Here is a 72,089-nt window from a genome sequence, read left to right as displayed (position 1 = left end):
ACCTTTATACGTGTTATTACCAAAATTGTTCCTACCAACAAAATTCACACCCATAGATTCATTATTATTATCAATCAAGGTAGACAAAGGCATATCATTAGGATCAGTAGGAGCACTCTTATTAGCAAAAAATTTCATAAGTTCATCCATCTTTCCACTCAAAACATTAATTTCTTCAATTGCATGCACTTTTTTACTAGTAGATCTTTCGGTGTGCCATTTGAGAATAATTAACCATAATATCATCTAGGATTTTAGTAGCTTCTCCTAAAGTTATTTCCATAAAAGTGCCTCCCGCGGCCCAATCCGACATAAAAGTTCTGTATAATCATCCAAAGATTCAAACCATGTGTAGGGCAATTACGTATCATTAATTTCATCCTCTCCCAAGATTGCGCAACATGTTCATGATCAAGTTGCTTAAAATTCATAATATCGTTTCTAAGAGAGATGATCTTAGCGGGAGGTAAATACTTAGAGATAAAAGAATCTTTGCACTTATTCCATGAATCAATACTATTTTTAGGCAAAGACGAAAACCAAGCTTTAGCACGATCTCTAAGCGGAAATGGAAATAGCTTCAATTTAACAATATCATTGTCCACATATTTTTTATTTTGCATATCACACAACTCAACAAAGCTATTTAGATGGGTAGCGGCATCTTCACTAGGAAGGCCGGCGAATTGATCTTTCATGACAAGATTCAACAAAGCAGCATTAATTTCACAAGATTCAGCATCGGTAAGAGGAGCAATCGGAGTGCTAAGAAAATCATTGTTGTTGGTATTGGTAAAGTCACACAATTTAGTATTATCTTGAGCCATCATGACAAGCAAGCAATCCAACACACAAGAAAACAAGAAACGGGCAAAAGAGGCAAATAGGAAAAAGAGAAGGGGAACGGAAGGAGAGGGCGAGAGGAAAAGAGGGTGAATAAAACGGCAAGGGTGAAGTGGGGGAGAGGAAAATGAGAGGCAAATGGCAAATAATGTAATGCGAGGGATAAGAGTTTGTGATGGGTACTTGGTATGTCTTGACTTGGCAACGACACTTGAAATGACTCGTTGTTGGAGTCAAATCTTGACTTGACTTGGCGCGAATCTCCCCGGCAATGGCGCCAGAAATCCTTCTTGCTACCTCTTGAGCACTGCGTTGGTTTTCCCTTGAAAAGGAAAGGGTGATGCAACAAAGTAGCGTAAGTATTTCCCTCAGTTTTTGAGAAACAAGGTATCAATCCAGTAGGAGATCACACTCAAGTCCCACACACCTACACAAACAAATAAGAACCTCGCAACCAACGCGATAAAGGGGTTGTCAAGCCCTTCACGGTCACTTACGAGAGTGAGATCTGGTATATATGATAAGATAATATTTTTGATATTTTTATGATAAAGAGAAATAAAGATGCAAGGTAAGATAAACGGCAAAGGAAATAACTAAGTGTTGGAAGATTAATATGATGGAAGATAGACCCGGGGGCCATAGGTTTCACTAGTGGCTTCTCTCAAGAGCATAAGTATTACGGTGGGTAAACGAATTACTGTCGAGCAATTGATAGAATTGAGCATAGTTATGAGAATATCTAGGTATGATCATGTATATACGCATCACGTCCGTGAGAAGTAGACCGACTCCTGCCTGCATCTACTACTATTACTCCACACATCGACCGCTATCCATCATGCATCTAGAGTATTAAGTTCATAAGAACAGAGTAATACTTTAAGGAAGATGACATGATGTAGAGGGATAAACTCATGCAATATGATATAAACCCCACTTTTTTATCCTCGATGGCAACAATACAATACGCGTCGGTTCCCTTTCTGTCACTGGGATCGAGCACCGCAAGATTGAACCCAAAGCTAAGCACTTCTCCCATTGCAAGAAAGATCAATCTAGTAGGCCAAACCAAACTGATAATTCGAAGAGACTTACAAAGATAAACCAATCATACATAAAATAATTCAGATGAGAATCAAATATTGTTCATAGATAATCTGAATCATAAACCCACAATTCATCAGATCTCGACAAACACACTGCAAAAGAAGATTACATCGAATAGATCTCTAGGAGAATCGAGGAGAACTTGGTATTGAGATCCAAAGAGAGAGAAGAAGCCATCTAGCTAATAACTATGGACCCGTAGGTTTGAAGTTAACTACTCACACATCACCGAAGAGGCCATGGAGTTGATGTAGAGGCTCTCAGTGATCAATGCCCCCTCCGGCGGAGCTCCGGAAAGGCCCCAAGATGGGATCTCTTGGGTACAGAAGGTTGCGGCGGTGGAATTAGGTTTTCGTGGTGCTCCTGGATGTTTGGGGGTTACATGGATATATATAGGAGGAAGAAGTACGTCGGTGGAGCAACGGAGGGCCCACGAGGGTGGAGGGCGCGCCCCCTGCCTCATGGCTTCCTCATTTGTTTCTTGATGGCCACTCCAAGTCTCCTGGATCACGTTTGTTGAGAAAATCACGTTCCCGAAGGTTTCATTCCGTTTGGACTCCGTTTGATATTCCTTTTCTTCGAAACCCTAAAATAGGCAAAAAATAGTAATTTGGGCTGGGCCTCCGATTAGTAGGTTAGTCCCAAAAATGATATAAAAGTGTAAAATAAAGCCCATTGACATCCAAAATAGATAATATAATAGCATGGAGCAATCAAAAATTATAGATACGTTGGAGACGTATCATTTCTCACATTGTATACAATAACATAATGCACCCACAACAATTGAACATCGCATTGCAGAATTGGACCAAACAGTTAACTAAACACCACAACAAATGAACCAAATGTTTACTGAGCACAACATTGCACAATGTATAACATACTAGAAGACCATACAGTTAACCAAACCAAGCATGCTTGACAACTTGGAAATATAGCAATTGTATTGGTTTCTCATGTATTTTGTAAAGAAAAATTCGATTTATTTCTCACATGGAAGACAATACAAAATTGCACCTTGAAGAATTGAACATCACATTTGCAGAATTGGACCAAACAGTTCACTGAACACGACAACTAATTAACCAACAGTTAATAAGTGAGCACCACATTGCATGACATATAGAACATATACACTAGAGCAATAGATTGCATGGTAAAAGTAGATAGCACAATTCACTAGAATTTGTTAAGGAAAGACAGTAGCTAGCAAACTGAACATGGGTCCATATAGTGAGCTAATAAGACAAGCTACTCCTCATTGTCAGAGATATCGATGACGATTGGCTCCTTGGACATGGAAGAGGGCGAGGCCTCCGCATCGTGGGTGCCCTCGTCGTAGTGGTGAGTTTCCTAATCCACACTAGGCAACAACCTGCTAGCTCTCGAGATGAGGTAACCTCGTGCATGCTGAGAAAACACCTCGTGGTATTCATCGAAGGCACTGAGGGTGGCCTCGAGAAAATGCCACGAACTATCATTTAAAGCAGCCAACCATGTCGTGGCGTCGACATGCGAGGCGTCGATGGTGGTCTCGACGGTGAGGTGCTCCTCCAAGATCTAGGTGTCGGCACGAATGGCAGCCATCGCGACCTCATCCGCGCGTGCGGCTGCGATTTGCTTCTCCGCTGCCAAATGTCCTTGAGATCCTGGCTATATTGCGTGCACCATGGCTTAGGGCGGTGCTTATTTGGTGGAGGGGTCGGTGATTTGGGTGGATGGTGTCGCGTCAGCGGTCGGGGCATGTTGGATGTGGAAGGAGTAGGAGGACGGGGGTCGGGTGTGGATTACCTGCTTGGATAGGCGAGGCCGAGCAGCGTAAAGGAGGGCCGTCGGCGAGGAGGCGGCGTTGCAAATAAGGAGTGAAGGTTTCAACTTGGAAAGGAAGGCGGAAACAGGGGAAATGCAGCTTTTGGTAAGGGGGAGGGGGCGGAGAGGTAGATATTTCCGTGGAAGCCGAAAATTTTGAATCGCTTCAATGAAAAAACTGGCACACAGAGTGTCATCACACGGTGCTCCAGGATATTTTGTACTGCATCTCACACGGTTGGTGATAATAAATTGTGTGGGATCTACATGATTTTTCATCTTGATTTGAATTACATAATGGGGTCACAACGACAATGGACAGTGTTTGAATTGCTAGAACTTTTATCTGTAGTGAACATGCAACTATATGTGTGTCGTAAAAGAATCCGAGTTATTCAGGGTTTGTTTGGACATTTTATACATTAAATTGGTTTTCTCGCCATTTCAGGTGCACAATTCAAAATTAAACTACATGCACATGCTCGAGTGCAACAACATGGGTTGTAAAATCATATATGTGTCCATGGGTTTATGCTTATGTCCCATGCAAGAAATGGGGATGACTTTTGGGGATCGTTTGGACATTTTTATACGTTAACTGGGTTTTCTACGCATTTATGTGCATAATTCAAAATTGAACTACATGAACATGCTCCAGTCCATAAAAATGTGTTGCAAAATCAAATGTTTGTGCTTGGTTGTAAGCTTAGGTCACATGCAAGAAATGAGAATGAATGTGAAACGCCTTGACACTGTCGCTCGGCCGCTAATATTGAGTTACATGGTTTTAAAATTCTAGTAAATCGAAAACTCGTCTGAAATTCATGAAACTTGACATGATATCATGGAACAGAATCGACCTACCATGGTAAAAATATTGTCCCATTTGGGGCAGGTTTGGGTATAAGCTTCTCGCAAACTAGAGCTTCTCTCACAACAACCCTGATGGTTTCGGTAGGGAACGTGCCACCTTGGGGGACGAAACTATATTTATTGTCTCTTCTTACTTTCAATTTTTTTCTTGTGTCAACATAGAACAACACGAGTGTTGTGCCAATTTTTGGGATTTTTCGGGGTTCGCTTGGACATTTTTATACATTAACTGAGTTTTCTATGCATTCATGCGCATAATTCAAATTTGAACTACATGCACATGCTCCAGTTCATATAAATTGGTTCAAAATTGGAATGTGTGTCCTCGGTTACATGCTTAAGTCCCATGCAAGAAATGAGAATGAATGTCAAACATCTTTCCACCGTCCCTTGGCTGCTAACATTGAGATACATGCTTTTTAAATTCTAGTAAATCGAAAATGTGTTTGAAATTAATGAAACTTGACATGCTAGCATGGAACGCATCAACATGTAGTGGTTAAAATATACTCCCATTTGGGGCTGGTTGGGGTATATAAGATTCTCAAAAACCAGAGCTTCACACAACAAGCCTCATGGTTACGGTTGGGAACGTTTCACCTTTCTAGACGAAATGACATCCGTTGCCTCTTCTTGGTTTCAATTTTTTTCTAGTGTCAACATAGAACAACATGAGTGTTGTGTTAATTTTAGGAATTTTTCGGGGCACGTTTGGACATTTTAAAACATTAACTGAGTTTTCTATGCATTTATGTGCATACATGCACATGCTCTAATGCATATAAATTGGTTGAAAATTCAAATCTGTGTCCTTGGTTGCATGCTTAGGTCCCATGCAAGAAATGGGAATGAATGTCAAACACCCTGCCACCGTCACTCGACCGCAAACATTTAGATACCTGGTTTTTAAATTCTAGTAAATCCAAAACTTGTCCGAAATTCATGAAACTTGGCATGCTATCGTGGAGCGGCATCAACATGCCGTGGTAAAACTTTTGTCCCATTTGAGGCAGGTTTAGGTATAAGCTTCTCACAAATCAGAGCTTCTCACAACAAGCCTCATGGTTTCGGTAGGAATGTTTTACCTTTGGGGACGAAACGACATCCGTTGCCTCTTCTTGATTTCAATTTTTTCTCTAGTGTCAACATAGAACAACAGGAGTGTTGTGTTAATTTTTGGAATTTTTCGGGGTTCGTTTGGACATTTTTATACATTAACTGGGTTTTCTAGGCATTTTATGTACATAATTCAAATTTGAACTACATGCACATGCTCCAGTGCATATAAATTGGTTGAAAAAACAAATCTGTGTCCTTGGGTGCATGCTTAGGTCCCATCCAAGACATGGGAATGAATTTCAAACACTAGGGCACCGTCACTCGGCTGCAAACATTGAGATACCTGCTTTTCAAATTCTAGTAAATCCAAAACTCATCTGAAATTCATGAAACTTGGCATGCTATCATGGAGCGGCATCAACATGCCGTGGTAAATTTTTTGTCCTATTTGGGGCAGGTTTGGGCATAAGCTTCTCACAAACCAGAGTTTCTCACAGCAAGCCTGATGGTTTCGGTAGGGAACGTGCCCCCTTTGGGGACGAAACGATATCCGTTGCCTCTTATTGCTTTCAAATTTTTTCTAGTGTCAACATAGAACAACCGGTGTGTTGTGTTAAATTTTGGATTTTTTTCGGGGTTCGTTTGGACATTTTTATACATTAACTGGGTTTTATAGGCATTTTGTGTGCATAATTCAAATTTCAACTACATCCACATGCTCGAGTGCATATAAATTGGTTGAAAAATCAAATATGTGTCCTTGGGTGGATGCTTAGGTCCCATGCAAGAAATGGGAATGAATTTCAAACACCCTGCCACCGTCACTCGGCCGTAAACATTGAGATACCTGCTTTTTAAATTCTAGTAAATCCAAAACTCGTCTGAAATTCAGGAAACTTGGCATGCTATCATGGAGCGGCATCAACATGTCATGGTAAATTTTTATCCCATTTGGGGCAGGTTTGGGCATAAGCTTCTCACAAACCAGAGCTTCTCACAACAAGCCTAATGGTTTCGGTAGGGAACGTGCCACCTTTGGGGATGAAACAATATCCGTTGCCTCTTATTGCTTTCAAAAAATTTCTAGTGTCAACATAGAACAACAAGAGTGTTGTGTTAAACTTTGGATATTTCGGGGTTCGTTTGGAAATTTTTATACATTAACTGGGGTTTCTAGGCATTTTATGTGCATAATTCAAATTTGAACTACATGCACATGCTTGAGTGCATATAAATTGGTTGAAAAATCGAATATGTGTCCTCGGGTGCATGCTTAGGTCCCATGCAAGAAATGGAAATGAATTTCAAACACCAGGGCACTGTTGATTGCTGACAAAACATTGAGATACTTTGTTTTTACATTCTAGTAAATCCAAAACTCGTCTGAAATTCATGAAACTTGGCATGCTATCATGGAATGGCATCCAACATGTTTTGGTATTTTTCGTGTCCATTCTGAGAGAAGGCGCACACGAATAACAGCCAACAAAGGCATTTTGAAAAAATAGCTGCCACTTTAATATCTCAAACGTTTGTATAATTCAAATCATGTGTGTTCGTTTAACCATTCACATGACGCCACGTGTCTTGGTTTTAATGGCTATAGGAGGTGTCGTGCGGATAACTGGTTGACTGAATGGGAGGCGTGCGAGCGGAGTCCGGTGCGCAGGCTGACCGAGAGGCATGCAAGCTGTCCTCCAATACGCAGGCTCACCGGGAAGCGTCTGAGCTATACGCTGCGCGGGCTCACTGGGAAGCAAGCCCTTTGACTTCCATGGCCGCCCGACTTCCTCTCCATTAATGACACCCGAGCCACTATTTAATATGGGCGGCCTTACTGTTCGCCTCCCATTCCCCTCCATCCCGCATACCTACACCAACGCCATGGCGCAGAATGATCATCTGCCACTAGTCTTCAAGTTTGGTGAAGTCGACTCCGAGCCGGAGGAGATAGAAAATAAGGAGGAATGGGGTCCTCATGGACATGGCCCTGAACGAGCTGGCCGCGGTGGTTGCTGCCCTCGCTCCCGTCCCAGCTCCCATCCCCGCGCCCGCGCCAACGACCATCCCCGTAGCATTGACGGGCTGGTCGCCGATCACTATCGCAAAGCTGGAAGCCGCGGGCGTCAGCGAGGTCTCCGCGGACCCGCGCGTGCTCGTGTACATGCCAGCGCCCGTGCCCGTGCCCGCGCGCGCCCCTCCACCCACCGCGGTGCCGGTCCCCGTGCATTTGGCTGCACCCATCGCGCCCGTGCCCGTGCCCGTCTGCGCCCCTCCACCCACCACGGCTCCGGTCTGTGCGTTTGGCTGCACCCACCACGCCCGTGCCCGTGCATGCGCCCCCTCAGCGGCATGGGACGCTGCCATCGACCGCCACCTCTCGGCGGCGCCAGTTGCCATCCTCCCGCGCCCCGCCCGTCGATCACGTGATGACATGATGTTTGATTTACAAGTGAAGAACATTCTGTGCTGCCTTGAAGACTTCAACAACGGAGTCCCAGAGGACGACAATGACAAGGAAGGTGCAGCACGCCGCCTTCGCCGCCGCCGAAAATAGTTTTTTGGGGGTTTAATACTGTATCTCGAATTCTCGACCATATGAATATAAATTCAAAGTGTGACTGAATGAAAGATATGGTTTGAACGAACTTGCGTTTTTCTCTCTTAATGTACAGACTTACCAAACGATTTTCTTTTGAAAAAAACGTCAATGGTTTTTAAATATAAAACACTCATCACAAATGTTTTAGTTAGAACACCCTATGCAAACCGACAGCTTCCGTAGGAAGCCAAGGGAAAATTTGCCGAGCAGGATTTGTGCAGCTCTTGATTGCAAACGGTTTAGTTAGAACACCCGTATGCAAACTAACAGCTTCCCCAGGAAGCCAAGAGAAAATGTGTCGAGCAAGATTTGTGCATCCCTTCAACGCAAACGGTTGTTTTGGATGACCCGTGTGCAACCACGTACAAACAATTTGGTAAGATTTGCATCTACCATATGAAGGAAATATGCCCTAGAGGCAATAATAAAGTTATTATTTATTTCCTTATATATCATGATAAAAGTTTATTATTCATGCTAGAATTGTATTAACCGGAAACATAATACATGTGTGAATACATAGACAAACAGAGTGTCACTAGTATGCCTCTACTAGACTAGCTTGTTAATCAAAGATGGTTATGTTTCCTAACCATGGACAAAGAGTTGTCATTTGATTAACAGGATCACATCATTAGATGAATGATCTAATTGACATGACCCATTCCATTAGCTTAGCACCCGATCGTTTAGTATGTTGCTATTGCTTTCTTCATGACTTATACATGTTCCTATGACTATGAGATTATGCAACTCCCGTTTGCCGGAGGAACACTTTGTGTGCTACCAAACGTCACAACGTAACTGGGTGATTATAAAGGTGCTCTACAGGTGTCTCCAAAGGTACATGTTGGGTTGGCGTATTTCGAGATTAGGATTTGTCACTCCGATTGTCAGAGAGGTATCTCTGGGCCCTCTCGGTAATACACATCACATAAGCCTTGCAAGCATTGCAACTAATGAGTTAGCTGTGAGATGATGTATTATGGAACGAGTAAAGAGACTTGCCGGTAACGAGATTGAACTAGGTATGGGATACCGACGATCGAATCTCGGACAAGTAACATACCGATGACAAAGGGAACAACGTATGTTGTTATGCGGTCTGGCTGAAAAAAGATCTTCGTAGAATATGTAGGAGCCAATATGAGCTTCCAGGTTCCGCTATTGGTTATTGACCGGAGACGTGTCTCGGTCATGTCTACATTGTTCTCGAACCCGTAGGGTCCACACGCTTAAGGTTTCGATGACAGTTATATTATGAGTTTATGAGTTTTGATGTACCGAAGTTAGTTCGGAGTCCCGAATGTGATCACGGACATGACGAGAAGTCTCGAAATGGTCGAGACATAAATATTGATATATTGTACGGCTATATTCGGACACCGGAAGTGTTCCGGGGAAGTTTCGGATAAAACCGGAGCACCGGGGGGTTACCGGAACCCCCCGGGGGGTTAATGGGCCTCATGGGCCTAAAGTGGAGAAGAGGAGGGGCTGCCAGGGCAGGCCGCGCGCCCCCTCTCCCCCTAGTCCGAATTGGACAAGGAGGGAGGGGCGGCGCCCCCCCTTTTTCCTTCTCTCCTTCCCCCTCTCCTACTTGGACAAGGAAAGGGAGGGGAGTCCTACTCCCGGTAGGAGTAGGACTCCTCCTGCGCGCCTCCTACTAGGGCCGGCCGCACCCCCCCCCCTTGGATCCTTTATATACGGAGGCAAGGGGCACCCCTAGACACACAAGTTGATCCACGTGATCATATTCTTAGCCGTGTGCGGTGCCCCCTTCCACCATAGTCCTCGATAATATTGTAGCGGTGCTTAGGCGAAGCCCTGCGACGGTAGTACATCAAGATCGTCACCACGCCGTCGTGCTGATGCAACTCTTCCCCGACACTTTGCTGGATCGGAGTCCGGGGATCGTCATCGAGCTGAACGTGTGCTAGAACTCGGAGGTGCCGTAGTTTCGGTGCTTGATCGGTCGGGCCGTGAAGACGTACGACTACATCAACCAAGTTAACACTTCCGTTGTCGATCTACAAGGGTACGTAGATCATACTCTCCCCTCTCGTTGCTATGCATCACCATGATCTTGCGTGTGCGTAGGTAAATTTTTGAAATTACTACGTTCCCCAACAGTGGCATCCGAGCCTAGGTTTTATATGTTGATGTTATATGCACGAGTAGAACACAAGTGAGTTGTGGGCGATATAAGTCATACTGCTTACCATCATGTCATACTTTGGTTCGGCGGTATTGTTGGACGAAGCGGCCCGGACCGACATTACGCGTACGCTTACGTGAGACCGGTTCTCCCGACGTGCTTTGCACATAGGTGGCTTGCGGGTGATAGTTTCTCCAACTTTAGTTGAACCGAGTGTGGCTACGCCCGGTCCTTGCGAAGGTTAAAACAACACCAACTTGACAAACTATCGTTGTGGTTTTGATGCGTAGGTAAGATTGGTTCTTTCTTAAGCCCGTAGCAGCCACGTAAAACTTGCAACAACAAAGTAGAGGACGTCTAACTTGTTTTTGCAGGGCAGGTTGTGATGTGATATGGTCAAGACATGATGCTAAATTTTATTGTATGAGATGATCATGTTTTGTAACCGAGTTATCGGCAACCGGCAGGAGCCATATGGTTGTCGCTTTATTGTATGCAATGCAATCACCCTGTAATGCTTTACTTTATCACTAAGCGGTAGTGATAGTCGTAGAAGCATAAGATTGGCGAGACGACGACGATGCTACGATGGAGATCAAGGTGTCGCGCCGGTGATGATGGTGATCACGACGGTGCTTCAAGGATGGAGATCAGAAGCACAAGATGATGGCCATATCATATCACTTATATTGATTGCATGTGATGTTTATCTTTTATGCATCTTATCTTGCTTTGATTGACGGTAGCATTATAAGATGATCTCTCACTAAATTTCAAGATAAAAGTGTTCTCCCTGAGTATGCACCGTTGCCAAAGTTTGTCGTGCCCAGACACCACGTGATGATCGGGTGCGATAAGCTCTACGTCCATCTACAACGGGTGCAAGCCAGTTTTGCACACGCAGAATACTCAGGTTAAACTTGACGAGCCTAGCATATGCAGATATGGCCTCGGAACACTGAGATCGAAAGATCGAGCGTGAATCAAATAGTAGATATGATCAACATAGCGATGTTCACCATTGAAAACTACTCCATTTCACGTGATGATCGGTTATGGTTTAGTTGATTTGGATCACGTGATCACTTAGATGATTAGAGGGATGTCTATCTAAGTGGGAGTTCTTGAGTAATATGATTAATTGAACTTAAATTTATCATGAACTTAGTCCCTGATAGTATCTTGCTTGTTTATGTTAATTGTAGATAAATGGCCCGTGTTGTTGTTCCGTTAAATTTTAATGTGTTCCTTGAGAAAGCAAAGTTGAAAGATGATGGTAGCAATTACACGGACTGGGTCCGTAACTTGAGGATTATCCTCATTGCTGCACATAAGAATTACGTCCTGGAAGCACCGCTGGGTGCCAGGCCTGCTGCTGGAGCAACACCAGATGTTATGAACGTCTGGCAGAGCAAAGCTGATGACTACTCGATAGTTCAGTGTGCCATGCTTTACGGCTTAGAATCGGGACTTCAACGACGTTTTGAATGTCATGGAGCATATGAGATGTTCCAGGAGTTGAAGTTAATATTTCAAGCAAATGCCCGGATTGAGAGATATGAAGTCTCCAATAAGTTCTATAGCTGCAAGATGGAGGAGAACAGTTCTGTCAGTGAGCATATACTCAAAATGTCTGGGTATAATAATCACTTGATTCAGATGGGAGTTAATCTTCCAGATGATTGCGTCATTGACAGAATTCTCCAATCACTGCCACCAAGCTACAAGAGCTTTGTGATGAACTATAATATGCAAGGGATGAATAAGACTATTCCCGAGCTCTTCGCAATGCTGAAAGCTGCGGAGGTAGAAATCAAGAAGGAGCATCAAGTGTTGATGGTCAACAAGACCACTAGTTTCAAGAAAAAGGGCAAAGGGAAGAAGAAGGGGAACTTCAAGAAGAAAAGCAAGCAAGTTGCTGATCAGGAGAAGAAACCCAAGTCTGGACCTAAGCCTGAAACTGAGTGCTTCTATTGCAAGCAGACTGGTCACTGGAAGCGGAACTGCCCCAAGTATTTGGCGGATAAGAAGGATGGCAAGGTGAACAAAGGTATATGTGATATACATGTTATTGATGTGTACCTTACTAGAGCTCGCAGTAGCACCTGGGTATTTGATACTGGTTCTGTTGCTAATATTTGCAACTCGAAACAGGGACTACGGATTAAGCGAACACTGGCAAAGGACGAGGTGATGATGCGCGTGGGAAATGGTTCTAAAGTCGATGTGATCGCGGTCGGCACACTACCTTTACATCTACCTTCGGGATTAGTATTAGACCTAAATAATTGTTATTTGGTGCCAGCGTTGAGCATGAACATTATATCTGGATCTTGTTTAATGCGAGACAGTTATTCATTTAAATCAGAGAATAATGGTTGTTCTATTTATATGAGTAATATCTTTTATGGTCATGCACCTTTGAAGAGTGGTCTATTTTTGATGAATCTCGATAGTAATAACACACATATTCATAATGTTGAAGCCAAAAGATGCAGAGTTGATAATGATAGTGCAACTTATTTGTGGCACTGCCGTTTAGGTCATATCGGTGTAAAGCGCACGAAGAAACTCCATACCGATGGACTTTTGGAACCTCTTGATTATGAATCACTTGGTACTTGCGAACCGTGCCTTATGGGCAAGATGACTAAAACACCGTTCTCCGGTACAATGGAGAGAGCAACAGATTTGTTGGAAATCATACATACAGATGTATGTGGTCCGATGAATGTTGAGGCTCGTGGCGGATATCGTTATTTTCTCACCTTCACAGATGATTTAAGCAGATATGGGTATATCTACTTAATGAAGCATAAGTCTGAAACATTTGAAAAGTTCAAAGAATTTCAGAGTGAAGTTGAAAATCATCGTAACAAGAAAATAAAGTTTCTGCGATCTGATCGTGGAGGAGAATATTTGGGTTACGAGTTTGGTCTACATCTGAAACAATGCAGAATAGTTTCACAACTCACGCCACCCGGAACACCTCAGCGTAATGGTGTGTCAGAACGTCATAATCGTACTTTACTTGATATGGTGCGATCTATGATGTCTCTTACAAATTTACCGCTATCATTTTGGGGTTATGCTTTAGAGACGGCCGCATTCACGTTAAATAGGGCACCATCAAAATCCGTTGAGACGACACCTTATGAACTATGGTTTGGCAAGAAACCAAAGTTGTTGTTTCTTAAAGTTTGGGCCTGCGATGCTTATGTGAAAAAGCTTCAACTTGATAAGCTCGAACACAAATCGGATAAATGTGTCTTCATAGGATACCCAAAGGAGACTGTTGGGTACAACTTCTATCACAGATCCGAAGGCAAGACATTCGTTGCTAAAAATGGATCCTTTCTAGAGAAGGAGTTTCTCTCGAAAGAAGTGAGTGGGAGGAAAGTAGAACTTGACGAGGTAACTGTACCTGCTCCCTTATTGGAAAGTAGTACATCATAGAAACCTGTTTCTGCGACACCTACACCAATTAGTGAGTAAGCTAATGATAATGATCATGAAACTTCAGAACAAGATACTACTGAACCCCGTAGATCAACCAGAGTAAGATCCGCGCCAGAGTGGTACGGAAATCCTGTTCTGGAAGTCATGCTACTAGATCATGATGAACCTACGAACTATGAAGAAACGATGGTGAGCCTAGATTCCGAAAAATGGTTTGAAGCCATGAAATCTGAGATGGGATCCATGTATGAGAACAAAGTATGGACTTTGGTTAACTTGCCCGATGATCGGCAAGCAATTGAGAATAAATGGATCTTCAAGAAGAAGACTGACGCTGACGGTAATATTACTGTCTACAAAGCTCGACTTGTCACAAAAGGTTTTCGACAAGTTCAAGGGGTTGACTACGATGATACCTTCTCACCCGTAGCGATGCTTAAGTCTGTCCGAATCATGTTAGCAATTGCCGCATTTTATGATTATGAAATTTGGCAGATGGATGTCAAAACTGCATTCCTGAATGGATTTCTGGAAGAAGAGTTGTATATGATGCAACCGGAAGGTTTTGTCGATCCAAAGGGAGCTAACAAAGTGTGCAAGCTCCAGCGATCCATTTATGGACTGGTGCAAGCCTCTCGGAGTTGGAATAAATGCTTTGATAGTGTGATCAAAGCATTTGGTTTTATACAGACCTTTGGAGAAGCCTGTATTTACAAGAAAGTGAGTGGGAGCTCTGTAGCATTTCTGATATTATATGTGGATGACATATTACTGATTGGAAATGATATAGAATTTCTGGATAGCATAAAGGGATACTTGAATAAGAGTTTTTCAATGAAAGACCTCGGTGAAGCTGCTTACATATTAGGCATAAAGATCTATAGAGATAGATCAAGACGCTTAATTGGACTTTCACAAAGCACATACCTTGACAAGATTTTGAAGAAGTTCAAAATGGATCAAGCAAAGAAAGGGTTCTTGCCTGTGTTACAAGGTGTGAAGTTGAGTCAGACTCAATGCCCGGCCACTGCAGAAGATAGAGAGAAAATGAAAGATGTTCCCTATGCATCAGCCATAGGCTCTATCATGTATGCAATGCTGTGTACCAGACCTAATGTGTGCCTTGCTATAAGTCTAGCATGGAGGTACCAAAGTAATCCAGGAGTGGATCACTGGACAGCGGTCAAGAACATCCTGAAATACCTGAAAAGGACTAAGGATATGTTTCTCGTATATGGAGGTGACAAAGAGCTCATCGTAAATGGTTACGTTGATGCAAGCTTTGACACTGATCCGGACGATTCTAAATCACAAACCGGATACGTGTTTACATTAAACGGTGGAGTTGTCAGTTGGTGCAGTTCTAAACAGAGCGTCGTGGCAGGATCTACGTGTGAAGCAAAATACATAGCTGCTTCAGAAGCAGTGAATGAAGGAGTCTGGATGAAGGAGTTCATATCCGATCTAGGTGTCATACCTAGTACATCGGGTCCAATGAAAATCTTTTGTGACAATACTGGTGCAATTGCCTTGGCAAAGGAATCCAGATTTCACAAGAGAACCAAGCACATCAAGAGACGCTTCAATTCCATCCGGGATCTAGTCCAGGTGGGAGACATAGAGATTTTCAAGATACATACGGATCTGAATGTAGCAGACCCGTTGACTAAGCCTCTTCCACGAGCAAAACATGATCAGCACCAAGGCTCCATGGGTGTTAGAATCATTACTGTGTAATCTAGATTATTGACTCTAGTGAAAGTGGGAGACTGAAGGAAATATGCCCTAGAGGCAATAATAAAGTTATTATTTATTTCCTTATATATCATGATAAAAGTTTATTATTCATGCTAGAATTGTATTAACCGGAAACATAATACATGTGTGAATACATAGACAAACAGAGTGTCACTAGTATGCCTCTACTAGACTAGCTTGTTAATCAAAGATGGTTATGTTTCCTAACCATGGACAAAGAGTTGTCATTTGATTAATAGGATCACATCATTAGATGAATGATCTGATTGACATGACCCATTCCATTAGCTTAGCACCCGATCGTTTAGTATGTTGCTATTGCTTTCTTCATGACTTATACATGTTCCTATGACTATGAGAATGCAACTCCCGTTTGCCGGAGGAACACTTTGTGTGCTACCAAACGTCACAACTTAACTGGGTGATTATAAAGGTGCTCTACAGGTGTCTCCAAAGGTACATGTTGGGTTGGCGTATTTCGAGATTAGGATTTGTCACTCCGATTGTCAGAGAGGTATCTCTGGGCCCTCTCGGTAATACACATCACATAAGCCTTGCAAGCATTGCAACTAATGAGTTAGCTGTGAGATGATGTATTACGGAACGAGTAAAGAGACTTGCCGGTAACGAGATTGAACTAGGTATGGGATACCGACGATCGAATCTCGGACAAGTAACATACCGATGACAAAGGGAACAATGTATGTTGTTATGCGGTCTGACCGAAAAAAAGATCTTCGTAGAATATGTAGGAGCCAATATGAGCATCCAGGTTCCGCTATTGGTTATTTACCGGATACGTGTCTCGGTCATGTCTACATTGTTCTCGAACCCGTAGGGTCCGCAAGCTTAAGGTTTCGATGACAGTTATATTATGAGTTTTGATGTACCGAAGTTAGTTCGGAGTCCCGGATGTGATCACGGACATGACGGGAAGTCTTGAAATGGTCGAGACATAAAGATTGATATATTGGACGGCTATATTCGGACACCGGAAGTGTTCCGGGGAAGTTTCGGATAAAAGCGGAGCACCGGGGGGTTACCGGAACCCCCCGGGGGGTTAATGGGCCTCATGTTCCTAAAGTGGAGAAGAGGAGGGGCTGCCAGGGCAGGCCGCGCGCCCCCTCTCCCCCTAGTCCGAATTGGACAAGGAGGGAGGGCCGACGCCCCCCCTTTTTCCTTCTCTCCTTCCCCCTCTCCTACTTGGACAAGGAAAGGGAGGGGAGTCCTACTCCCGGTAGGAGTAGGACTCCTCCTGCGCGCCTCCTACTAGGGCCGGCCGCACCCCCCCCCCCCTTGGAACCTTTATATACGGAGGCAAGGGGCACCCCTAGACACACAAGTTGATCCACGTGATCATATTCTTAGCCGTGTGTGGTGCCCCCTTCCACCATAGTCCTCGATAATATTGTAGCGGTGCTTAGGCGAAGCCCTGCGACAGTAGTACATCAAGATCGTGACCACGCCGTTGTGCTGACAAAACTCTTCCCCGACACTTTGCTGGATCGGAGTCCGGGGATCGTCATCGAGCTGAACGTGTGCTAGAACTCGGAGGTGCCGTAGTTTCGGTGCTTGATCGGTCGGGCCGTGAAGACGTACGACTACATCAACCAAGTTAATGCTTCCGTTGTCGATCTACAAGGGTACGTAGATCATACTCTCCCCTCTCGTTGCTATGCATCACCGTGATCTTGCGTGTGCGTAGGTGAATTTTTGAAATTACTACGTTCCCCAACACCATATTGGGTATGTTGCCATTTGTCAAACTGGAAAGATTGACATTTGTTGATCTAGTAACATTGCCATTTTTCAACCTTGTAACACTGCGATTTGTCAAAATATGCAGCCAAAAATCACTAGCACTTTCTAATTTTTGCAACTAAAATCACTAGCACTGTTCATAGGGACACCAATACAAAGTGGCATTGTACTTTTTTGTCAAATTTGAGACCAGTTTTGATGTAATCTTTATCTAATTACAGACGGGAGATTATTAATAATTGTGAATCAATATCCCAAACCGATTATTTATTTGAACCCTGAGCGTTAGACCAACAATGGATATGTGCCATGCTTCGGTTAAGCAATAAAGTGACAACATTAATCATCCAAATAGGAAAATAATATACGTGCCGCCACGCGACCCGTGTGTCGTGCGAGCAGGAGTGAGTTGACGGGACGCATATGCAAATGTACCATTCATTACATACAACAATTCATCAACACACAATGACAACGAGGATACATGTTGGATTATAGATTATTTCTAACAACACATTCCAGTAAATACAATTTTTTTTCTCATACAACAAATAACATAGTGATGAAATGAACTTCAGCTCAACCAATCCCCGGTGTTGGAAATGCTTGCTTTGAACCATAACTGGTTCTTTGGGAAGGGCCAGCTATTGCCAATCTCGAGACCAACGCAGGACTGATCATCCAGGCTGAAGAGGCCTATATCAGGGCGCATATTGTGATAGCCAGGGCAGGGAACCATAGCAATGTCTGAGGTATAGATATAGTTGCTTCTCATAAATGGTAGTAACGTTGTGTCAACAGCAGCTGGATCGCCTTTCACCATCACTGGATAGTTTTGTCCAAGGAAGAGCGAGTTTTCTCCAAGACTATCAATACTGAACCAGGGAGAAGGTGTTGGCGCTAGCACAGTAGTATCCATCCCGAATACCCTACAACGGATGTTGGAATAGGTCCGGAGAGTGCGACCATGGGAGACAACACATGCTTCGTTAGTAACATTAGCAGTGCCCTGTATACGTACAAGAAGAGGTGATCCATCGAAACAAGTTGCCAGGCCCCACTAAGTATATAGGTCCTGCTCGTCCTCATGCTCATGATCATCACCATCGTCATCTCCCCCTTGGTTATAAAAAAAATTCAAATATAGGTGGTGGAATGTTCACAGGACCTTGGAAACACAAGAAGGTTAATTAGTAAAGGGAAACTAGCTAACCCGCATGCATGTGGATGAAACAAATATAATAATGGTGGAAGACAAACATACCGAAACCATAAGAATTCCATGCAAAAAACAGTGCCACGAGTGGTGGAAGCAAACACAAGACCCTCGTATTGAATTGCATCACAGTACTCATCCGTGTACAAAAATTGATTGTTGAGCAATATCCATCGAGGCGTGGAAGTAAGGACGACAACAAGCTTGTCGAAGATAGCAACAACTTCATAGTTCTTGTAATCCCAAGAGTGGTTGGGAACTCGACAAATTGCTATCTTCCATAGACAACAATCATCATGATCGTATTTGAACGTACGTAGATCATCGGTGTGCTCAACCTCAGGGCAGTCTGTGATTTTTGGAAGTGGAACCCTGTTACGCCCGGATAATTAGGCTACAGTAAAACTCCGCTAATGATGCCATGACACCTTTGTTACTGTTGCAAATCACGTGTTTGGTCGAAACGTTTCAAATTCAAAAATTAAATATTGTCACACATCAAAACTTTTCAAACAATAAAATAAAAATGTTCGGGATGTGCAAATTAATGCCCTGGAAATTATAGTGCAGAAGGCACTTATTTAGAAAATGCCTAAACATTTTAAGATGAATTAAAACAAAAAAGAAAAATGAAAAGAATAAAAATAGAAAAAAACAAAACTAACTAAAAAGAAAAAAAGGAACCCCCCTGCTGGGCCGTGGCCCAGCTGGCCACCTGGCCAGGCCCAACCGGCCCAGTAGCCAACCGGCCCAGCCACCCCGTATAACCCCCCAGCCCCCGACCTAACCTAGACTGCCCCGAAGCCCACCCTCTCCCTACAGCGCCGCCAAGGGAGAGCCCCACGCTCGACCCTCGATCCACTTCCCCACCCCCACGATCCCATCTCTCTTGCATGACCCCCCTGCCCCGCTCGATCTGGACGTCCACCCGTGCCCAGGGCGCCCGTCCCCGTCCCCGTCGCAGTAGCTGCCTCACCTCGCCCCGACACCCGTCCGCACGCCGCCTAGTCCCCTCCGCCCCTGAACTGGAACTGGGGCTCAGCCTCGATGCCGCTGCCGCCGCTCGGAGCCCCCTCGCCGGAACCACGACACCACCGGACCGCCTCGCCTCCTTCTCTCCGTGCTGCACCGCGCTCGTCTTCCTCGATCTCCGCCTGTGCTCCATCCATGGCCGCCCGAACCCCCCGCCGCACGTCGTCGCCGTCGGGCTGCTCACCACTGGCCTCCCCGAGTCTCCCCTGCAACGAGGGTGAGGAACCCCACCGGCCTCCTCCTCCCTCTACTGTTGCGCTCACCGTTGTCGCGCCGCCTGCGCCTCGACCATGCCCGACGCGTGCGCCCGCGTACTGCCGCCTTCCCCGACGCGCGCTCACCACGCTCCCAGGCCGTGCCCCGCCCGCGCCTGACTCTGGCTGCGGCCGGCCCTGCTCCCCATCCCCGCGTGGCCGCCTTCGCCAGTGTCCGCCGCCTCCCCGCACCATGGCCTCCTCTCCGTCCGCCGCCTCCCCGCACCATGGCCTCCTCTCCGGCCGCCGCGCCCGCCTGCGCTCGCCCGCGCTGCCGCGCACTCCAGTGCTCGACGCCTGGCGCCCGCGACCGCACCCTGGGGCTCTGCCCCATTTCGCTCGTTAGCCCGTTTTGGCCTCTGTGCTTATGGCACGTGGGGTCCGTCCCTGTAATGGTATAGAAAAACGAAAAAGGGTTAAACAAAAGAAGTAAGAATAATAATTAAAATTAGTTAATTAACTTAATTAATCCTTTTAATTAACCCAATTAACTTATTAACTAATTAAACTGTTAATTAGTGTTAGTCAATGACAAGCGGGACCCACGTGCTAGTTTGACCAGTCAAACAGACTGTTGACTGATGACATCATGCTGATGTCATGCTCACACAATAATGGCTTTTATCTACTTAAATTAATTTTGTTAATTCTGAAAATGAATTAAAACTTTAGAAATTAATAAAAACTAATCCGTAGCTTGGATGGAAAAACCTTGTACATGAAAGTTGCTCAAAATGACGAGACAAATCCAAATATGCGGTCGATTCGTCCGCCACACGTCCCTAGCTTAGCGAATATGCAACAATCCCCCTCCATTTCATTTGTCCGAAAATGCCAAACACCGGGAACACTTTCCCGGATGTTTTCCCTCTCGTCGGTAGCACCTAGTACTGCGTTAGGTCACCTCTAGCACCGCGTATTGTCACGTTATCCTTTGATTGCTCTGTTATTTATTGTGTTCCCCCTTCGTTACTTCTTTCCGGAAGACCTCGAGACCGCCGCCGATACCCCTATGATCGTCTACAACGATGACGACCCCTACTTGCCGGAGCAACCAGGCAAGCCCCCCCTTTGATCACCAGATATCGCCTAGTCTTCTCTCTACTTCTTGCATTAGAGTAGTGTAGCATGTTACTGCTTTTCGTTAATCCTATTTTGATGCATAGCCTGTCATTGTTTCTACAATTGTTGATACCTTACCTGCAATCCTAAATGCTTAGTATAGGATGCTAGTTTATTATCAGTGGCCCTACATTCTTGTCCGTCTGCCGTGCTATACTATCGGGCCGTGATCACTAGGGAGGTGATCACGGGTATATATTATATATCTTATACATGATACATGTGATGTCTAAAGACGTGTCAGCTCGTAGAGTACCCGCGAGTGATTCACGGATTGGGGGTTGAAAGGGCCTTTGTCCCGACGGCTGATACGTCTCCAACGTATCTATAATTTTTGATTGCTCCATGCTATATTATCTACTATTTTGGACATTATTGGGCTTTATTATCCACTTTTATATTATTTTTGGGACTAACCTATTAACCGGAGGCCCAGCCCAGAATTGATGTTTTTGCCTATTTTAGGGTTTCGAAGAAAAGGGAATATCAAACGGAGTCGAAACGGAATGAAACCTTCGGGAACGTGATTTTCTCAACGAACAAGACCCGGGAGACTTGGACCCTACGTCAAGAAAGAAAAGAGGAGGCCACGAGGTAGGGGGCGCGCCTATCCCCCAGGCGCGCCCTCCACCCTCGTGGGCCCCTGTTGCTCCACCGACGTACTCCTTCCTCCTATATATACCTACGTACCCCCAAATGATCAGATGCGGAACCAAAACCCTAATTCCACCGCCACAACTTTCTGTATCCACGAGATCCCATCTTGGGGCCTGTTTCGGAGCTCCGCCGGAGGGGGCATCGATCACGAAGGGCTTCTACATCAACACCATAGCCCTTCCGATGAAGTGTGAGTAGTTTACCTCAGACCTACGGGTCCATAGTTAGTAGCTAGATGGCTTCTTCTCTCTTTTTGGATCTCAATACAACGTTCTCCCCCTCTCTTGTGGAGAACTATTCGATGTAATCTTCTTTTTGCGGTGTGTTTGTTGAGACCGATGAATTGTGGGTTTATGATCAAGTCTATCTATGAATAATATTTGAATCTTCTATGAATTCTTTTATGTATGATTGGTTATCTTTGCAAGTCTCTTCGAATTATCAGTTTGGTTTGGCCTACTAGATTGATCTTTCTTGCAATGGGAGAAGTGCTTAGCTTTGGGTTCAATCTTGCGGTGTCCTTTCCCAGTGACAGTAGGGGCAGCAAGGCACGTATTGTATTGTTGCCATCGAGGATAACAAGATGGGGTTTTCTTCATATTGCATGAGTCTATCCCTCTACATCATGTCATCTTGCTTAAGGCGTTACTCTGTTTTTAACTTAATACTCTAGATGCATGCTGGATAGCGGTCGATGAGTGGAGTAATAGTAGTAGTTGCAGGCAGGAGTCGGTCTACTTGTCTCGGACGTGATGCTTATATACATGATCATACCTAGATATTCTCATAACTATGCTCAATTCTGTCAATTGCTCAACAGTAATTTGTTCACCCACTATAGAATACTTATGCTCTCGAGAGAAGCCACTAGTGAAACCTATGGCCCCCGGGTCTATCTTCATCATATTAATCTCCTACTACTTAGTTATTTCCTTTGCTATTTACTTTGCCTTTATTTTACTTTGCATCTTTATCATAAAAATACCAAAAATATTATCTTTATCATATCTATCAGATCTCACTCTCGTAAGTGGCCTTATAGGGATTGACAACCCCTATTTGCGTTGGTTGCGAGGATTTATTTGTTTTGTGCAGGTGCGAGGGACTCGCGCGTAGCCTCCTACTGGATTGATACCTTGGTTATCAAAAATTGAGGGAAATAGTTACGCTACTTTGCTGCATCATCCCGTCCTCTTTGGGGAAAACCAACGCAGTGCTCAAGAGGTAGCAAGAAGGATTTCTGGCGCCGTTGCCGGGGAGGTCTACGCAAAAGTCAACATACCAAGTACCCATCACATACCCTTATCTCCTGCATTACATTATTTACCATTTGCCTCTCGTTTTCCTCTCTCCCACTTCACCCTTGCCGTTTTATTTGCCCTCTCTCTCTATCCTACCTCTGTTTCTCTATTTGCCTCTTTTTGCCCGCTTGCTTGTCACGATGGCTCAAGATAATACTAAATTGTGTGACTTCACCAATACCAACAACAATGATTTTATTAGCACTCCGATTGCTCCTCTTACCGATGCTGAATCTTGTGAAATTAATACTAGTTTGCTGAATCTTGTCATGAAAGATCCGTTTTCCGGCCTTCCTAGTGAAGATGCCGCTACCCATCTAAATAGCTTCATTGATTTGTGTGACATGCAAAAGAAGAAATATGTGGATAATGATATTGTTAAATTGAAACTATTTCCTTTCTCGCTTAGAGATCATGCTAAAGCTTGGTTTTCGTCTTTGCCTAAAAATAGTATTGATTCATGGAACAAGTGCAAAGATGCTTTTATCTCTAAGTATTTTCCTCCCGCTAAGATCATCTCTCTTAGAAAAGATATTATAAACTTTAAGCAACTTGATCATGAACATGTTGCACAAGCTTGGGAGAGAATGAGACTAATGATACGTAATTGCCCTACTCATGGTTTAAATTTGTGGATGATTGTTCAGAATTTTTATGCCGGATTGAATTTTTCTTCTAGAAATCTTTTATATTCGGCCGCGGGAGGCACTTTTATGGAAATCACTTTAGGAGAAGCTACTAAACTCCTAGATAATATTATGGTTAATTATTCTCAATGGCATACTCAAAGATCTACTAATAAAAAGGTGCACGCGATAAAAGAAATTAATGTTTTGAGTGGAAAGATGGATGAACTTATGAAATTATTTTCTAGTAAGAGTGTTTCTTCTGATCCTAATGATATGCCCTTGTCTACTTTGATTGAGAATAATAATGAATCTATGGATGTGAATTTTGTTGGTAGGAACAATTTTGGTAACAACGCGTATAGAGGAAATTTCAATCCTAGGCCTTATCCTAGTAATCCCTATAATAATTATGGTAATTACTACAACAATTCTTATGGAAATTATAATAAGATGCCTCTGATTTTGAATCTAATATTAAAGAGTTTATTACTTCGCAAAAGAATTTTAATGCTATGATTGAAGAAAAATTGCTTAAGATTGATGATTTGGCTAGGAACGTTGATAGAATTTCTCTTGATGTTGATTCTTTAAAACCTAGATCTATTCCACCTAACCATGATATCAATGAGTCTCTCAAAGCCATGAGAATTTCCATTGATGAGTGCAAAGAAAGAACTGCTAGGATACGTGCTAAGAAAGATGCCTTTATAAGAGCGTGTTCTTCTAGTTCCAATGAAAATAAAGATGAAGATATAAATGTTATTGATGTGTCCCCTATTAAATCTTTGTTTTGAAATATGAATCTTGAAAATGATGGGACTGAATATGATCCACCTTTACCTAGAAGGCATTCTAAGAATTCGGAATTTGTTGATCTTGATGCTAAATTTGATAAAAGTGGGATTGAAGAAATTAAAACCCTAGATGTTGCTAAACCCACTATTATGGATTTCAAGGAATTTAACTATGAAAATTTCTCTTTGATTGATTGTATTTCCTTGTTGCAATCCGTGCTAAATTCTCCTCACGCTTATAGTCAAAATAAAGCGTTTACTAAACATATCGTTGATGCCTTGATGCAATCTTATGAAGAAAAACTTGAATTGGAAGTTTCTATCCCTAGAAAACTTTATGATGAGTGGGAACCAACTATTAAAATTAAAATTAAAGATCATGAATTCTATGCTTTATGTGATTTGGGTGCTAGTGTTTCCACGATTCCAAAGACTTTGTGTGATTTGTTAGGTTTCCGTGATTTTGATGATTGCTCTCTAAACTTGCACCTTGCGGATTCCACTATTAAGAAACATATGGGAAGAATTAATGATGTTCTTATTGTTGCAAATAGGATTTATGTGCCCGTAGATTTTATTGTTCTTGACATAGATTGCAATCCATCATGTCCTATTATTCTTGGTAGACCTTTCCTTAGAACATTTGTGCAATTATTGATATGAAGGAAGGAAATATTAGATTCCAATTTCAATTAAGGAAAGGCATGGAACACTTTCCTAGAAATAAAATTAAATCACCTTATGAATCTATTATGAGAGCCACTTATGGATTGCCTACCAAAGATGGCAATACCTAGATCTATTCTTGCTTGTTATGCCTAGCCAGGGGCGTTAAACGATAGCGCTTGTTGGGAGGCAACCCAAATTTATTTTTATTCCTTGCCTTTTGCTCCTGTTTAGTAATAAATATTTATCTAGCCTTAGTTTTGGTTGTGTTTTTTGTGTTTAATTAGTGTTTGTGCCAAGTAGAATCGTTGGGAAGACTTGGGGAAAGTGTTGTTGAACTTGCTGTAAAAAACAGAAACTTTAGCGCTCACGAGAACTGCTGCCATTTTTATTTTGAAAGTGATATTTAGTTAATCATTTTTGCAGATGATTAATAGATAAATTCCTCACGTCTAGAAATTTATTTTAGAATTTTTGGTATTCCATATCTTGCGCTAGCTACAGATTACTACAGACTGTTCTGTTTTTGACAGATTCTGGTTTTCGTGTGTTGTTTGCTTATTTTGATGAATCTATGGCTAGTAAAATAATTTATAAACCATAGAGAAGTTGGAATACAGTAGGTATAACACCAATATAAATAAATAATGAGTTCATTACAGTACCTTGAAGTGGTCTTTTATTTTCTTTCGCTAACGGAGCTCACGAGATTTTCTACTTTAAGTTTTGTGTTGTGAAGTTTTCAAGTTTTGGGTAAAGATTTGATGGATTATGGAACAAGGAGTGGCAAGAGCCTAAGATTGGGGATGCCCATGGCACCCCCAATATAATCTAAGGATACCTAAAAGCCAAAGCTTGGGGATGCCCCGGAAGGCATCCCCTCTTTCGTCTACTTCTATCGGTAACTTTACTTGGAGCTATATTTTTATTCGCCACATGATATGTGTTTTGCTTGGAGCGTCTTGTATGATTTGAGTCTTTGCTTGTTAGTTTACCACAATCATCCTTGCTGTACGCACGTTTTGAGAGAGCCATACATGATTTGGAATTTGTTAGAATGCTCTATGTGCTTCGCTTATATCTTTTGAGTTATATAATTTTTGCTCTAGTACTTCACTTATATCTTTTAGAGCACGGTGGTGGATTTGTTTAATAGAAACTATTGATCTCTCATGCTTCACCTATATTATTTTGGTAGTCTAAATAGCATGATAATTTGCTTAAAATCCTAATATGCTAGGTATTCAAAGTTAGTAAAATTTTCTTAAGAGTGTTTTGAATACTAAGAGAAGTTTGATGCTTGATGATTGTTTTGAGATATGGAGGTAATAATATCAAAGTCATGCTAGTTGAGTAGTTGTGAAATTGAGAAATACTTGTTGAAGTTTGCAAGTCCCGTAGCATGCACGTATGGTAAACATTATGCAACAAATTTGAAACATGAGGTGTTATTTGATTGTCTTCCTTATGAGTGGCGGTCGGGGATGAGCGATGGTCTTTTCCTACCAATCTATCCCCCTAGGAGCATGCGCGTAGTACCGAGGTTTTTGATGACTTGTAGATTTTTGCAATAAGTATGTGAGTTCTTTATGACTAATGTTGAGTCCATGGATTATATGCACTCTCACCCTTCCATCGTTGCTAGCCTCTTCGGTACCGTGCATTGCCCTTTCTCACATTGAGAGTTGGCGTAAACTTTGCCGGTGCATCCAAACCCCGTGATATGATACGCTCTTTCACACATAAACCTCCTTATATCTTCCTCAAAACATCCACCATACCTACCTATTATGGTATTTCCATAGACATTCCGAGATATATTGCCATGCAACTTTCCATCATTCCGTTCATCATGACACATTCATTATTGTCATATTGCTTAGCATGATCATGTAGTTGACATGGTCTTTGTGGCAAAGCCACCGTTCATAATTCTTTCATACATGTCACTCTTGGTCCATTGCATATTTCTTAGTATCGAGTTGTAATCATTGAGTTGTAAATAAATAGAAGTGTGATGATCATCATTTTCTAGAGCATTGTCCCAAGTGAGGAAAAAAAAGAAGGCCCAAAAAAATGAGAGAAAAAGAGAGAAGGGACAATGTTACTATCCTTTGCCACACTTGTGCTTCAAAGTAGCACCTTAATCTTCATGTTAGAGAATTTCTTGTTTTGCCACTTTCATATACTAGTGGGAATTTTTCATTATAGAACTTGGATTGTATATTCCAACAATGGGCCTGCTCAAGTGCCCTAGGTCTTCGTGAGCAAGCAAGTTGGATGCACACCCACTAGTTTCTTTGTTGAGCTTTCATACATTTATAGCTCTAGTGCATCCGTTGCATGACAATCCCTACTCCTTGCATTAACATCAATCGGTGGGAATCTCCATAGCCCATTGATTAGCCTCGTTGATGTGAGAATTTATCCTTTTTTGTCTTCTCCACATAACCCCCCCTCATTATATTCTATTCCACCCATAGTGCTATGTCCATGGCTCGCGCTCATATATTGCGTGAAAGTTTATAGGTTTGAGATTACTAAAGTATGAAACAATTGCTTGGCTTGTCATCGGGGTTGTGCATGATGAGAGCATTCTTGTGTGACGAAAATGAAACATGACTAAACCATATGATTTTGTAGGTATGAACTTTCTTTGGCCATGTTATTTTGTGAAGACATAATTGCTTAGTTAGTATGCTTGAAGTATTATTATTTTTATGTCAATATGAACTTTTGTCTTGAATCTTTTGGATCTGAATATTCATACCAGAATTAGGAATTACATTAAAATTATTCCAAGTAGCACTCCACATCAAAAATTCTGTTTTTATCATTTACCTACTCGAGGACGAGCAGGAATTAAGCTTGGGGATGCTTGATACGTCTCCAACGTATCTATAATTCTGGATTGCTCCATGCTATATTATCTACTTTTTTGGACATTATTGGGCTTTATTATCCACTTTTATATTATTTTTGGGACTAACCTATTAACCGGAGGCCCAGCCCAGAATTGCTGTTTTTTTGCCTGTTTTAGGGTTTTGAAGAAAAGGAATATCAAACGGAGTCCAAACGGAATGAAACCTTCGGGAACGTGATTTTCTCAACAAACAAGACACGGGAGACTTGGACCCTATGTCAAGAAAGAAAAGAGGAGGCCACGAGGTAGGGGGGCGTGCCTACACCCCCAGGCGCCCCCTCCACCCTCGTGGGCCCCCTGTTGCTCCACCGACGTACTCCTTCCTTCTATATATACCTACGTACCCCCAAATGATCAGATACAGATCCAAAACCCTAATTCCACTCCGCAACTTTCTGTATCCACAAGATCCCATCTTGGGGCCTATTCCGGAGCTCTGCCGGAGGGGGCATCGATCACGGAGGGCTTCTACATCAACACCATAGCCCTTCCGATGAAGTGTGAGTAGTTTACCTCAGACCTACATGTCCATAGTTAGTAGCTAGATGGCTTCTTCTCTCTTTTTGGATCTCAATACAATGTTCTCCCCTATCTTGTGGGGAACTATTCGATGTAATCTTCTTTTTGCGGTGTGTTTGTTGAGACCGATGAATTGTGGGTTTATGATCAAGTCTATCTATGAATAATATTTGAATCTTCTCTGAATTCTTTTATGTATGATTGGTTATCTTTGCAAGTCTCTTCGAATTATCAGTTTGGTTTGGCCTACTAGATTGATCTTTCTCGCAATGGGAGAAGTGCTTAGCTTTGGGTTCAATCTTGCGGTGTCCTTTCCCAGTGACAGTAGGGGCAGCAAGGCACGTATTGTATTGTTGCCATCGAGGATAACAAGATGGGGTTTTCTTCATATTGCATGAGTCTATCCCTCTACATCATGTCATCTTGCTTAAGGCATTACTCTATTTTTAACTTAATACTCTAGATGCATGCTGGATAGCGGTCGATGAGTGGAGTAATAGTAGTAGATGCAGGCAGGAGTCGGTCTACTTGTCTCGGACGTGATGCCTATATACATGATCATACCTAGATATTCTCATAACTATGCTCAATTCTGTCAATTGCTCAACAGTAATTTGTTCACCCACCATAGAATACTTATGCTCTCGAGAGAAGCCACTAGTGAAACCTATGGCCCCCGGGTCTATCTTTATCATATTAATCTCCTACTACTTAGTTATTTCCTTTGCTATTTCCTTTGCCTTTATTTTACTTTGCATCTTTATCATAAAAATACCAAAAATATTATCTTTATCATATCTATCAGATCTCACTCTCGTAAGTGGCCTTATAGGGATTGACAACCCCTATTTGTGTTGGTTGCGAGGATTTATTTGTTTTGTGCAGGTGCGAGGGACTCGCGCGTAGCCTCCTACTGGATTGATACCTTGGTTCTCAAAAACTGAGGGAAATACTTATGCTACTTTGCTGCATCATCCCTTCCTCTTCGGGGAAACCAACGCAGTGCTCAAGAGGTAGCAACGACCCTCTGTGTGGATCTTTGTGGCGGAGCGATAGGGCAGGTTGAGACCACCCAGGTGAGAGGTGGGCCTGGCCCTGGTCGGCGTTCGCATTTACATCAAGATAACACGCTTAACGAGATCTTGGTATTTGATTTAAGTCTGGCCACGGGCCTATACGCACTAACCAACTACACGGGAACAGTTATGGGCACTCAACGTCGTGGTATCAGCCGAAGCCTTCGTGACATTAGCGACTGAGCGGCACGCGCCAGGTTGGACTGGAACGCCTGCTCTTGTATAAGGGAGGCTAGGTTTGCTCGCTGGCCGCATTCGCAATGTGCAGGTGTGCAATGGGCGATGGGCCCAGACCCCTACACCATAGGATTTAGACCGACGTGCTGACCTCTCTGTTGTGCCTAGGTAGGGCTGCGAGGTGTTGATCTTTCAAGGCCGGACATGACCCAGGAAAGTGTGTCCCGACAAAGGGGATCGAGCATGTTGGGAAATGTGGTGCACCCCTGCAGGGAAGTTAATCTATTCGAATAGCCGTGATCTTCGGTAACAGGACGACTTGGAGTTGTACCTTGACCTTATGACAACTAGAACCGGATACTTAATAAAATACACCCTTCCAAGTGCCAGATACAACCGGTGATCGCTCTCTCACAGGGCGACGAGGGGAGGATCATCGGTTATGATTATGCTATGCGATGTTACTTGGTGAACTTACCATCTACTCTCTTCTTCTGCTACAAGATGGAGGTTACCAGAAGCGTAGTCTTTGACAGGACTAGCTATCCCCCTCTTATTCCAGCATTCTGCAGTTCAGTCCACATATGTTACCCCTTTTCCATTTGATACCAATGCATACATATGTAGTGTAGTTCCTTGCTTGCGAGTACTTTGGATGAGTACTCACAGTTGCTTTGCTCCCCCTTTTCCCCCTTACTATACCGATTGCTGCGACCAGACGTTGGAGTCCAGGAGCCAGACGCCACTGTCGATGACGACTGCTACTACTCGGGAGGTGCCTACTACTACATGCAGGCCGCTGACGATGACCAGGATTAGTTTAGGAGGATCCCAGGCAAGAGGCATGCGCCTCTTTCGATCTGTAACCTAGTTTGTGCTAGCCATCTTATGGCAACTTGCTTAACTTATGTCCGTACTCAGATATTGTTGCTTCCGCTGACTCTTGTGTCTTCGAGCATTTGTATTCGAGCCTTCGAGGCCCATGGCTTGTAATATAAAGCTTGTATTATTTTAATTTGTGTTTAGAGTTGTGTTGTGATATCTTCCCGTGAGTCCTTGATCTTGATCGTACACATTTGTGTGTATGATTAGTGTACGGTCAAATCAGGGGCGTCACAAGTTGGTATCAGAGCCGACTGCCTGTAGGAATCCCCCTTCCAAACTCCTTGGCCGAAGTCGAGTCTAGACATTGCAAAACTTTTACTAACATGGCTGTGTGCCTTACGGGCCCACATCGCCATTTGGGTGGTATTAGGATCTTTTACTCCTCGATCTATACTCTGGGACTCTGATCTCTCTTCTATTCGGGTTAAATGATTTTACTAAATATGACTCTAGGTTCTCGTAACTACTTCTCCCGGAGAGCCCCTTATCACAGACGATCGTCTACTGCACCAGAAGATTTTGAAAATGCTCTTCGATCATTCCCGAGACCCTTGTGCCCTCTGCTTTTTAATTGCCTACTACCGATATATCCATATGGGTAACGACATACACTTGTTGTTCATACAATTACTCTGAGTTTCCCTTGTTGTTACAAGATGCATCGAATTGCTCTCCGACTTTTAAGAATCCCTTGTACCACTGCCTTGTAGCTCCTTGCCGTAGAAATACCCCTACGGATAATTCCTCGCACTTATCGAGTACCCACTCATTCCCAGTTGTTCTTGTGTTCCGCAAAAGACTGAAATAATATTTGATCTTTAGGAAATCCTCAACAGTCTGTTGTTCTTGGAATTCTTGCATACTCGCATTCCGGTTAATTCCATTGGTCTAGAAATTTAATTTTGTCAGGACCCCGATTCCAAGTCACATCGATCTAGCCGGTAACACCTTATATCACTTTGCGGCCTCACGCACGGTATTCCCACGGGTGTCGCCTTACCATGGCCCGGGACCGTTTGCGCCTTTTGGCTCACGTATATGATAGTGTTGCTAGCATCCATATGACAGAGAACCCGGGCCGACATGGCTAGTCGTGAACCCAAAGCGGCACCAACCTATGGGGACAGGCATACATGAATCACATCGAGCATGCCGGTTAGCAGCGTGTGAATTCGGGCTGTAGCACTGGGCTAACAGGACTCCGGGAACCCGGGCTATAGCAGGCTAGGCAGGACTCCGGATGTCACCGCGTGACATTTCCCCGAGGGGACAGACACAGGAACGAAGTGAAACACATGCCGGCCAGTCAAGTGCCCTGAGTAGTAGTGCTGGGCTAGCAGGACTCCGGTGAACCGGGCTGTAGCGGACTACTATGGCTCATGGAAACACTAGACTACATTTCCCCATAAGAGAGGCTGCCAAGGATAAACAACTAGATTGTCGGATCCCACACATACCAAGCATTTCAATCATACACACAATATGCTCGATATGTGTAAATACAACATGGCATCACAACATAACTCTACGACTCAAGTATTTATTCATTAGGCTCCGAGGAGCCAAGATATTACAAACATGGGTCTCATGACCCAGCAATCATAGCATACAAATCAAAGCACATGCGGAAGCTTAACATGTCTGAGTATAAACATCTACAAATGAAAAAGGCTGAGAAGCCTGACTATCTACCAGATCCTGCCGAGGGCACAAGATCGTAGCTGAGGTATCAAGCTAAACATCGAAGTCCATGCGAAACTACTAGCGAGACTGAAATCTCTCTGCAAAACATAAATTAAGCAAACGTGAGGACAAAAGTACTTAGCAAGACTTACATCAGAACTAGCTACATATGCATCGGTCTCAACAGGGGGTGGTGGAGTTTAACTACAGCAAGCCAACCTTGACTCGGTGGCTATCTTAAACTACGACTGCAAGTAACTCTTTTGAGGTGGCGCACATGAGTCCACATATTCACCATATCAATACACCACTATGGATCCGCTCCCGTCTCCCTACGAGAACGCCATCCATAGCACTCACGCTTATCTTGCACATTTTAGAGTATCCACTTTCACTTATCTATGAACTATTATAGGCAACCCAGAAGTCCTTTACCGCGGACACGGCTATACGAATAGATCATTTATAACCCTGCAGGGGTGTACTTCGTCACACATGTTTCCACCACTTAGCGTCTGCACACGACATGTGCTCGGCAGACTTCAATCGAAAGCCGACGTGGGTGTAGACCACGACCTGACTAACCACATAAGTCTCTAGTCCAGGTTTATCGCCTATTCGGGTTCCATCCGCAAGGAAATCCGGCCGGGGTGTCCTCAACGGCCCCAAACGATGTGTACAGGGTCCCGAGACGCCAAACGGGCGCCCGGCATACCCGGCCATAGTGTATCTACCGCATCATAGCCCACCCCTAGAGTCAGCGCTACGCACGGCCGCCAACACATAACCTACAAACACCAGAAACTAGTTGCAACTCCTAGACAGAGGACGAGAGGGGTGAATAAGTCGAGCAGGGTCATATTTCAGGGCCCAATGTGTGGTGGTAGCTGTTTCATGGATCACAAACACAGAACTCAGTTCCTGAGGACGGTTTCAGTGAGACAACCCACCATGTACTCCTACATGGCCTCTCACCGCTACCTTTACCAAATCGTGTTGACACACTTAGCTCACACACAGTAGGACATGTTCACACACCTCCGATTCATCCCTGATGAACCAGACCTGACACGACTCTATGCAATAGCAGGCATGAAAAACAAGCATGAATGAGTAGGCACATCAGAGCTCAAACAACTCCTACTCATGCTAGTGGGTTTCATCTATTTACTGTGGCAATGACAGGTCATGGAGAGGATAAGGGGTTCAACTACCGCAGGAAGTAACAGATGAATCGTTGTTGTCCTAATGCAGTAAAAGAGAGTAGGAGCGAGAGAGTGGGATTGTATCGGAATGAGCAAGGGGGTTTTGCTTGCCTGTCACTTCTGAAGATAGTAAAGTTCTTCATCGGTGTCATCGAACTCATCGCCAGAAGCACGTCTATCGAGAGGGGACAAATACCGGCAACAAAGAGGAACACAATCTATGCAATGCAACAATTATGATGCATGATAATGTCATGGCAATATGCTGTTGATTGAGCTAATGCAACTAGCAATCATATTAAATGAAGTTGGTTTGAACCAAGGGTTCAAATTCAAACTCCATATGTGTTTATTTAAATGTCAATTATGCAAATTTCCCTCAACATCAACCCTAGGTTGTTCAAACATGCATGCAAATGCCATAAACAGATTCCTTGAATTTTTCTAATAATTTTTCATATATAAATTTATTTCATTTGGAGTTACGGTTGAATTTCTATGATTTTTAGAAGTTTAGATCATTTTCTAGAATTTCCTGATTATTAATAAATCCAGAAAATGTATTACTGCATCAGCATCAGGTCATGCTGACGTCAGCAGGTCAACAGGGGCTGGTCGAGGTCAAACCTGACCTGTGGGTCCCGTCTGTCAGTGTCAATTAAACTAACTAAGTTTAGTTAGCGTTAAACTAATACTAACCTAGTTTAGTTAGTGGCCTGGGGCCCACACGTGAGTGAGTCAGGGGGAAGTCAAACCTAGTCAACCGGGGTCAAACTCACCGGAGTTGACCCGCGGCTCGTCGCCGGCGAGGCCAGAGATGGTGGGGGGCCCCGGGATTTGGCCTCCGGCGACCAAATTGACGGCTGAGCCCATCTACGAGGACCTGGAGCTCGCGCGCATCGACTGGCAGGGTTAGCTTGGGCCGGGGTGGTCTAAGACGTCGGCGGTGGCAACGGCAGTGGCGGCCGGAGTTCAGCCGAGCTCGGGGGCGAGGCTATGGTGGCCGTGGGGTTGCGTGCTTGGCTCCCACAGCACCTACATGGCATGGCGAGCACGTGGGTGAGCTCGGTTGGAGGCTACGGTGACCATGGCCACGGCGGTGAGGAGCTCAGGCGGCGGCGCGATTCGGTCATCATCGAAACGATGGCTGCGGTGAGAAGCTGAGCATGGGAGCAAGGGGAGGAGGTGGAGAAGCTCACAGCTAGGCCGGAGGAGGTCTCAGCGGCTCGGGGAAAGTCCGGTGCAGGCGGAACAACGAAGACAATCTCCGGTGATCCGAGGAGGAAGACGATGGCGGAACGGCGATGCAGAGCTCTCGGTGAGGCGTAGCTCGACGGGGAGGAAGAGGGCGTCGTGGCGGAGCTTCTTGACTCATTGGCAGGGCGAGGGGTGGTCGGTGGCCGTGGTAAATTGCGTCGGCGACGACGAGCTCCGGTCGGGTGTGCTCGGGAGACGGAGCAGAGGGCGAGGGGGAGAGCAGAGAGTGAGGGAGAGGAGCGAGGGGCCACGGGGCATCTCCGTGGCATCGCTAGAAGGCCCGGGGAGGAAGCAGGAGGTGGCCAAGGCGGCGTCGGCGCTTCAGCGAGCTGCTTCATGCGCTGGCACGGGGAAGAAGACGCCCGTGCCCCTGGTGGGCTGGCTGGGCCAGCTGGGCCGCCAGGTGGCGCCAGGTAAGGAAACTCTCTCTCCCCTTCTATTAGTTTTCTGTTTTCTATTTATTTGATATGTTAGGAATTAGTAATAATACTAACTCATTTCCATAAATCCTGGGATATATTTTGGGCTTTATTTGAAATATTTACGACTGCCCAAAATTGTTTCCAGGATTATTTGAGCATTTAAAATATTTATATTGATTAAATGCCCAAATTCAAATACCTAGTGATTTAATTCAAAGCCCAAATGTGTCCAGCAAAAATGCAAATCATCTTGGGTAGATGCTTCCACCTTAAACCAGAGATGATGAACATTTTTAAAAGGCATTTTGAGTTCATTGAAAATATTTTTATTTGAAACTATTTGAATTGCATTTGTGCTAGGGCTTGACCATCCCCATTTCAGAGTTTCATAAAACTTAAACATGATGACATGATGATCATGCAAGGTCAAGCGAAGGCTAAGGCTAGGGCTGTGATAACTCACCCCTACTAAACAAGAATCTCATCACGAGATTCAAGCCGTGAGGTAAGAAGACAGAGGGACACAAGCTAACACAATCTTCATGATCCAGACGTCTTTCTCGAGGATGTTGATTCGTTGCATCACCTTGATCTCGACGTCTTTCTTTGAGAACTACATCCAGCATGACAACGAGTAGAAAGGGAGAATTTAAGAAGAATCGACCTTCCTGAGATTCGAGCAACTTAGGATCATCTTAATGATCACAAGATCAACTCATGGAATGAGACATAGTAACATCTCTCGAGCTGAGACACGAAGCATACACCTAAAGGGGTGGAGTGAAACGGTTGGCGAAGGTTCACTAGGTAGGCAACCATTCCATACTCGAATAAGATGGAGCATGAATTTCAAAGTAGCAAGGAGATATTTGCCATGATTTCGTAACGTGATACCTCGGGGAAGGTGACTCGTAGAATTATTCCCTTAAGTGGCAAAAAGAATTACTTTTGATTCAGAGATCATTGAAACTCTTTATACCAGCTTAAGGCAAATCACAATCGATCATTTGAAGGAGTTTGAAGGAATGACATACTTGGACTAGAATGAATGATGTGGACTACCTTGTTGAAGACAACGCAATGGATGACTTTTGCTTATCATCGAAAATGGATGGGACCCATGGTAGGATGGCACAACGGCGGTGCAAGATGGGAATATAAGGCAAATGCTGGGAATGATTCTAGTAACTGGGAAGAAACCCAACAGTAGAGAGTGAGCCCACTGTTTGGAAATGTTATAACATAACCGAGGAAACCGAGTGCACAAGGATCCCTAAGGAGCAACTTCTGGAATGAGTCGCACGAAATCCTCATGGAGGAAAATAGTCAAATAGCTCAATCAAGATACTACAATGATAGATCTTCTGGCTAGCTGTGTCGGTCAGAACATCAACCCTGCCGGGACCTACATCATAGGTCTTGGAAAAGTTTCAACCATCATATCTGCTGGAGATTCATATCCGGTTGATAACGGGATAAGACTCATCAAGACTAGAAAGAGAAATGAAGGTCTGCAACACAAATCGACGAGATGACATTGTGAGATTCTCGGGGAGTGAACCACGATAGCAAGCTCCAAAATATGAGCTGGTTCTGCTACACACATGTGAACACACTGTCCTAGAAAAGCATGACCACATGGTAGTCTTATAATAAACACTACCGAGTTCAGATGGGGAACCATCATCAAGGATATCGAAGTCCTTGTACAAGTCTTGCTCTTGAGAAGGAACTTCCTCTCCTTGAACAAACCAATCAGTGGCTTGGTGTGCTAGGAACACATATGGAGTGGAGGTAATTAGTCTACCAAACCATAGAATACTTCGCACGTATGCATGACTGATTTGGGATGATTCCAAGGGAAACAAAACAAACCTTTCTCAAATTCATGGCGGCAACTTACACCAAATGCACGTGAACCGGAGAAAGTCACTTCTTTCATCCAACATATGCTTCATGAACGGGACACAAAGGCATTGCTTACAAGTTTTCAACACTAGGTTGATGTTCAACATGAATCATGGGGGAGACAAAATACTGCTAATGAGCTCAACAGCAACTCATAGGAATTTCCATATCACTGGACTTTCACCATCATGTGAACACGGTGATAGCATTGGTCAGACCAAAGGATGTAATGGTGTATGCTCGAGGGATCAACCACGAGTAAGACAACATTACGAACATCGTTGGTTCTGATTTTACTTGACGATAACCCATACTCAAGTCAAAGTTTTGACAAGACAAGAGATCCAACAACTGATCACGAGGACCAATTGGTGAAGATATCATCTTTCTTCAACACACACACAAACACAAAGATATCCCTTAACATGAACTAAGTCAGACAAGATTTTATCTTCCAACACTCCAAGTTGTTGTTTAGCTCAACCAACTAGCTCAGGGATATCCACCACAGATTCTTGGAGAATGGGTGGTTTGGAGAAAAACCAACATGATCACGAACTCAACATAGCAGTCAGATGACAACCTGGTAATACTTCCGAGAGGATTTCGGAACATCACGAACCACCGATATGTTACTAAGCTCGAGAACAATCTTGCTTTTTAGGGCAAGACGATATGATCAAATGAGCGAGGATTTGACAAAATCCAAACTCATCAATCGAAGAGTGCACCAGAAACAAGGACTAGGTAGCACAATCTATCTTAGAACGATGATTCAATAACCAACATGCTAAGAATGAGATTATTGTCCTTTAACTACCAAGCAACGGAGTTGCTAGGAGTATAGATTTCACTCATCATGATTCACTTGTCGGATAACATGGGGACCAAGGAATGAACAATGATGGCAAGAAGTATCACTATATCAAGAGTTCATAGGATGGTGTGCAATTTCCATGACATTCTTGACATAAAGATGGTAATACCCCAAGATAGAACAGAATCAAAAGCTGGATTGGCATTTGATTTGCGGATTACAGCTGCTTTGACCCAGTCCTGGATATGGATGAGGTACCGAAGTCTGTTTTCTCCTAGTCATTCTGGAATAGAATGGCTTGACGAACTACAAGAGTAATAGACATCGATAACACGAGTGCACGACTACTCCTGACTACAAATTGATAGACGGAGGTCAAAAAAACAACTAATGAGGGACAACTCAAAGAACATATGATTTTCTGAGTTGTGGATGCATGGATTAGTATGTCGAGCAAGCTCAACATTTCTTCCGGATAACCCATGCAGAAAGGTAGAACTGGCAGATTCACAATGTAGATTGAAGAACTCATCAAGAGCACTCTGATTGTGATCTTTTGATCCAACAGACTTCTGCCATAAGTGGTTCATAGTATTTGGAAGAAGGAAATACCATGGACCTCGAGGGCTAGTGCAAAGGTTACTAATAACCTAAAGGAACGAGCAAACACTATCAACATGAAGTAGGTAGGGTGAATCTCGGGTTCAAAAACCCGAAAATAGAATGCCTACTACTAGATGGCATCACGGGATGCTTTCGAGAATGGTGGCCAGAACCATCACACTGGGGATGCAAAGCATTGCTAGATTACTAAGTGGTCCTCTAAGACACCTAGGGTCATAACACTAACTCCAACATACATGTCAAGGCAACGGAGTACCTCAACAGATCGATTAGTGTGGTTGAACTGGCCCAAAGGGACATCGAAAACGGAAGGAAGGGATTTGCAAATGCATCAGACTATTTAGAAACCTGGGATGACTCGGACAACATAACGGCTGTAAATGCTCAAAATGATTTGAGATATCCTGCAAAATGGTGGCATAACCACTCAACAACACAATATCAAGGTTCTGAGATCAACTGTCAACATACGGAAGTAGTAGGAATGGAACTGAGGCTTGAAACTATCAATTCTATAAGTCTATGGATTAGTAGCACGTCATTCTGATAGATAGATGAGAAGGCCTAATTCTTAATCCCCGTAGAATAGAAGAGGTTGACTCAAATCAGAAGGGCATAGGGTAAAGGAGTAAAAAGAGCCTTACGTTCCCTTCCACAATCAATTCCCTTACATAACTAAAGCATTAATAGACTCGACTTCGACCAGTTTGGCTTGGTAATCCTACAGGCAGTCAGGCTCTGATACCAACGCTGTCAGGACCCCGATTCCAAGTCACATCGATCTAGCCGGTAACACCTTATATCACTTTGCGGCCTCACGCATGGTATTCCCACGGGTGTCGCCTTACCATGGCCCGGGACCATTTGCGCCTTTTGGCTCACGTATATGATAGTGTCGCTAGCATCCATATGACAGAGAACCCGGGCCGACATGGCTAATCGTGAACCCAAAGCGGCACCAACCTATGGGGACAGGCATACATGAATCACATCGAGCATGTTGGTCAGCAGCGTGTGAATCCAGGTTGTAGCACTGGGCTAACAGGACTTCGGGAACCCGGGCTGTAGCAGGCTAGGCAGGACTCTGGATGTCACCGCGTGACATTTCCCTGAAGGGACAGACACAGGAACTAAGTGAAACACATGCCGGCCAGTCAAGTGCCCTGAGTAGTAGTGCTAGGCTAGCAGGACTCTGGTGAACCGGGCTGTAGTGGACTACTATGGCTCATGGAAACACTAGACTACATTTCCCCATAAGAGAGGCTGCCAAGGATAAACAACTAGATTGTCGGATCCCACACATACCAAGCATTTCAATCATACACACAATATGCTCGATATGTGTAAATACAACATGGCATCACAACATAACTCTACGACTCAAGTATTTATTCATTAGGCTCCGAGGAGCCAAGATATTACAAACATGTGTCTCATGACCCAACAATCATAGCATACAAATCAAAGCACATGCGGAAGCTTAACATGTCTGAGTACAAACATCTACAAATGAAAAAGGCTGAGAAGCCTGACTATCTACCAGATCCTGTCAAGGGCACAAGATCATAGCTGACGTATCAAGCTAAACGTCGAAGTCCACATGAAACTACTAGCGAGACTGAAATCTCTCTGCAAAACATAAATTAAGCAAACGTGAGTACAAAAGTACTCAACAAGACTTAAATCAGAACTAGCTACATATGCATCGGTATCAACAGGGGGTGGTGGAGTTTAACTGCAGCAAGCCAGCTTTGACTTGGTGGCTATCTTAAACTACGACTACAAGTAACTCTTTTGAGGTGGCACACACGAGTCCACATATTCACCATATCAATACACCACTATGGATCCGCTCCCGTCTCCCTATGAGAAGGCCATCCATAGCACTCACGCTTATCTTGCACATTTTAGAGTATCCACTTTCACTTATCTATGAACTGTTATAGGCAACCCAGAAGTCCTTTACCGCGGACACGGCTATTCGAATAGATCATTTATAACCCTGCAGGGGTGTACTTCGTCACACATGTTTCCACCACTTAGCGTCTGCACACGACATGTGCTCGGCAGACTTCAAGCGAAAGCCGACGTGGGTGTAGACCACGACCTGACTATCCGCACAAGTCTCTAGTCCAGGTTTATCACCTATTCGGGTTCCATCCGCAAGGAAATCCGGCCGGGGTGTCCTCAACGGCCCCAAACGATGTGTACAGGGTCCCGAGACGCCAAACGGGCGCCCGACATACCCGGCCACAGTGTATCTACCGCATCATAGCCCACCCCTAGGGTCAGCACTATGCACGACCGCCAACACATAACCTACAAACACCAGAAACTAGTTGCAACTCCTGGACAAAGGACGAGAGGGGTCAATAAGTCGAGCAGGGTCATATTTCAGGGCCCAATGTGTGGTAGTAGCTGTTTCATGGATCACAAACACAGAACTCAGTTCCTGAGGATGGTTTCAGTGAGACAACCCACCATGTACTCCTACATGGCCTCTCACCGCTACCTTTACCAAATCGTGTTGACACACTTAGCTCACACACAGTAGGACATGTTCACACACCTCCGATTCATCCCCGATGAACCAGACCTGACATGACTCTATGCAATAGCAGGCATGAAAAACAAGCATGAATGAGTAGGCACATCAGGGCTCAAACAACTCCTACTCATGCTAGTGGGTTTCATCCATTTACCGTGGCAATGATAGGTCATGCAGAGGATAAGGCGTTCAACTACCGCAGGAAGTAACAGATGAATCATTGTTGTCCTAATGCAGTAAAAGAGAGCAGGAGTGAGAGAGTGGGATTGTATCGGAATGAGCAAGGGGGTTTTGCTTGCCTGGCACTTCTGAAGATAGTAAAGTTCTTCATCGGTGTCATCGAACTCATCGTCGGAACCACGTCTATCGAGAGGGGACAAATACCGACAAGCAAAGAGGAACACAATCAATGCAATTCAACAATTATGATGCATGATAATGTCATGGCAATATGCTGTTGATTGAGCTAATGCAACTAGCAATCATATTAAATGAAGTTGGTTTGAACCAAGGGTTCAAATTCAAACTCCATATGTGTTTATTTAAATGTCAATTATGAAAAATTCCCTATACAGCAACCCTAGGTTGTTCAAACATGCATGCAAATGCCATAAACAGATTCCTTGAATTTTTCTGATAATTTTTCATATATAATTTATTTCATTTGGAGTTACGGTTGAATTTCTATGATTTTTAGAAGTTTTGAACATTTTCTGGAATTTCCTGATTATTAATAAATCCAGAAAATGTATTACTGCGTCAGCATTAGGTCATGGTGACGTCAGCAGGTCAACAGGGGCTGGCCCAGGTCAAACCTGACCTGTGGGTCCCGTCTGTCAGTGTCAATTAAACTAACTAAGTTTAGTTAGCGTTAAACTAATACTAACCTAGTTTAGTTAGTGGCCTGGGGCCCACACGTCAGTGAGTCAGGGGGAAGTCAAACCTAGTCAACCGGGGTCAAACTCACCGGAGTTGACCCGCGGCTCGTCGCCGGCGAGGCCAGAGACGGTGGAGGGGCCCGGGATTTGGCCTTCGGCGACCAAATCGACGGCTGAGCCCATCTATGAGGAGCTGGAGCTTGCGCGCATCGACTGGCAGGGTTAGCTTGGGTTGGGGTGGTCTAAGACGTCGGCGGTGGCAACGGCAGCGGCGGCCGGAGTTCAGCCGAGCTCGGGAGCGAGGATATGGTGGCAGTGGGGTTGCGTGCTTGGCTCCCAAGGCACCTACATGGCATGGCGAGCACGTGGGTGAGCTCAGTTGGAGGCTACGGTGACCATGGCCACGGCGGTGAGGAGCTCAGGCGGCGGCGCGATTCGGTCATCGTTGAAATGATGGCTGCGGTGAGAAGCTGAGCACGGGAGCAAGGGGAGGAGGTGGAGAAGCTCACAGCGAGGCCGGAGGAGGTCTCAGCGGCTCGAGGAAAGTCTGGTGCAGGCGGAACAGCGAAGAAAATCTCCGGCGATCCGAGGAGGAAGACGATGGCGGAACGGCGATGCAGAGCTCCCGGTGAGGCGTTGCTCGACGGGGAGGAAGAGGGCGTCGTGGCAGAGCTTCTTGACTCATCGGCAGGGCGAGGGGTGGTCGGTGGCCGTGGTAAATTGCGTCGGCGACGACGAGCTCCGCTCGGGTGTGCTCGGGAGAGGGAGCAGAGGGCGAGGGGGAGAGCAGAGAGTGAGGGAGAGGAGCGAGGGGCCACGGGGCGTCTCCGTGGCATCGCTAGAAGGCCCGGGGAGGAAGAAGGAGGTGGCCAAGGCGGCGTCGGCGCGCTCCAGCGAGCTGCTTCGTGCGCTGGCGCGGGGAAGAAGACGCCCGTGCCCCTGGTGGGCTGGCTGGGCCAGCTGGGCCGCCAGGTAGCGCCAGGTAAGGAAACTCTCTCTCTCCTTCTATTAGTTTTCTGTTTTCTATTTATTTGATATGTTAGGAATTAGTAATAATACTAACTCATTTACATAAATCCTGGGATATATTTTGGGCTTTATTTGAAATATTTACGACTGACCAAAATTATTTCCAGGATTATTCGAGCATTTAAAATATTTATATTGATTAAATGCCCAAATTCAAATACCTAGTGATTTAATTCAAAGCCCAAATGTGTCCAGCAAAAATGCAAATCATCTTGGGTAGATGCTTCCACCTTAAACCAGAGATGATGAACATTTTTAAAAGGCATTTTGAGTTCATTGAAAATATTTTTATTTGAAACTATTTGAACTGCATTTGTGCTAGGGCTTGACCATCCCCATTTCAGAGTTTCATAAAACTTAAACATGATGACATGATGATCATGCAAGGTCAAGCAAAGGCTAAGGCTAGGGCTGTGACAAATTTAAAAACCTTTGTGATTGTCATTCTGATCCTTTTGATTCAACATGTGTGTGAATGCACACAATCATCCGTTGTTCCCTGGAATTTATCCTTCCGATTCAGACATCATTTCAGACATGAGCTGGATCTCGACCACTCAAATTGCCATTGATTGTACCCCTAAGGCTATTCAACTTATCCATCCCTAATCAGAGCATTGCTTCTAATTCCTTGTCTTGGAATTCATAATTCCTTTGCATTTGAGCTTTGAGTTAGTCAGTTGTTTCTATAATCTGATGCACATGCATTCCTTCTTCCTTTGATAGAGTACCGATACTCACATCAGCTCCTTTGTAGACCACTAGACCTCTTGTTGTATTATTATCTGACAGTGTCCTTCATACTCTAGTAACCTTGTGAAAGATCGAGGATGTCGCCTAGAGGGGGGGGGGTGAATAGGCGCTTTAAAATAATTACGGTTTAGGCTTGAACAAATGCGGAATAAACCTAGCGGTTAATTTGTCAAGCACAAAACCTACAACAACTAGGCTCACCTATGTGCACCAACAACTTATGCTAAGCAAGGTAAGCAACAATGTGATAGCAAGATATATGACAAATAACAATATGGCTACAAGTAAAGTGCATAAGTAAAGGGCTCGGGTAAGAGATAACCGAGGCACGCGGAGACGATGATGTATCCCGAAGTTCACACCCTTGCGGATGCTAATCTCCGTTTGGAGCGGTGTGGAGGCACAATGCTCCCCAAGAAGCCACTAGGGCCACCGTAATCTCCTCACGCCCTCGCACAATGCAAGATGCCGTGATTCCACTAAGGGACCCTTGAGGGCGGTCACCGAACCCGTACAAATGGCGACCCTTGGGGGCGGTCACCGAACCCGTACACTTTGGCAACCCTTGGGGGCGGTCACCGGTACCCGTCAAATTGCTCGGGGCGATCTCCACAACCTAATTGGAGACCCCGACGCTTGCCCGGAGCTTTACACCACAATGATTGAGCTCCGAACACCACCAACCGTCTAGGGCGCCCAAGCACCCAAGAGGAACAAGCTCAAGGGCACCAAGCACCCAAGAGTAATAAGCTTCTCAACTTGTAACTTCCACGTATCACCGTGGAGAACTCAAACCGATGCACCAAATGCAATGGCAAGGGCACACGGAGTGCCCAAGTCCTTCTCTCTCAAATCCCACCGAAGCAACTAATGCTAGGGAGGAAAATGAGAGGAAGAACAAGAAGGAGAACACCAAGAACTCCAAGAACTAGATCCAAGGGGCTCCCCTCACATAGAGGAGAAAGTGATTGGTGGAAATGTGGATCTAGATCTCCTCTCTCTTTTCCCTCAAAAACTAGCAAGAATCCATGGAGGGATTGAGAGTTAGCAAGCTCGAAGAAGGTCAACAATGGGGGAAGAACACGAGCTCAAAGGATAAGGTTGAATGGGGAAGAAGACCCCCTTTTATAGGAGCTCCCGAATCCAACCGTTATGCTCACAGCCCGCACAGAGCGGTACTACCGCTCCAAGGAGCGGTACTACCGCTAGGGCGGTAGAACCCCTTCGAAACACAACAGCGAGGAGGCAAAAAGGCCAAAAGAACCTTCGGAGCGGTAGTACCGCTCGACCTCACGGTACTACCGCTCGACCTCACGGTACTACCGCAAATGGTAGCGGTACTACTGCTTGCGAGCGGTACTAAAAAAATACTTCTGTGCCTACTTCCGCTGAGCAAAACACGAGATTTTGGTCCGGAGCGGTACTACCGCTTAGGAGCCGCGGTAGTACTGCTCTGGTGCGGTACTACCGCTCAGGAGCCGCGGTAGTACCGCTCTGGAGCGGTAGTAAAAAATTACATCCGCTCTAGTCGCGGTAGTACCGCTGCAGCCTTTACCAAAACAACCACAACTTTTGCATCCGGACTCCGAATTCGACGAAACCAAGTTTGTTGGAAAGCTAGCGACAAGGGCCAACACAATCTTGATAGAAATATCAAGAATAAGCAAATGAGAAAAGGCCCAAAAGAAAATGGTGAGAACCCTTCCTCGGATAAGACCGGTAAAACCTCCAACACCGAAAACATCATAGAAGACGTATGCAAACTCCGTTTTCGATGAACTCAAGCTTGTCATCAAGATGACCAAAAGCTCCAAATCTCACAAGGAGAAGAACCAAACAAGAACCAATAAAGATGATGCAAGGATGCAATGGTTTGAGCTCTCTACGAACGATACGATCAAGCAACTCATCGAGAGCCCCCTTTGATAGTACGGCAATCGATCCTATAAATCGGTCTCCCACAACTACCATGAGACCGGTAAAATAGAAAACCTATCAAGGGCAAACCTTTGCCTTGCACAAAATCCACTTGAGCTAGATGATGACGATCTACTCCTCCTCAAGATGGACCACCTTTCTTGATTGCGTTGGCTCGATGAAGGCTAGTTGATTGCTCCCCCATACTCCACTATGGATGAGCCACTCTTCCGCTCATCTTCACAAGTCCATTGTCACCACAATGGACGGCAAGCTTCAAGCACTTGATCTCTTCGTGATACATCACTTGAACTTGCACACCTAACCTAACCCCACAAAGAACTCTCACGAAGACCATGGGTTAGCACACAAAGCGTAATGGACAATGCTTACCACACCATGGGATCACTTGATCCCTCGGTACATCTTGTGCGCTTTGTGTGTTGAATCTTTCCAACTCTCTTCATTTGGATGATGTCTTGAAGGTGGACATGAATGATCACACAATCTTATTCTTCAAGACATGCTTGCAATAAGCTCAACACTCACATGACCAATCTTTGGATAATTCCTTAATAACACCTTGGTCAACTCATAAACTCCTTGAAACCAACACATGGACTTCAAGAAAAGCCTATGGACAAAACCTTCAGATATAACTCAAGGCAACCATTAGTCCATAGAGATTGCCATCAATTACCAAAACCAAACATGGGGGCACCGCATGTTCTTTCAATCTCCCCCATTTTGGTAATTGATGACAATCACTTTCAAGAGAGTTTATACAAGGAGTTATGCATCACCATGCAATGCAATAACCAATGATGCATGAGAATGGGATGCAAATGCTTAGGAACCAAAACCAAAGCAAGGAGAAAACTCAGAAGAATTCTCCACAAAACTCTCTGAAACTCCTCCCCCATTGGCATCGATTGCCAAAATGGGTGAAAAGCTTAGAAGGCCAATATAAAGAGTGTTCCTCCATAAATTGTGTATCTCTCAAAAATAGAGTGGAATGCAATACACATATCCAATGGTAAATACTTGGAGGAAGACAAACTATATTGAGGCCCAAAGATTGCAAAAGAGTGATATGCCACAAAGACATAACAAAGAGAGAAACAAGCAATCGAGCAATCAAAAGATACCAATTGAAGCAAGCAATCAAATGATATCAATTGAACCAACTAGACCAAAGATCCTATGAGCCACATGAATGAAGGATATTATGATATGAGCAAAGGAGTGTTCTAAATAAGCTAGAGAAGCTCCCCATGATTTGTGCACACATAAGAATATTTGTATTTGGATACAAAGTGCACAAAATAGGATCATAGCTCCCCCAAAATCAATAGAAACTTACATCCAGTGCAAGTGAGCATATAGGAAACAAAGCCTAGCGCTTGCAACAAGCACATGGTTGAGCAACAAGTAAAAGAGGCAACTTAAGAATAGGCTCAACCAAAATGATGTGTGTGAGTCATGGCGAAGCACTTGAGAAGACTAAAAATAGGATGAGCATTAAGCATCAACATAGTCTTGAAAGAATGAGGCACACGGTGCAAGGCCTATCATTCCCACACACAACTAGCAAATGGGTTCACAAGCTTACTAATACGCATATAAAGAACCTGTGCTTGTGACAACCCGTGGTGAAGATAGAAGATGAAAGCCTCATCAAGACGAGGGATACCAATTAAGATGGCAAAAGCCTCGTAAAGACAAGCATGAGGAAAATAATCTTCACCACACAAGAGTGCATCAAGAAGCTACAATAGAGGACACACACTCAAGGCAAAAGCTTTCACGGCGCCACCAAAGAAATAACATAAGAAAGACAAGGTGGACGTGAAAGAAAGGATATCAACTAGAGATGTAAGTTCTCTCAAGTGTATAGGGTTCTAGGTAGACGAAATCATGATGATATATATCTACAAAGAAGGATGTACACCCGAAATAGTTACAGCACGAAGGAACAAGATATCCAAAAGGAAGTCATACATATACCAATAAGATATTTGCCTGGAAGCATAGCACATGGCTAGATATGGTCTTATTGTATATAAATGAATTCCTACCGCACGAACATCAAAGACATCACAACTAGCAACAAGAGATCATCGTTGGGATGCTTTGAGAAGGGAAACAAGTATCACAAGATATGAAATGAATATCATGCCAAGATGCAACCTACACAAGGTTGAATACAAGAAGGGAAAGCATGAATAGATACTTGTTACCGGGATATCATTGGAAGGATGTAGTAGATACCAATTGAAGGTAGATAGTAGTTCATTGATCATCCTAGCTTGACTCCGATATGCACATGGTGACAACACCTTCCTTGTGAGTGAGCCAAGCATCCAATGCATCTCCAAATGTTCCTAGAAGAACAACACAAACTAAACGGTACCCAAAATCATCGGGACCAAATAGTTAGAAACACCAATACATAGGACAAACTCCACAAAAATATGTGCATATAGATATGAAAATGAATTTCATGCACATCTCATCCAAATTGAGACTAGGTGGAGTTTTCCCTATATATTGAGTCAAAGAAAGAAAGCATGCCAAATGAAATACATGAAGTAAACATGCATGCTCAAGACTTACAAAACCCGAAACCAAAAGACAAAGAAATGCCAAGTGAAAAGGATACCAAATGGAGAAATCATCACTTAAAATATATCATTAAAGATACATCAAGGAATGAGATATCCATTGATACACACTAAACAAAAGATGTCAAACTCCCAAAGAGAGGATGGTTCCAAACAAACCAAGCTCTCAGCAAAGTTTCATGATGGCACAAAGTACCAAAAAGAAATGGCTCGCCTTCCACCAAAACACACTTGATAAGGATCACAAGAAGAGTGTTCTGAAGAAAATAGAATAGCTCCCCCCACGAGTTGTGCATTATATAGGATTTGTATTTGAATACAAAATGCACAAGGTGGGATCACCACTTTCACTATATCTAGAAAACACTAGACAAGAACAAGAAATAAACAAGATCCACAAGTGGTATGGAAGACAACGGGAGTTGACACAAACCTTGGCAAGAGAAAAGGCAAGTAAAACATAAGCCAATGTAAAGATGATCAACAAATTCTACCACACATAAGTGACTACCAATTGTCAAAAGACAAGAAGTATTTGGAAATAATTCCCGGTGGTAGATAACAAGGACATCCAACATCATCTTCACAACAAACACAAGCAAATTGCAACTTGTAGAGCTAACATGCCACCTAGGAACAAGATAATCTACAATATCAATTCTAGGTGACAATATCTCAAATGTACACATTTTCTAGGCTTGTAATATGCACTTAGCATATTACTCCCCCATAATGTGATACCAATAAGAACTTAACAAGAGGCAATAAGAGGAACAAACAAGAGATAATTAATGGACTATTTAGAATTTGAATTTCTCATGAGAGATATACCACCTAGCGACTAGATAATCTTGTAATATCAATACTAGATGGTATTCCTCATGTACACACATTTATAGGATTGTGAGGTGCACAAAGCACATCACTCCCCCAAAATGGGATGTTCCATTAATCTCTCACACGAGCCAACTAGGATACAAACAAGAAGCATAAAGGCTCAACGCACGACACACACGTACATGGTGTGCAAACCAACACACACATACTTGATTGCTCAAGATAAGCAAGTTGGAATCACAACATATACAAACACATGCAAGGAACAAAACCAAAACATGCAAGGGGGCAAGTAACTTTCAATGTAAGCAATTTTAAGTACAAGTTACCGCAAGGAGGCACATTGGATATAAGATATAAACTTGATGATTCAATTGACTTGGCTTGAGACAATAAGAGTGATGAAGTCCCCTTAATTCTTCATAATGTAGCCAAGTCTCCAATGCCCTCCAACAACACCTATTGATCAAGTTTGAGCTTGTTGGTCCCCAACCAAGTTGGGTCCTAAGAGGTTAGTCACAATAGGCTTGGCAACCCAAATGGTTCTTTTCTTGACACCACTTTGAGTACCAACAAACTTGGCAAACACATTGCCAACCTTATCCTTCCCAAAAGCATAGATATCATCAATAATAATTGGGTTGGATAAGTTACCAATAGTGCATGAAGAAGCGAGGTGACCTTTCTCACGACATAAGTAGCAACGTCTACTCTTCATTTTCTTCTCACTTGATTTCTCAACAAGAGAGGCATTAACTTGAGTCTTCTTGGGAAGTGTCCTTTCTTCAACTTGAGGTTGAGCATGAGATTGAACTTGTGCCCTCTTCCCTTGTTGCTTGACACTAATGGCCTTCTTCTTCAATGGGCAAGATCTAACATGATGCCCTTCTACTTTGCACTTGAAGCAAACAATCTTGGTCGAATTCTTGACTTGTTCTTGGCCCTTCTTTTTGTTCATCTTGGACTTCTTATTCTTATTGGGGTTGAATCCAAGTCCACCTTTGTCATTGGGGGATTTTTGCACACTCAAGATATTGTTGAGTGTGGATTTCCCTTCATGACACTTTTCCAAGTCTTTCTTCAAAGAAGTGACTTGGGCCTTGAGCTCTTTGATTTCCTCTACATGGTTAGTCTCAACACAAGTACTAGAGGAAGTATAAGCTTCATCGTTAGAGCAACAAGGCAAGGAAAGCAATTCATCACAAGATGTACCAACATTGTGAGTAGATGAATTACAAGGACTAGCACATGGCAATATACTATTTTGACTAGAAGTAGTGCTAGTATCCACATGAGGCTCACTAGATGTTACCTTAGCAATCATGGCCTCATGAGCTATCTTTAGCACACTATGGGATACTAGAAGATCATCATGAGAGCTTGAGAGCTTTTCATGACTTTCTTCCAATTTCCCATAATTGCTAGATAGCACCTCAAGTTGAGCCCGTAGCTCAACATTCTCCTTCAAAATGGATGCTTCACAAGTAATAGAATTAGTAGCACAAGCATCATCATTAACAACAAGAGGAGAAGGCAACTTGGCAAGCTCTTTTAAATAAGAAGCTTCAAGTTGGGCATGAGACTTGGTGAGTTTGATGAGCTCACCCTTGATGACCCTTGAGCCATTTTCGAGGTGCTCAAAATCCTCAAGGAGTCTAGCATGAGAAACTTCAAGCTTAGCATTTTTAGTTTTGAAATCGTTGGCCACCTCAAGAGCTCTATCATGAGATTCCCTCACTCTAGATAATTCTAGAGCAAAAGTCTCCTCAAGAGATTCGGAGGTGGTTTGTTCATGTTCAAGAGCTTGAGATAGCTCCGCGATCTCATTTGCGTAATCACGCCCATGAGCTTCCATTTTCTCAATGGTGACCTCATGCTCCTCGAGATGAGATTCCAACTCCTCAATATATTTCTTGCCCTCAATGGCAATGGACATAATTTCCATGAAGTTGGAACGAGCAATTTTATTTTTATGAAGAGCTTTAAAAGTCATCTCCCCCTTAGTTTTTAAGGAGGCAACATTATCGTTATCTTCATCATTATCCTCATCATCATTAGCATCAACATCATCATCAAGAGACATATTGGGGTACAAAGTAGGAGATACCTTTGATGCCTTAGCCATAAGGCAAAAAGCAATAGATGATGATGTAGGATCCCTTGAGGCACCATTAAACACCACATCTTGTTCCATGGAGTGTTCGGTTTCCTCTACATTGTTAGCACAACAATTCGAGGAAATAGATGCATTTTTATCATGGCAACAAGACATAGCAAGCATATCATCATGAGATTTAGTCAAGCAATTTCTACATGATATGCAAGGACTATCAACACAAGCATGTGAAACATTTGGAGTGCTCGAAGTGTTAAAGCCCAAAGAGGGAGCATTGCAATAATATAGTGATGAAGAATCATCCACAATAAGCATACTATCATCATTGCAATGACCAACACTACTCACCATATCATTACCTTGTGGCAAACCACATGTAGGTGAAGTAGAAGAAGTTGAGAAGACTATATGACCGGAGGTGGAGGAAGAACAACCATCCCCACAAATCTTGGACACACCATATTTATCTTGAAGCTTTGTCCATAACTCATGAGCATCCCGGAACGGCATGAGTTGAAATATAACTACATTGCTCAAAGCATCGAAAAGCACATTAGAGGCTTGAGCATTGAGATAAGAGTTTTTCTCATCCTCTAAAGATAATCTTTGGGGATCCTTTGGAGGAGAAAAACCCATATCTACAATTCGCTCTAAATTTGGGTCCATGACCCTAAAGAGATTAAGCATGCGAATTACCCAAACATCAAAATTTGTGCCATCGAAACTAAGAGTGTCAGAGAATCCTAATCCTCTAGTCGACATCTTTACTCTCTAGGCGGTTAAGCCCAACAAAGAGAGACGAGGCTCTGATACCAATTGAAAGATCGTGGATGTCGCCTAGAGGGGGGGGGTGAATAGGCGTTTTAAAATAATTACGGTAGAGGCTCGAACAAATGCGGAATAAACCTAGCGGTTAATTTGTCAAGCACAAAACCTACAACAACTAGGCTCACCTATGTGCACCAACAACTTATGCTAAGCAAGGTAAGCAACAAAGTGATAGCAAGATATATGACAAATAACAATATGGCTATCACAAAGTAAAGTGCATAAGTAAAGGGCTCGGGTAAGAGATAACCGAGGCACGAGGAGACGATGATGTATCCCGAAGTTCACACCCTTGCGGATGCTAATCTCCGTTTGGAGCGGTGTGGAGGCACAATGCTCCCCAAGAAGCCACTAGGGCCACCGTAATCTCCTCACGCCCTCGCACAATGCAAGATGCCGTGATTCCACTAAGGGACCCTTGAGGGCGGTCACCGAACCCGTACAAATGGCGACCCTTGGGGGCGGTCACCGAACCCGTACACTTTGGCAACCCTTGGGGGCGGTCACCGGTACCCGTCAAATTGCTCGGGGCGATCTCCACAACCTAATTGGAGACCCCGACGCTTGCCCGGAGCTTTACACCACAATGATTGAGCTCCGAACACCACCAACCGACTAGGGGGCCCAAGCACCCAAGATAAACAAGCTCAAGGGCACCAAGCACCCAAGAGTAATAAGCTTCTCAACTTGTAACTTCCACGTATCACGTGGAGAACTCAAACCGATGCACCAAATGCAATGGCAAGGGCACACGGAGTGCCCAAGTCCTTCTCTCTCAAATCCCACCGAAGCAACTAATGCTAGGGAGGAAAATGAGAGGAAGAACAAGAAGGAGAACACCAAGAACTCCAAGAACTAGATCCAAGGGGCTCCCCTCACATAGAGGAGAAAGTGATTGGTGGAAATGTGGATCTAGATCTCCTCTCTCTTTTCCCTCAAAAACTAGCAAGAATCCATGGAGGGATTGAGAGTTAGCAAGCTCGAAGAAGGTCAACAATGGGGGAAGAACACGAGCTCAAAGGATAAGGTTGAATGGGGAAGAAGACCCCCTTTTATAGGAGCTCCCGAATCCAACCGTTATGCTCACAGCCCGCACAGAGCGGTACTACCGCTCCAAGGAGCGGTACTACCGCTAGGGCGGTAGAACCCCTTCGAAACACAACAGCGAGGAGGCAAAAAGGCCAAAAGAACCTTCGGAGCGGTAGTACCGCTCGACCTCACGGTACTACCGCTCGACCTCACGGTACTACCGCAAATGGTAGCGGTACTACTGCTTGCGAGCGGTACTAAAAAAATACTTCTGTGCCTACTTCCGCTGAGCAAAACACGAGATTTTGGTCCGGAGCGGTACTACCGCTTAGGAGCCGCGGTAGTACTGCTCTGGTGCGGTACTACCGCTCAGGAGCCGCGGTAGTACCGCTCTGGAGCGGTAGTAAAAAATTACATCCGCTCTAGTCGCGGTAGTACCGCTGCAGCCTTTACCAAAACAACCACAACTTTTGCATCCGGACTCCGAATTCGATGAAACCAAGTTTGTTGGAAAGCTAGCGACAAGGGCTAACACAATCTTGAAAGAAATACCAATAATAAGCAAATGAGAAAAGGCCCAAAAGAAAATGGTGAGAACCCTTCCTCGGATAAGACCGGTAAAACCTCCAACACCGAAAACATCATAGAAGACGTATGCAAACTCCGTTTTCGATGAACTCAAGCTTGTCATCAAGATGACCAAAAGCTCCAAATCTCACAAGGAGAAGAACCAAACAAGAACCAATAAAGATGATGCAAGGATGCAATGGTTTGAGCTCTCTACGAACGATACGATCAAGCAACTCATCGAGAGCCCCCTTTGATAGTACGGCAATCGATCCTATAAATCGGTCTCCCACAACTACCATGAGACCGGTAAAATAGAAAACCTATCAAGGGCAAACCTTTGCCTTGCACAAAATCCACTTGAGCTAGATGATGACGATCTACTCCTCCTCAAGATGGACCACCTTTCTTGATTGCGTTGGCTCGATGAAGACTAGTTGATTGCTCCCCCATACTCCACTATGGATGAGCCACTCTTCCGCTCATCTTCACAAGTCCATTGTCACCACAATGGACGGCAAGCTTCAAGCACTTGATCTCTTCGTGATACATCACTTGAACTTGCACACCTAACCTAACCCCACAAAGAACTCTCACGAAGACCATGGGTTAGCACACAAAGCGTAATGGACAATGCTTACCACACCATGGGATCACTTGATCCCTCGGTACATCTTGTGCGCTTTGTGTGTTGAATCTTTCCAACTCTCTTCATTTGGATGATGTCTTGAAGGTGGACATGAATGATCACACAATCTTATTCTTCAAGACATGCTTGCAATAAGCTCAACACTCACATGACCAATCTTTGGATAATTCCTTAATAACACCTTGGTCAACTCATAAACTCCTTGAAACCAACACATGGACTTCAAGAAAAGCCTATGGACAAAACCTTCAGATATAACTCAAGGCAACCATTAGTCAATAGAGATTGCCATCGATTACCAAAACCAAACATGGGGGCACCGCATGTTCTTTCACCTTGTGAGCCTTTCCACGGATATATAAAGCCTTTGGTAAATTGTATCCTCTGCTTTCTCAACCATGCTCTGTTTTCGAGCTGGTGGTATTTACTATTGAAGCTTGTGGTATATGTTTCCATGATACCCTAACGGGTTGAACCTATGCCTTCCTTATTATGTGTGAACTCGAAGGTTTTCACGAGTCATACTCTTCTATTATTTTGCTAGATAAAATTTGTACACTACAGCTTCATCAAAAGCAAGAAGTAAAATGAAAGGTTATGCATGGAAGAAGTGGGAGTCGACCTTGAGCCTTTGCGTTCATGCCCATGGACCCAATGTGAAACTTATCATCGAAGCTTCTTGTAAAGGATAATAATCCCCTTGTTATAAGTTCATCCTGTATCTATGTTTGCTCATTTGCAATCATGGTTCCGACCATATTTTCTCATTAATACCATTTATCGGACAAGTTGAAGTACTTGTCTTGTGCAGATCATTGCACCTGTCCAACCTTTACTTTGATCTACCGTCGAGTATTACACTATGATATCTTGACAATGTCATGGAACTGCATAACTTCCTATGGGTTCTTCATCAACTGTTATTTCTCACTGATTCCAATTTTTCTAGGTTCTGGGTTGTCGTCAACCGAGAACACCGATATGTGAACCGATTCCGCATTCCGGTTCGATAACCCTAATTAATTTTCGTTGCTTATGAGTTTAATAATCCTCCACGTCATTCATAGCCTGATCGGCTATACCATTATTGGGCCAATTTTTAACTGTGCTACCTGGTCCTTATCCCCGGAGCACCACTTCCCACGATGAGCTAAGCTTATGTTGATTTTCCTCGTCATATCATTTCGCCTTGAACAACAAGCTTGATTTCGAGTTTGTGTCATACTTGTGGTTCCAATAATTTTTTGCTTCATCATTCCGTTGACGTGATGTCATCGTCGATCGGTTACATCTTCTTGGAACCTCTCGACAACTGTGTTGTGATCATCATCAACATTCCGAGGTCTTCCGAGATATCGATCGAATTCATGGTGATAAATACCATCCTTGACCCTTGATGAATTGTGTTATCATTGACAACATCCTTGTCTTACCTCAACACAAATGTGTTCATGTTTTGGATTGAATCTTGAGTCCCTTGCTATCCAGCATATGTTCTTCTTTACCTTGGAGTATTACCATCTTTTATGTCAAGAATGTTGTGAGAATTGCTCCACCTCTTAAGAATTCTTGGTATAGTGATACTTCTCACCATCACCATTCTTTCTTGTGTTGTTTCTAACCGGGATATCAACAGGTGAACGGTGCTGTTTGGATTCTGCCCTTCTATAAACCCTATTGCTTTGGAGTTAATGGTCAACATTACATCCTTAGGCCATTGATTATTGAATCACCATTCTAACATGGATCGTACTACCTAAGCCCATATTTCGGGTGCACCTTTCAGCCAATGTTTAATTGTGTATGTTTTTCCTCTAACACACATCATTATATTATTTGATCCGACACATGTTATCCCCTTGTTCACATAAGTGTGGAAATCCATCTTTTGAAAGTCTCAATGAATTGTCGCTGAGTCAATCAGTCACCCCTCACCCCTCCTTCATTTAATGATGAACTCTTGTTTTGGAACTCGCTTCCGTAGTTCAGTTCCCGAGGATCATACAATGTCATCTCGTCAATTTGTGTTGCACCTTTTCTTCTCATGCATCTTAAGTCTGAGGTATCCTGACACCAATCAGATCTGAATCTCGGTCGGATATGATGGTTGGAACATACTTACAGGAGTTGTAACATCTTTATATGACCCGGTAAGGTGATATCGTGCCTAGCACACATGGCCGGAGGACCTATTGCTACCGTTTCCTTTTTAGCAAGGCTATCCTTTCTTCCATGAGGAAATTGTAAGACTTATTCTACAAGCCATTCCTGATGGATCCTTTGTGTTTCTAAAGCATGATCTTCACCTGAATACCATGCCAATGCTATCTCGAAGCATGTCTATGATACTCCAATTTTCAACAAGAACATTTGAAGCCCAATGCTAAATGTTTCCTGCTCAATTATCCAAACACCGTTGTATGGGTAATGTCATTAAATTTCTCTCCCCTAAGTAAAGAGTTTTCTACATTATATCCTGTCATGGATATCATGCTCTGCTTGTCCTTGGGAAGGATATACCCTTGAAATATGTGTTTAAACACATTTTCCTTTCCATTGTTCTTATTAATATGATAATCATATCTTCCTTTCCATTGGTTGGTTTAACGTTGCTTGCGATCTATAAGATCTAAGCAGTAATATTCTCCTGCTTATGTAAACACCTCGGTTTACAACTTTGTCAGTGTGACCCTGTTACTATTGCTGACGACATCCTGGTAACCCCCGATGGACGAGAACTTTGCCTATTGGTCCGCCTCGTTCAACGAGCATGAAAATGGTTCTCTTCGTCCCTCGCCTTTGGTACCAATGTTGTTGCCAACATAACTGGCAGGCTATCCTCTGCCATGCCTTGCTACCATGACCGTGCAATATGTCGGCGTCCTTCCTAATTTTGAACCACATGGTGGGCCCATAACCCATAGTTCCACAAGATCGAAACCTGACTCTCCTGTAACCTCGGTTTCCAAGGTTATTCCTCGCGCTTGACTCCGTATGCATCCACAGGTCACCTTCCCAGAGATGACCTATTCTAGTATCAGACGCAATACTTATTTGCGTTGCCCTGAAACCTTTTCATCTTCTGACTAGGCATTGAACGATTGCCTGGTTGCTTGAAACTTCTTATTGTACCTTCGAACTTTACTCTCGATGTGTTTTATTTGTTAAACTCGAGAGGTACTCGTATGCTCATTCATGTGTTAATCCCAGATTATTACCCTTATAGCATTCTGTCGTTGCCGATCAGCCCCGTTACCTATTCGTAAGAACGATGGAACCCCCGAAGAAAGGATGAAGACTTCATAATGATGACCTGAAGCAGTGGAATGAAGACATCAATGTAATGGATTGACCTCTTCGAGAAAATCAACCAAGACCGAGGAGATCCGTTAGAATTTCATAACCAGACTTTCACCCCTTACTCCATCTCTTAAAATCTTGGGACGAGATTTCTTGTAGTAGAGGAGAATTGTGACGCCCGGATAATTAGGCTACAGTAAAACTCCGCTAATGATGCCATGACACCTTTGTTACTGTTGCAAATCACGTGTTTGGTCGAAACGTTTCAAATTCAAAAATTAAATATTGTCACACATCAAAACTTTTCAAACAATAAAATAAAAATGTTCGGGATGTGCAAATTAATGCCTAGGAAATTATAGTGCAGAAAGCACTTATTTAGAAAATGCCTAAACATTTTAAGATGAATTAAAATAGAAAAAAATAGAAAAACAATAAAAATAGAAAAAAACAAAACTAACTAAAAAGAAAAAAAGGACCCCCAGTGCTGGGCCGTGGCCTAGCTGGCCACCTGGCCAGGCCCAACCGGCCCAGTAGCCAATCGGCCCAGCCACCCCGTATAACCCCCCAGCCCCCGACCTAACCTAGACTGCCCCGAACCCACCCTCTCCCTACAGCGCCGCCAGGGGAGAGCCCCACGCTCGACCCTCGATCCACTTCCCCACCCCCACGATCCCATCTCTCTCGCACGACCCCCCTGCCCCGCTCGATCTGGACGCCCACCCGCACCCAGGGCGCCCGTCGCCATCACAGTAGCTGCCTCACCTCGCCCCCGACACCCGTCCGTGCGCCGCCTCATCGCCTCCACCCCTGAACTGCAACTGGGGCTCAGCCTCGACGCCACTACCTCCGCTCGGAGGCCCCTCGCCGGAACCACGACACCACCGGACTGCCTCGCCTCCTTCTCTCCGTGCTGGACCGCGCTCGTCTTCCTCGAGCTCCACCCGTGCTCTGTCCATGGCTGCCCCGAACCCCCCGCCGCACGTCGTCGCCGTCGGGCTGCTCACCGCTGGCCTCCCCGAGTCTCCCCTGCAACGAGGGTGAGGAACCCCACCGGCCTCCTCCTCCCTCTACTGTTGCGCTCACCGTTGTCGCGCCGCCTGCACCTCGACCATGCCCGACGGGTGTGCCCGCGTACTGCCGCCTTCCCCGGCGCGCGCTCACCATGCTCCCAGGGAGTGCCTCGCCCGCGCCTGACTCTGGCTGCGGCCGACCCTGCTCCACATCCCCGCGCGGCTGCCATCGCCGGCGTCCGCCGCCTTCCCGCACCATGGCCTCCTCTCCGTCCGCCGCCTCCCCGCACCGTGGCCTCCTCTCCGGCCGCCGCGCCTGCCTGCGCCTGCCCGCGCTGCCACGTGCTCCTATGCCCGACGCCCAGCGCCCGCGACCGCACCCTGGGGCTCTGCCCCGTTTCGCCCGTGAGCCCGTTTTGGCCTCTGTGCTTATGGCATGTGGGGTCCGTCCCTGTAATGGTATAGAAAAACAAAAAGAGGGTTAAACAAAAGAAGTGAGAATAATAATTAAAATTAGTTAATTAACTTAATTAATCATGTTAATTAACCCAATTAACTTATTAACTAATTAAACTGTTAATTAGTGTTAGTCAATGACAACTGGGACCCACGTGCTAGTTTGACCAGTCAAACAGATTGTTGATTGATGACATCATGCTGATGTCATGCCTACACAATAATGTATTTTATCTATTTAAATTAATTTTGTTAATTCTGAAAATGAATTAAAACTTTGGAAGTTAATAGAAACTAATCCGTAGCTTGGATGGAAAAACTTTGTACATGAATGTTGCTCAGAACGACGAGACGAATCTGAATACGCGGTCGATTCGTCCGCCACACGTCCCTAGCTTAGCGAACATGCAACAATCCCCCTCCATTTCATCTGTCCGAAAATGCCAAACACCGGGAACACTTTCCCGGATGTTTTCCCTCTTGCCGGTAGCACCTAGTACTGCGTTAGGTCACCTCTAGCACCGCGTATTGTCACGTTATGCTTTGATTGCTCTGTTATCTATTGTGTTCCCTCTTCATTACTTTTTTCCGGTAGACCTCGAGACCGCCGCCGATACACCCGTGATCGTCTACAATGACGATGACCCCTCCTTTTTGCCAGAGCAACCAGGCAAGGCCCCCCTTTGATCACCAGATATCGCCTACTCTTCTCTCTACTTCTTGCATTAGAGTCGTGTAGCATGTTACTGCTTTCCATTAATCCTATTCTGATGCATAGCCTGTCATTGTTGCTACAATTGTTGATACCTTACCTGCAATCCTAAATGCTTAGTATAGGATGCTAGTTTATTATCAGTGGCCCTACATTCTTGTCCGTCTGCCGTGCTATATACTATCGGGCCGTGATCACTAGGGAGGTGATCACGGGTATATATTATATATCTTATACATGATACATGTGATGACTAAAGACGGGTCGGCTCGTAGAGTACCCGCGAGTGATTCACGTATTGGGGGTTGAAAGGGCCTTTGTCCCGACGACCCTCTATGTGGATCTTTGTGGCGGAGCGATAGGGCAGGTTGAGACCACCCAGGTGAGAGGTGGGCCTGGCCCTGGTCGGCGTTCGCGTTTACATCAAGATACCATGCTTAACGAGATCTTGGTATTTGATCTGAGTCTAGCTACTGGCCTATATGCACTAACCAACTACGCGGGGACAGTTATGGGCACTCGACGTCGTGGTATCAGCCGAAGCCTTCGTGATGTCAACGACTGAGCGGCGCGCGCCGGGTTGGACTGGAATGCCTGCTCTTGTATAAGGGAGGCTAGGTTTGCTCGCCGGCCGCGTTCGCAATGTGCAGGTGTGCAATGGGCGATGGGCCCAAACCCCTGCGCCATAGGATTTAGACTAGCATGCTGACATCTCTGTTGTGCCTAGGTAGGGCTGCAACGTGTTGATCTTTTGAGGCCGGTCATGACCCAGGAAAGTGTGTCCGGACAAAGGGGATCGAGCGTGTTGGGAAATGTTGTGCACCCTGCAGGGAAGTTAATCTATTCGAATAGCCGTAATCTTCAGTAACAGGATGACTTGGAGTTGTACCTTGACCTTATGACAACTAGAACCGGATACTTAATAAAATACACCCTTCCAAGTGCCAGATACAATCGGTGATCGCTCTCTCACAGGGCGACGAGGGGAGGACCATCAGTTAGGATTATGCTATGCGATGTTACTTGGTGAACTTACCATCTACTCTCTTCTTCTGCTGCAAGATGGAGGTTACTAGAAGCGTAGTCTTCGACATGACTAGCTATCCCCCTCTTATTCTGGCATTCTGCAGTTCAGTCCACATATGTTACCCCTTTTCCATTTGATACCAATGCATACATATGTAGTGTAGTTCCTTGCTTGCGAGTACTTAGGATGAGTACTCACGGTTGCTTTGCTCCCCCTTTCCCCCTTACTATACCCGATTGTTGCAACTAGACATTGGAGTCCAGGAGCCAGATGCCACTGTCGATGACGACTGCTACTACTCGGGAGGTGCCTACTACTACGTGCAGGACGCTGACGACGACCAGGAGTAGTTTAGGAGGATCCCAGGCAGGAGGCCTGCGCCTCTTTCAATCTGTAACCCGGTTTGCGCTAGCCATCTTATGGCAACATGTTTAACTTATGTCTGTACTCAGATATTGTTGCTTTCGCTGACTCTTGTGTCTTCGAGCATTTGTATTCGAGCCTTCGAGGCCCCTGGCTTATAATATAAAGCTTGTATTATTTTAATTTGTGTCTAGAGTTGTGTTGTGATATCTTCCCGTGAGTCCTTGATCTTGATCGCACACATTTGCGTGTACGATTAGTGTACGGTCAAATTGGGGGCGTCACAAACCCGGTGATGAGTGTACACATTCACAAGTTCCCACTCACAGTTATACCCAATATAAACAACCCAATCTCCATTTGCGCCTGCCCAAGCCTTACCCTCAAGCGATGGCATCTTAACATCACACATATCATTATCAAGCGGCATCAACTTGCACAAGGCGACGCTTCCGTCGTCCCCACGCCAGCGACCAACGTCATGGCAAAGAAGATAGGGGAGATCAAACCGCTCGTTAACCCTTGGGTTCTTTGCAATGATGTTATTTGTTGAGTCGAGAATGGACTTGAATGAACCTGCCGTGCTAGCCGAGGTGATGACGTCGCACCGATCAATGAGTTCCTCCACCACGTCATCTTTCAGATCGGGGCAAGACTAACAGGGTCGTTTCCGGCCTGTTCCCTCCATGGTGAAGACGATCGAACAATGGCAGAAGGAAGGGTGAGGGCAAATGGAGGGAGGAAGAGCGTGCGACAGCAGTTCCAAATCAAGAGGGAAATGCGAAGAGGCAGTGGATGGTTACACTACAAAAAAAGACACTTCTGTGATGATACGTGTTTGTCACAGTAGGTCACATCTTCTGTCATCCATGTACATCCATGACAAATTTATGACAGAATGAAGATAGTCATACCTGTGCTGTCGTAGAAGTGTTCCATGACATTACCAAAATTATCATCACAGAAGTGTCCACTTCCATGACGATAAATCATGCGTCATAAAAGTGCTTTTATCAAGGGTGATCGACACATGGCATCCACCATAACGGGACGCCGTTAAGCTATCAGGTCCGGTTTTGGATCTGATAACCCGTTAATAGCCCAGGCCTAGGAATTTTCCACATGTAAAATTCTCATTGGATGGAGGAAACACGTGTTGGCTCACCATTCAGACAGATGTCATCCACTCATTGGACATGAGGCGCCTATGATACATCAACGTGTGGCACAGCCCAACAGAGGCCCATTCTGGTGAAAATGCTGGCCCGTTTGACTTGGTCAAAAGGTAATGGGCCGGCCCATGGAAAGCCTGTTAACGGCCTGTTCGTATATAGCCCATTTATGGCCCGCTTACTACCGGCCCGTTACGGCCTATGAGAAGCCTAGTAGCTTCATCTGGGCCGTCTAATATGATTCCAGCCCGTTGTAACTTCCGCCCCATGTATGGCCCATGAAGTCTTCGGCCCATATGAGGCCCTCTGTAACTCTCGGCCCATTAAAGGCCCGAGATGAAACTGGCCCATAATGTACAGTGTATCGCTTTATACCCATTAATGGCCCATTATTCCGTCGGCCATTTCCAGCCCATGTAAAATTTCGGCCTTCTAAGGGCCCATGTCGGTGTCAAAACCGGCGGATCTCGGGTAGGGGGTCCCGAACTGTGCGTCCAAGGTCGATGGTAACAGGAGATAGGGGACACGATGTTTACCCAGGTTCGGGCCCTCTCTATGGAGGTAATACCCTACTTCCTGCTTGATTATTCTTGATGATATGAGTATTACAAGAGTAGATCTACCACGAGATCAGAGAGGCTAAACCCTAGAAGCTAGCCTATGGTATGATTGTATGTTGTCCTACGTACTAAAACCCTCCAGTTTATATAGACACCGGAGGAAGCTAGGGTTACACAAGGTCGGTTACAAAGGAGGAGATATCCATATCCGTACTGCCTATCTTGCCTTCCAAGCCAAGTAGAGCCCCATCCGGACACGGGACGAAGTCTTCAATCTCGTATCTTCACAGTCCAACAGTCCGGCTGTCCAGAGACCCCCTAATCCAGGACTCCCTTAGTAGCCCCTGAACCAGGCTTCAATGACGATGAGTCCGTCGCGCAGTGTTGTCTTCGGCATTGCAAGGCGGGTCCCTCCCTGAATACACCATGGAAGAGTTTGAATACAAGGATAGTGTCCGACCCTGCAAAATAATTCTCACACACCACCGTAGAGAGAATAATATTTCCACAAATCTAATCTGCTGACACGTTTTGATAGCATGACATCACGCCACGGCCCGATCATTATTTGAACTGTTTTTTTTAACCAGCCCCGCACATAACGCGAGGCGGTTTCTTGACACGTCTTGTCAAAGCAGAGATCGTGTTCCCCTTATCATGGGATTCTGATCAATACAAACGTGGGTAACCCAACCGTGCATGTTGGTATGACTCCTAGATCTTAGGTAAGTCTCAAACAGCCATGAGGGGGACGCCTGATATTCACCCTCTTTATAAAGGGACAAGGCTTTTTCTTTTCCCCCTCCCGCGCTCAATCGAATCCTTCCCCTGCCTCGAGTTCTAACACCCAAAAGCTTAGGTCAGGCGCTTCGGACCTTCAATCATGTCCGGATCCAGCCTTCAAGGCCGATGGATGCCTTCCTCCGTCACAGAGGAGGACATCAAGAAGTTGAGGGAGGCCAGATATCTGACCGCCGAAATTTCGCATAGGCTGCCTGCCCGAGGGCAGGTCGTCCCTACTCCCGAACCCAACGAGAGCATCGTGTTCGTCTCCCACTTCCTCCGAGGACTAGGCCTCGCTCTGGATCCCTTTGTTAGGGGTCTTATGTTCTATTACGGGCTGGATTTTCATGATCTGGGCCCGGATTCCCTTCTTCACATCTCATCATTTATTGTTGTATGCGAGGCCTTCCTCCGCATTACCCCTCACTTTGGCCTATGGCTCAAGACCTTCGATGTGAAGCCGAAGACGGTCGAGGGGCAGTACGCAGCGTGCAGAGGTGCTTTAATAAGCAAAATTGCTGATGCTCCATGGCCAAAGGGTTCCTTTCCAGAGGTGTACGGATTGTGGCAGCGGGAGTGGTTTTACATCACAGCTCCCCGAAGTGCGAAATGGGTAGCTACCCCCGCCTTTCGCTCGCCCCCCACCACAACTGATGTCATGGATCAGCACGGGGCTGAGCTGGGGTCCAGCCAAGGATGTGCCAATACTGCAGAGCCGTATCCGAGATCTCTTCGAGGGAGATTTCAGTCTGGTTATGGTAATGCAAGTTATGCTGGTTCGTCGAGTCCAGCCTTGCAAACGCCGACCCCTCCGTATGTGGGAATTCAACCTGGAAGGATCACGCGCTATTCAGCATTTCCTCGGCATGACGCACGAGAAGATGTAAAAATCATTCTTCGGACCCCAAGTAGAGTGTCCGGACACCACCGAGGACGTGGGCCTAAGCTGCAACGGCCCCGCTGCCCAAGTAAGTAATCCCATGACCGAACACACTGTCCTTTTATTTATCATGACATCATTCTGAAGAATCGCTCTTTGACCAGGACTGGATAACAAAGGCGAAGCTGATCCGGTGTTTGGCTCCCCTTCCTAAGGGTTTGGACAATCTGGTGCTGGAAAAGATGCTTGAGCCAACACCTTGTCTAGTGCCCTCAAAGGAAGATGAAGGGGGGAATAAAGAGGGCGAAAGCGGGCCTCCATCACTATCTATTCCAATCGAGGGAATGAGCGCCTCCGCGAGGGAGGATAACCAAGGGGAAGAATTTGACATTCTCTCTCCCCGGGGAAGGAAGAGGACTACCTCTGAAGATCCGGAAACTAAGGTTTCCAAACGGGAGAAGAAATCTCTGCCAGAGGGTCCTGCCTCAGAGGGTATTCTGGTCGCACAATGTCCGCGCGGGGATCAGCCCTCTACCGAGCTGTAAGTAATCAAGAAGTACTTAATAGTGAAGATATCCTATCTTACTTCTGAAGACAATAATCGATGCTAATAAATTGTAGTTCAGATCACAGCCCTTATCGACAGAGTTCATCTTCGGGGGATCTTCTTCCGGAGATGATGGAGAGCGAAATGCCTCCCCCGGACTCCCCAACTCAAGAAGCGGGCGACCTTGAAGTGTCGTCGCGAAGGGTATCTCCGGATCCACTAGGGCCAGAGGATAACCCTTTGGCTGTCCAGCATCCCCAGTATCCGGCTCCTAAGGGGAGCGACAGCAAGGGTCCGTATAGTGTGCGGTTGGACGCGCTGAAGGATCTTCTGGGGCAAGCTGTCATCTCGAAAGCGCATCGTACGCTAATGGGTACGGTAATTGAAAGGATTTCATCCGCTGAAAGCGGTTTGCACGAAGCTTTTATGAGTCTGCTGAAAGGCTTCGAGGTACATGAAACAATATATGCCTTTAACAGTACCGCATACGTTAGGTATGCCCATGCAAATAGTAGCCCCTGAGACTCTGGTTGTCATCGGGAATGGCGGCAAACAGAGGATCATAGTCCCAGGTAATAACCAGATCGCCTTTATGTGCAGGTGGTTGAAGCTCCGGTTGCTAGACGGACTGATGGGTTTGCTGAATTAAAGCGGCAACTGGATGCGGAAGATGCCGACATCGTGCTTGTCAACAAGCGGCTTGAGGAGGCACAGGGTGAGTGATTTTTCTGGTGATCGTCACATAATAAGAACATCATGATGCCAGTATCTTTGATATGTTATGACTGTAGATGGAGCTGCCACCGTGGAGACCCTTCGGGCGGAGCTTGCCCGAGCCAAGGAGCAAGCAAGGAGTAGCAATGCGGCTGCCTTATAGGCGGCCGAAGAGTTAAGGGCCGAACAGGCCGCGCATTGCGAGAGCAAGGAAAAAATAGCCAAGATGGCTGTAGAGTTAAAAGATGCAGCTGACCGTTACCAGCTTCTTGAAGAAGAAAACCAGGCGAAGGCGACGGACCTGGAGAAGGCCCGGGTGGCTGCCAAGGAAGCCCGCTCCAAAATTAGAGCGGCAAAGGAGGAGCTGAATCAAGCTGCGGATATCGTGTCTGGGAAGCCCTTCTTGCTGTGGACTAAGTTTGGGGATCCGAAGTATGCTCCTCTGGACCGGCTATGGAGTTCTGCAGACGCGTACATGGATTTGGCTGCAAGTGCTGCTGATGCAGCCGAGTACTTCAAGGATCAGAAAGGTCCCGAAGTGGAAAAGCTGTTCTGGTCACAGTTTCACGCTCCAGTCTGTCCGCTGCTGCTGAATGAGCGATTGACTGGTTGGGCCGAGCTCCATAGGTTGTCCGGACTTGCCATGAGGTCCGTTGTGGATCACCTGTGGCCAGGAGGGCCAAGGCCGAATAGCTACTTTAGCTTAGTGCAACAATTCCTTGACACTGTGCCACACATCGATGCTGTAAAGAGATCGGCGTGCATAGAAGGTGCGCAGATGGCCCTTGCCCGTGTCAAAACATATTGGGCGGAGATGGAGGCCACTACTGTTGCGGCACAGGGTTCGGCCATAGGCCGAGTGGCTGTCGAGCACTACTTTGAAGATGTCCTTGAAGGTGCTCGTTCGATAGAGGCTCAGTGCTCGAAGAATATTATTTTCCAGTGACATATAGTCTCATTGTACAAACAATGTTTTTCTGAATTAATCAAGGTTGTATTTATACTTTTGCCTGAAAGTACTATGATGCCTCCTGTGCGGCCGTTTATGTATATATGTATATAACCTGAAAGTTTGTAGTCGTCGTCTTCCGCCCCCACGCATATAATGCAAGGGTGTTCGCAAAAGATGCATATCCACACTTGATCCAACATCTTGGTCCGTTAAGGAGGTGATAGCGTAGCGAACGAGGCAATCAGACTATATTGCTTTAACACTTTCACTTAGCCATAGGAGTTTGACAGTGGGGCTACTATATAGCCCCTGGTACTTCTGCGCTCGTCCGAATATGGTGCGTGTACATACATGACCGGGAAACGGCCCTTCGTTAATGCGGAGGAATCCCGAAGATTCCAATTAGTCATCGAGTGGTTGACGAGTCTCTCGCTATATCATGACAGTCAGTTTTCGGCTTTCTCTACTAAGGTGCTCATCCGGATGAACCAGGGCACAATCGCAGTAGTTCTCCTAGTGCTACCTTAGCCGATATAACAGAACGTAAGGTACCAAAACATGAGAGCCGGGCAAACCCAACATTTGACCAACGACATGATTCGGAGCTGATGGATATAGGGCCAAACTCGCGACGCCGAACACTCCCTAAGGTGTTTGGTCTTTATAACATATACTGGGCTAAACAATGCCCTTTATAAGAAACCCCATGTGTCCGGGTACGTGCAAAATCCTGGCGTGGCCACATGCCAATAACGCCGGCATCCTTCTCGGTTGTGTGGAGTATCCGGAGGATGTGAGCAACAAGAGACAATAAAAAAGGTTTACGCAGGGCCTTAATCTAAAAAGAAACCTTTGGGCGGGTCCTTGCTGCACGTCTACGCCTGTGTCTCCGTTGTGCCGTGTCCTGGACGGGTGTAGCACGATTGTAACCTGCAAAAAGAGAGAACTTAGGTGAAAGTTGCCGTGCCGAAAAGAAGAATGAGTTATCAGAATTCCAGAGAAGCCTAGTTGAGCTGGGCTGGCCCTGATTATATGCGGGAAGCCCCTGGTATCGTGTTATGAGGGTTCGAAAACCAATCTCATGCATGTATGATGGAACGCCGGACTCGTCTAACCGTGTTCGTGCTCTTGACGACCTGCCATTTTTTCTGGTTGGTGAGGCCGTCTAGTGTGCGGCTGTTAGAGCCGCCATGTCCTCTTTCATACGTGAAGAATGGTTGGTATTTCCGCTAACTATAATGACACCGCGTGGTCCGGGCATCTTGAGCTTGAGAAAAGCATAATGCGGTTTTGCGTTAAAACGAGCGAAAGCCGCCCTTCCGAGCAGTGCTTGAAAATCACTTCGGAATGGAGCGATGTGAAAAGTTAACGTTTCACTTCGGAAGTTATCGGGAGAACCAAATACCACTTCTAGTAGTAGAGAGCCCGTGCAGTGGGCCTCTTGGCCTGGTATTACTCCCTTGAAGGTTGTATTACTTTGGCTTATTTGTGTCGGGTCTATCCCCATTTTGCGGACTGTGTCCTGATATATTAGATTGAGATCACTGCCACCGTCCATGAAGACCCTTGTGAAATGGTATCCATTTATTATTGGGTCTAACACCAAGGCCGTCAGTCCTTCACGCTAGATATGTGTATCGTGATCCCCACGATCAAAAGTTATCGGGCAGGCCAACCAGGGGTTGGACCTAGGGGTGACGGGCTCTATGGCACGTGTGCATCAGAGTGTGTGATTGCTTCTTCTCCTTGTCACATGGATCACATTTACTGTTTTAACCTCCGGTGGGAACTTTTTCTGTCCTCCGGCGCTTTGCTGGTGAGGTTCATCCTTGTCTTCGCTTAGTGTCTCTTCCCCTTTGTGTTCGACGTTTAGCTTACCGGCCTGCTTGAAGACCCAACATTCTCTGCGGGTATGATTTGCAGGTTTGTCTGCGGTGCCGTGAATACGACAGAGCTTGTCAAGAATTTTGTTTAGGCCAGATTGTCCTTCTCTGCTGCCTTTGAAAGGCTTTTTCCGCTGGCCTTGTCGGGAGCCCCTAAATCCGGCGTTTACCGCCGTGTTATCTGGGCTATCTTCTTTATTTCGACGTTTGTTTTTGTTGCGTCGTGGTTTACCATTGCCATCCCTGACTTCGGATGTGCTTGGTTCGCTGGTGCTCCTACGGGCCAACCAGCTGTCCTCACCCGCACAAAAGCGGGTCATGAGGCTTGTTAGGGCTGCCATTGTTCTCGGTTTTTCTTAACCGAGGTGTCTGGCAAGCCATTCGTCTCGGACGCAGGTTGTAAAGCTGCTAAGGCTTCGGCATCCAGACAGTCGACAATTTTCTTCTTCTTGGTGAGGAACCTGTTCCAAAGCTTTCGGGCGGACTCTCCGGACTGTTGGATTATATGACTTAAATCATCGGCATCCTGAGGTCGGACATAAGTCCCTTGAAAATTGGCTCGAAAAGCGTCCTCGAGCTCCTCCCAACTTCCAATTGAGTTTTCGGGGAGGCTTTTCAGCCAGTGCCTAGCTGGCCCTTTAAGCTTGAGGGGCAAGTATTTAATGGCATGGAGATCGTCTCCACGAGCCATATGGATGTGGAGGATGAAGTCCTCTATCCAGACTCCAGGGTCTGTGGTTCTGTCATACGCCTCTATGTTCACCGATTTGAATCCCTCTGGGAATTCGTGATCTAGCACATCATCAGTGAAACATAGTGGGTGTGCTGCACCCCTGTATTGGGATGCGCCATAGTGTTCAGACGGTTGTAGTGTTCGATGTTGGCTGTGTACTGTAGCATCCTTCCTAAATCCATAGATAGATCTGGTCGCGCCAGATTTTTGACGCAAGTTCTCACGTAGAATGTGTGTTGACTTATGCATGACTTTGTTAGCCGCTCTATCGCTTTCACATGGTGGTGGATCCGGCTGGTTGGCCGTATCACTTTTCGGCTGCATGGGCTCTAAGGCCTCATCGTCGAATTCCGGTAATAGCTTGCGCTTTGGGTAGCTATTTGGATGGTAACTTCTACCATATTTTGTTACTTTGTTCCACTTGCTATTGAGCGTATCTTGTGCGACCTTAAGCCTTTGCTTCTGTTTCTTCAGGCTTCTCGCTGTGGTAGTAAGCCTTCTGCGGAGGTTCTCTTGCTCCGAGTGTGTTTCCGGGATGATGGGTGCATCTTCGTCCGGACTGTTTTCTTCCCTAGACGGGGATTGATGAGACTTATCTTTGGAGTCATCGTGTTCGGACGTCGGATCCGTACTATGTTTGAAGTTTGCATCTTGATCATTTTCTGCCACCGGAGTGGTGCAGTTGTCGTCTCTTCCAGAGTCGCATGGACTATTATTATCGCTGTTCTTGCTATGGCGGGACTTAGAGCAGCGCCGCTGACGTCGGTGCTTGGGTTGGTTCTTGGAGGTGTCATCCTTCGTTGTCTCATCGCCATTGGCTTCTTTGGGGGTTTCCACCATGTATACGTCATGTGATGAAGTAGCTGTCCAGCGCCCTGTGGGCGGTGGTTCCGGTTCATCTCCTGCATCATCGTCCATACCGTCGATGTCTTCGGAGTCGAAGTCGAGCATGTCGGTTAAGTCATCGACAATGGCTACTAAGTGGGTGGTGGGTGGGCAGCGAATTTCTTCGTCGTCCGCATCCCATTCTAGCCGGACATAGTTCGGCCAGGGTTCTCCTGACAGGGAGAGAGAACTTAATGAATTTAGCACATCTCCGAAAGGTGAGTGCTGAAAGATATCCGCGGAGGTGAACTCCACGATCGGTGCCCCGTCGGTTTCGACAGGCACGGATGTAGGCGGCTCGGAGTCCGTGGCCGGGGATAAATCCAGTGGTTCGACGACACGGCTCTCGTACGGGGTGAAGTCAGTATCCGGCTCTATCGCCACTGAGAGTGTGGCCTCCATGGCGGGGTCCATCCCTCCGCTCTCGGATGGTGCAACTTGCTCCGGATCGATGGACAGAGTAGCTACGGATGCGATCTCCCGAATACTGTCCGATGGCAGAGTTACGTCATGCTCGCCAAGACTGCATGGCGCGTCCGACATGGGCTCGAATCCGTCGAAGATCAAGTCTCCGCGGATGTCGGCCATGTAGTTCAAGTTTCCAAATCTGACCTGATGGCCAGGGGCGTAGCTCTCAATCTGCTCCAGATGGCCAAGCGAATTGGCGCGCAGTGCAAAGCCGCCGAATATGAAGATCTGTCCAGGGAGGAAAGCCTCACCCTGGACCGCATCGCTAGCGATGATCAAAGGAGCCATCAAGCCTTATGGTGACGACACAGTGGAACTCTCAATGAAAGCACCAATGTCGGTGTCAAAACCGGTGGATCTCGGGTAGGGGGTCCCGAACTGTGCGTCTAAGGTCGATGGTAACAGGAGACAGGGGACGCGATGTTTACCCAGGTTCGGACCCTCTCTATGGAGGTAATACCCTACTTCCTGCTTGACTGTTCTTGATGATATGAGTATTACAAGAGTAGATCTACCACGAGAACAGAGAGGCTAAACCCTAGAAGCTAGCCTATGGTATGATTGTATGTTGTCCTACAGACTAAAACCCTCTGGTTTATATAGACACCAGAGGAGGCTAGGGTTACACAAGGTCGGTGACAAAGGAGGAGATATCCATATCCGTACTGCCTATCTTGCCTTCCACGCCAAGTAGAGTCCCATCCGGACACGGGACGAAGTCTTCAATCTAGTATCTTAACAGTCCAACAGTCCGGCCAAAGGATATAGTCCGGCTGTCTGGAGACCCCCTAATCCAGGACTCCCTCAGCCCATTTATTCTTGGGATCATTTCTATAATTCGGTTAGATACGGTCCGTTACTGGCTTGTTCCGTTTGTGGGCCAAATACAGCCTGTGGTTACATTCGGCCCGTTTGTGGCCCGTTAACCCGTTGGGTTGTTTTCATAGCATTATCAAATACGTCCTATTAACGGCCCATTGTGGTCCACGAATAGTACGACCCATGTTTGGCGAAATGATTATACGCCCCATAGAAGGCCCATGGATCCTACGGCCCATAGAAGACCAATGGATCCTACGGCCCTTAGAAGGACCATGGATCATACGACCCGTAGAAAGTCAATGGATCCTATGGCCTGTAAAAGGCCCATGGATCCTATGGCCCGTAGAAGGCCCACGGATCCTACGGCACGCAGGAGGCCCATGGTTACAACAGTCCATGTGTTGCCATGATTATTGTGACCTAGTTACCAAAACTAGGTTATTGT

This window comes from Triticum aestivum, chromosome 7A (genome assembly GCF_018294505.1).
Source record: "Triticum aestivum cultivar Chinese Spring chromosome 7A, IWGSC CS RefSeq v2.1, whole genome shotgun sequence".
NCBI classification, from domain to species: domain Eukaryota; kingdom Viridiplantae; phylum Streptophyta; class Magnoliopsida; order Poales; family Poaceae; genus Triticum; species Triticum aestivum.
This window is presented reverse-complemented; position numbering follows the sequence as displayed.